The sequence below is a fragment of the Bos indicus genome, chromosome 1 (genome assembly GCF_029378745.1).
Source record: "Bos indicus isolate NIAB-ARS_2022 breed Sahiwal x Tharparkar chromosome 1, NIAB-ARS_B.indTharparkar_mat_pri_1.0, whole genome shotgun sequence".
In the NCBI taxonomy this organism is placed as follows: Eukaryota; Metazoa; Chordata; class Mammalia; order Artiodactyla; family Bovidae; genus Bos; species Bos indicus.
Window position 1 is genome coordinate 120,673,773 of NC_091760.1, and position 72,089 is coordinate 120,745,861.

The following is a 72,089-nucleotide window of genomic DNA, read 5'->3' on the forward strand; positions in this document are numbered from 1 at the left end:
GAAAGAAAAAAACCAAAACAAAGTATGATGACCAAGATTATTTTATGTATCTCCTCCTGGAATCTACAGTAGACAAAAGAAATCATGAACATGACAGGCTGCTATAATTTCTGAAATTTTGAATAGCACCACTTTTGAGTAATACTCAGAGACTGTGCGCTGGATGTACCTGTTGTCATTTGTTGGTTCTAATTTTGACTTTGAAGCTGAATAACTAAGTTATCCAGGGCATTGTGAATCAAACAAGATAAATCATTTCATAAAATAAATAAAACACTTCATCTCAGAGAAATAGATCCAGAGGCTTTTGATAAGTAAAAGTCAGTTTGAACTTTGCTTAATCAGGAATCTTACTTGCTTGACTCACATTTTGTAACCATGTCCCAAAACATGTTATTACTAGACGTCATGGTACACAGTACTGTGATTACATAGTTTTGTAACATATGTGTGGCAGAATTCTTAAAGCATCTTTTCATGGTGAAAGTCATGACAGCATGAAATAAACTTATATTCATCCTTTAAAATTCAGTTCCCTGAACATTTAGTTCTTGAAGGGAACTGGCAGCCTGCATTTTGCTTCTGAGGTTTCCAAATTCTCTTCTGGAAATCTTCCATCAAAATCACACACTGGAGACTAATGGCCAGTACATCTTATGGCAAATGTACATTACTCAACCATTTGGAGCCCACAGATTATCTTCTAGATTGACTTCACAGGACAGACACCAAAGCAGAAAAATAGCCAACCTGCATGATGCTGTAAAACCTTAAAAGCAACAATGAGTAAAACAAGACTCTTGGTATTGAATGCCCCTCTATCCTATTCAGCACATTTTGTAGAGTATCTCATTTTCAAAAGCACTTTGACAGTTCACCTTTAATGAAATCAAAGCTTTTAAGGGGGAAGGACTGATGATATTGCAGCCCTTGATATCCTCTCTGTACCAGATGGGCAGTGTTAGATGCTTAACTTAGCACAGTGTTAGCTGCAAGATGCATGAGTTCCAAAATGATTCTAAGTGTTCATTTAACATGAGGCTTCCTTTGAGAAAAGGCTGCCAGTGGTGCATAATTGTGCCAAATGTGCAGTAGTTTCATAATGTGAGCTGTAATCCAGTAGGAACTAAATCCTGCTATTCGTCTCTTTAGGGAGACTTCTCAAATTCTGCTCTTCTTATTGTGAATAGTAACCTGAAATAGTTAGAGGTTACTGGAAATCTTCTTTAGAAAAATTGCTGCACATGTGTCAAAGCTTTCTTACTGTAAGTCTCAGTAATGTGTTTATTAATTGGGCTGTCCCTAGAGCCACAAGATGGGAGCCAACATATTCATTTCTTCTCCTCTAATGAGTTATTCTTTTATTTTGTGTATTATGGCTTTAGTTATAATTGCATCTTTAAAATTATGTAATCAGTGTCTTCTTCAAGGACTAAAATAATTTTTGTGTACTGACAAAGACTCTATTTCCATGGCATTGGTGTTACAATGGGATCTAACTTTATGAAAACGTAGATCTGTGCAGAAGCACACTTTTCGCATGGGGATTTCAGTTCACCAATCATATTTTTGTGTGTGTGAGTGAGCATGTTGCAGTGTTCACATTCACCCATTAATGAACAAACCCAGCAACAATTTCCCACAGCACTCCCACATTCTGTGACTGTTCAGGTAGGAAGTGAAGAGTTTTTTATCAAATGTAACTAACCAGGGGCCTTTATAGAAAGCAGAATGCAATTACCAGAATTGCAATCTGGCCAGGACACCAGATCTAGTGCCTCAATTCTTCTGGAAAGTACCAATACTCTGGTTTTATGCCTTATCTAAAAGTTGATGCCCATGGTCAAAAAGTGCCTTTCTTTTGGATCATTTGGCAATCCAGAGCTGAAGTTGCCTTTTTTGGGGGAAAAAAAAAAGTGTAATTGGACAAATAGTGGATTGGTGCAACCAGTTCTCACTGGGCAGTTGTTTTATTTTTTAAAAGAGAAAAATAAGGATTCTATTTTTGCCTTAGATCAACTCACAGTTCCCTTTGTTATTTCAATGACCAACAAACCTAATGCATCTAAATCCTTGATTTATCATGAAAATTAACCCTGTCTCTTACCAAAGTAAAACAAGATAATAATCTCATTCTTTATATTTCTGCATAATTTGCAGAGTTAATACATTTTGAAGTTCTAATATTAGTAGAGCTTCTATACACCGTCAGATAATTATATTATTAATGATTTATATGCAAGGATTGTAGTAAAACATATTCAAGGTAAATCAGAAGTGATCAGTTTTAATAGAGAGAAGCTACATGGTAAGTGTTTAATTATACACTGAAAAGGGCTTTCATGATACCTACTGCAAAAGAATTATTTGACAATATTCAGTTTTAACCTAAATATACCTCAATTGATGGAAATAATATTTCAAAATTTCTGAAAATAGTACAATTTCTGTAAATGTTTCAAATAGACCTAATAAAAAGATAATAAATGCATTTTTTAAAAGAAAAAGGCTTAAAGCATTTTTAGCAGCCTTAATTATTATAATAAGATTGGGTTCTTATTAACTAAGAAAATATTAAAGGTAAGGTAATCCTGATTAGTTAAAAGGAATGATAATGTAATTCAATTTACAAGTGTAATAGTTTTCAGTTTAAGTTTTATGTTTCAAATACCACACAATTATCCGAGTCCCTCTGCTTGTGAGTGGAATTTATTTTCTCATTTATCTTTATGCTCATAGAACTAATCCCAAAGTTACTCTTAAATGTACTGTTCAAGCTTTTCTATTTCCACTTGGGTCAGGGGGTCAGAACACTATTCTCGTGAGGTCAGGGTCATCCTCATTAGCGTTGCTCTCTTCTGAGGCCACCGATTATGCCTTTCGTCCTGAGAAGCCTGGGGTGCCTGAAGGAAAAGCAGATGGATCCAGAAAAATCTATCATAACCATAAGTACCCCGACTAATGTCAGGTCAGGACTGCCATTTTCATGCACAAAGAATGGCATATTATTACTCTTCAGCCTCTACATTCTTCTTAAATTTACTCATCAGAAGAAAAGATGCCTATGTCAAGGATAAGCCAAAAAGGAGTTAACATATTTACATTTAAAAAGTAATGTTCCTTTGATAATAAAGGAAGGTTTTTTAAAGCACTACATTTAAAAGATAATAATTTTTTAAATGCGCCTAATTAAAAATTGTCACAGAAAACTTAGCTGCATGAAGAAATTCTCAAGCCATAATTTTAATTAAATGATGGATATAATTCAATATTAAATTGGGTAGACAATTTCATATAAGTATATGTTAACTATAGCATATATTAATTATAATATATAATGTTACTTAATAATGTGATAATGTATATTATGTTACATATTAATTATAATTATATTAAACATACTATAATTTATGATTGCAATACTATAATTCCCAAATAATGATACACATTATTATATCCCTGAAGGAAACAATCTTCATGAAGAGCAAAATCAACATACAAAAGGCAGTGGAACCTTGGGAAAGGATGAAAAGAGAAAACAAGATGATAGGGGAGATCAGGAGAGACTGCAAATAACATAATTTGACACCTTGGATTCAAGTGTATCTGAAGCAGGCCTTATTTACCCCTAGAATTTTAATTACATGAAGTTATAAATCTCCCTTTGTTTTTCTTAAATTGATTTAAGTTAAAGACACAAAACATTCTTAATAATACATATGTTATTAGCTCAATTAATGGGTAGTTAGCCAATCAAAGAAGTAAACTCTGCAATATTTCAAAATTGAAAGCATGTGTGTTCATGCTTGCACAATATTTTAAGATTCCACTGTGTATGTACATCTTAAAAGGAAAAAAGGACCTCATTTCATTTAACAAAGTGCAAAAGAGAATATAGTCAAAAAATTTAGAATTAGAATATTTCAAAATGTTTTTAATAATTGTTATAAAATATAATAAAGAGGCAACCTGCAGAATAGGAGAAAATATTTACAACCAATAGGAGAAATATTTGCAAACTGAACATTTGATAAGGGGTTAACGTCCAAGATATACAGGAATGCATACAAATCAATAGCAAAAAAGAATGGAATATTGTTAAGAAATGGGCAAAGGACTTGATTAGACTTTTTTCTAAAGAAGAAATATAAATGGACAATTATTACATGAAAAGATACTCTATATCACTAATCATCAGTGAAATGCAAATCAAAACCACAGTGATACAACATATCTGATAAATTTTTTAACAAAAGGTGAGAGATAGCCAGTGCTGGAGAGGATGTAGAGACAAGGAAATCCTCATACACTATCCGTGGTAAGGTAAATTGATACAGCCACTATAGAAAACAGTATGGAGGGTACTCAAAAATTAAAATGGACATGTGATCCAGCAACCCCATGTCTAAGTGTATATCTCAAAGAAATGAATTTACTATCTCAAAGAGATAACCTGCACCCACACGGTCTTTGAAGCGTTATTCACAATAGCTAAGACACAATGGCACCCCACTCCAGCACTCTTGCCTGGAAAATCCGATGGACCGGGGAGCCTGGTGGGCTGCAGTCCATGGGGTCGCTGGGAGTCGGACACGACTGAGTGACTTCACTTTCACTTTTCACTTTCATGTATTGGAGAAGGAGATGGCAGCCCACCCCAGTGTTTTTGCCTGGAGAATCCCAGGGACGGAGGAGCCTGGTGGGCTGCCGTCTATGGGGTCGCACAGTGTCGGACACGACTGAAGCGACTTAGCAGTAGCAGCAGCAAGACATGAAAACAAATATACAAGAATACTATTCAGCCATGAGAAATAAGATTTTTGCCATTTGTGAAAACGTGGATGAAACTTGAGAACATTTTTAAAGAAAATGTGGCGTACTACCCCAAAATTTTTATATTATTTAATATATGAAATAAAAAAAGAGGAAGAAGAAGAAAAAGAAGTTGAATGATCTCAGAAATAGAAACTAAAATGACAGTTACCAAATGCTAGGGGTGATGCTAGTCAAAGTATAAGATTTTAGTGATACTATGAATAAGTTCTGGGGATCTAATGTACACCATAATAATGGTAGTTAATAATATGTACTATATACTTGAAATTTACTAAGAGAATATTCTCACCACACACACAGAGAAGTAGTATACGAGCTGATATATAACATGACTATCTGGATTTACAAAAAAGAAAGACATTTTCACTTTGAAAACTTCAGCCCACATTTTGGATCAATTTTCTCCTCCCTGCTTGATGAACCCACCCAAACTTCTTTCTCTTTCCATCTCTCTTATTGCTTCAGTTCAGTTGCTCAGTCGTGTCCGACTCTTTGCGACCCCATGAACTGCAGCACGCCAGGCCTCCCTGTCCATCACCAACTCCTGGAGTTCACCCAGACTCATGTCCATTGAGTCAGTGATGCCATCCACCCATCTCATCCTCTGTTGTCCCCTTCTCCTCCTGCCCCCAATCCCTCCCAGCATCAGAGTCTTTTCCAATGAGTCAACTCTTTGCATGAGGTGGCCAAAGTCCTGGAGTTTCAGTTTTAGCATCATTTCTTCCAAAGAACACCCAGGTCTGATTTCCTTCAGAATGGACTGGTTGGATCTCCTTTCAGTCCAAGGGACTTGCAAGAGTCTTCTCCAACACCACAGTTCAAAAGCATCAATTCTTCGGCGCTCAGCCTTCTTCACAGTCCTACTCTCATGTCGATACATGACTACCGGAAAAACCATAGCCTTGACTAGACGGACCTTTGTTGGCAAAGTAACATCTCTGCTTTTAAATATGCTATCTAGGTTGGTCATAACTTTCTTTCCAAGGAGTAAGTGTCTTTTAATTTCATGGCTGCAATCACCATCCGCAGCGATTTTGGAGCTCCAAAAAACAAAGTCTGACACTGTTTCCACTGTTTCCCCATCTATTTCCTATGAAGCGATGGGACCAGATGCCATGATCTTAGTTTTCTATATGTTGAGCTTTAAGCCAACTTTTTCACTCTCCTCTTTCACTTTCCTCAAGAGGCTTTTTAGTTCTTCTTCACTTTCTGCACCACATAAGGGTGGTGTCATCCGCATATCTGAAATTATTGATATTTCTCCTGGCAATCTTGATTTCAGCTTGTGCTTCTTGTGTTTCTCATGATGTACTCTGCATAGAAGTTAAATAAGCAGGGGGACAATATACAGCCTTGATGTACTCCTTTTCCTATTTGGAACCAATCTGTTGTTCCATGTCCAGTTCTAACTGTTGCTTCCTGACCTGCATATAGGTTTCTCAAGAGGCAGGTCAGGTGGTCTTGTATTCCCATCTCTTTTAGAATTTTCCACAGTTTATTGTGATCCACACAGTCAAAGACTTTGGCATAGTCAGTAAAGCAGAGATAGATGTTTTTCTGGAACTCTTGCTTTTTCGACGATCCAGCGGATGTTGGCAATTTGATCTCTGCTTCCTCTGCCTTATTGCTTAGGTGCCAGCAAATCATGACATTTACATGGATGCTTTGCTTCCAAAACTACTGAACTGGGGTCCTAGTTCTTTACCTTTCAATGCTCTTCCTGAGCTTGCAGAATTGTCATTGTGTACTAAATAAAACCTCTAGGAAAACCATTCTCTGGAGGATTCCTCTATTGGGACTCTTGTGTCCTTGTAGGTGGATGTTGCTGTTGTTGTTCAAGTCATGTTGTTGCCACCAAGTCATGTCCAACTCTTTGCACCCCTATGGACTGCTGCATGCCAGGCTTCCATATCCTTCACCATCTCCTGGAGTTTGCTCAAGTTCATGTCTATTGAATTGGTGATGCTATTCACACATCTCATTCTCTGTTGCCCTCTTCTCTTTCTGCCTTCAATGTTTCCCAGCATCAGGGTCTTTTTCAATGAGTTAGCTATTCCCATCAGGTGGACGTTAGGGTTACAAATAAATTTTATCAAGTAGACAAATCCACAAATATAGAATCCATGAATAATGAGGATAAACTGTGCCAAAATCCTTACTGCTCCTGATAAATGTTTATACTCTGAGAAACACTGGAAACAGCAAACAATCTATTACTAAAGCAATATAACTGTAAAGAAAGCATGATATTCTCACAGGTATGGAATTATTGACTTTCTTCACTCTTTATATCAATGTGCCAGGTTTTCATAACTTTGGGTGTACAATGTGTACAGAAGAAACTTATTAAATCTTTTTGATGGTATGAGCACCAATATTCTTAAAAAACCATCAGGAAGACTTTGGAAGTCAAAGACAGGAAATGTTTATCAAGTGATTCATCAAAAAAAGTAATGGTAAACATGTTTAGTGGACAAAGAATGTATACTCTGTCAGATGTATACTCTGCCACAGTGACAGAATGAAAGACATCTTTAAAATGAGGCCAGGAAGGCATACTGCCAGCTACAAATGCTTAATATAGCACAGATATTTCTATCTGAGAATAAATCTAAACTATGTCCTTCTGATTTAGAAGAACAAAAGTATAACAGGGTCCAAGAGGTAGTCAATAAACTTAAGGTGAACATGTACAATGGCGTGAGCAATGAAGAGCCTGCTCTGAAGCTTGTGTCCATGCAGTGGGAGATGCCTTGAGAAGGAAGGACAAATGAACTTAAATCTCAAGATCTTTTACCTATATTTTAAGGGCACAAATGCACCATGTTCTCCCATACCTTCCATGCTCTAGTCTTGTACTTTTTGTATTAAGGATCAAAGACCAACTGTACTAATAGAAATTTGCATGTATGCATTTTTTCCTGGTGGCTCAGATGGTAAAGAATCTGCCTGCAGTGCAAGAGACTTGGGTTTGATCCCTGGGTTGGGAATATCCCCTGAAGGATGGCATGGCAACTCACTCCAGTATTCTTGCCTGGAGAATGGACAGAGGAGCCTGGCAAGCTAAAGTCCCTGGAGGTTGCAAAGGGTTGGACACAATTGAGAGACTAAGCACAGCACATCACACATTTTACCTGAACTGACAAAAAAGACATCTTTGAACCTCCAACATTTTCCTCCCTGATGTTGACCTTTGCTAAGTATCTGCCATTTATGAATGCACTGGTATAAAGAAATACCAAGAACGGGAACTGACTGTGGCTCAGAACTCCTTGTTGCCAAATTCAGACTGAAGAAAGTAGGGAAAACCAATAGACCATTCAGTATGACCTAATTCAAATCCCTTATGATTATAGAGTGGAAGTGAGAAATAGACTCAAGGGATTAGATCTGATAGACACAGTGCCTGAAGAACTATGGATGGAGGTTCGTGACATTGTAAAAGACGGAGTGATCAAGACCCTTCCCAAGAGGAAAAATGCAAAAAGGCAAAATGATTGTCTGAGGAGGCCTTAAAAATAATTAAGTAAAGAAGAGAAGCTAAAGGCAAAGGAGAAAAGAAAAGATATACTCATTTTAATGCAGAGTTTCAAAGAATAGCAAGGAGAGGTAAGAAAGCCTTCTTCAATGATCACAAAGAAATAGAGGAAAATAATGGAATGTGAAAGACTAGATATCGTCAAGAAAATTAGAGATACCAAGGAATATTTCATGCAAAGATGGGCACAATAAAGGATAGAAATGTTATGGACCTAACAGAAGCAGAAGATATTAAGAAGAGGTGGCAAGAATACACAAAAGAGCTATACAAAAAAAGATCTTCATGACCCAGATAATCACAATGGTGTGATCACTCACCTAGAGCCAGACATCCTGGAATGCAAAGTCAAGTGGGTCTTAGGAAGAATCACTATGAAAAAAAAATAGTGGAGGTGATGCAATTCCAGTTGAGCTATTTCAAATCCTAAAGGAGGATGCTGTGAAAATGCTGCACTCAATATGCCAGCAAATCTAGAAAACTCAGCAGTGGCCACAGGACTGGAAAAGGTCAGTTTTCATTCCAATCCCAAAGAAAGGCAATGCCAAGGAATGTTCAAACTACTGCACAATTGCACTCATCTCACATGCTAGCAAAGTGATGCTCAAAATTCTCCAAGCCAAACTTCAACAGTATGTGAACTATGGACTTCCAGATGTTCAAGCTGGATTTAGAAAATGCAGAGGAACCAGAAATAAAATTGCCAACATCCCTTGGATCATCAAAAAAGCAAATATTCCAGAAAAAAATATCTACTTTTGCTTTATTGTCTATGCCAAAGCCTTTGACTATGTGGATCACAATTGTGGAAAATTCTTCAAGAGATGGGAATACCAGACCAACTCCTGAGAAATCTGTATGCAGGTCAAGAAGCAACAGTGAGAACTGGAAATAGAATAACAGATGGGTTCCAAATAAGGAAAGGAGTACATAAGGGCTGTATATTGCCACCCTGCTTATTCAACTTATATGCAAAGTACATCATGCCAAATGCTGGGCTGAATGAAGCACAAGCTGAAATCAAGATTGCTGGGGAAATGTCAATAACCTCAGATATGCAGATGACATCACCCTTATGGCAGAAAGTGAAGAAGAACTAAAGAGCCTCTTGATGAAAGTGAAAGAGGAGAGTGAAAAAGTTGGCTTAAAACTCAATATTCAGAAAATTAAGATCATGGCATCGGGTCCCATCGCTTCATGGCAAATATATGGGGAAACAATGGAAACAGTGACAGACTATTTCTTAAACTCCAAAATCACTGCCACAGTGACTGCAGCCATGAAATTGAAAGACGCTTGCTCCTTGGAAGAAAAGCTATGACAAATCTAGACAGCATATTAAAAAGCAGAGACATTACTTTGACAAGAAAGGTTCATCTAGTCAAAGCTATGGTTTTTCCAGTAGTCATGTATGGATGTGAGATTTCGACTATAAAGAAAGCTGAGCACTGAAGAATTGATGCTTTTGAACTGTGGTGTTGAAGAAGACTCTTGAGAGTACTTTGGACAGCAAGGATAACCTAAAGGAAATCTGTCCTGAATATTTATTGGAAGGACTGATGCTAAAGCTGAAACTCCAATACTTTGGCCACCTGATGTGAAGAACTGACTCATTTGCAAAGACCCTGATGCTGAGAAAGATTGAAGGCTGGAGGAGAAGGGGACGACAGAGGATGAGATGGTTGGATGACATCACCAACTCAATGGACATGACTTTGAGTAAGCTCCCGGCGTTGGTGATGGACAGGGAAGCCTGGTGTGCTGCAGTTCATGGGGTCACAAAGAGTTGGACATGACTGAGTGACTGAACTGACTGATAAGGAAATGAGACTTGGGCCACTGTTTCAATATCCACAGCCTTTTTCTGTCCACTTCCTTGAAAATGACAGTCTACACTAAACATAATCACTGTCCTATACTTCCATATGGTGGAATTCAGGAACCTACAAGGAAGAAAGTCTTGTTTCTGTCAAGAGGAGATGACAGACTGAGCAGAGAGTGAAGGAGAGATAACAAGATTAAAGAAGATCTATTAAGTGAGAACTTTTTTTTTTTTTTTTTCACTATTCCAGGATAAAATTAGCTAAAATGGAGAAAAATCAAGTACTTAAGTGATTGCAATGAGAAGTGTGTAGATTATAGTTCCAGGGTTCTCTTTGAAGGAATAAAGGTTTCTTTTAGAGGGGATGGTCAATAAACTTCAATTGGCAAAAGTTAAATTATATACATGTAATTATTAAATTTAAGAACAAAAGTCTGAGAAAGTACAGAGTATGACATGTATTACAGGTATTTCTTTAAGTCTCTTCCTAAGTTTCTCAGGATGAAAAGGATCATCGCTAACAAAATATACTAAATGATTTTAACTTTTTCTGGGCTGGGAAACATTGCCTGTATTCCCAACACGATGCATGTGAATAATAAGCCAAAGGAATTTTAAATTAGACCTCTTTTTCTTCTTAGTTAAATTTAGCACCATTTGCATTTAAAGATGAGGCTTCCCTGGTGGCTCAAAAGAATCTGCCTGCCATGCAGAGGATGCAGGTTTGATCCCTGGGTTGAGTTAATCACCTGGAGTATGAAATGGCAACCCACTCCAGTATTCTTGTCTGGAGAATTGCATGGAAAGAGGAGCCTGGTGGGCTACAGTCCATGGGGTCATGAAAGAGTCAGATACGACTTAGTGACTAAATAACAAAAGCAACATTTAAAAATAGATGAGAAACACGTCAGCGCCCACCAGGCTCCCCCATCCCTGGGATTCTCCAGGCAAGAACACTGGAGTGGGTTGCCATTTCCTTCTCCAATGCATGAAAGTGAAAAGTGAAAGTGAAGTCGCTCAGTCGTGTCCGACTCTTCGCGACCCCATGAACTGCAGCTCACCAGGCTCCTCCATCCATGGGATTTTCCAGGCAAGAGTACTGGAGTGGGGTGCCATTGCCTTCTCTGCAGCTAGAGTAAGAAGACACGTAATTCTGATGCCTGGGAACCCGTTTTAGAAAATTGATGAAGTGAAAGTGAAAGTTGCTCAGTTGTGTCAGACTTTTGAGACCCCATGGACTGTATAGTCTCTAGGCCGGAATATTGGAGTGGGCAGCCTTTCTCTTCTCCAGGGGTATCTTCCCAACCCAGGGATTGAACCCAGGTCTCCTGCATTGCAGCAGATTCTTTACCAGCTGAGCCAAAAGGGAATCCCAAGAATACTGAAATGGGTAGCCTATCCCTTCTCCAGGGATCTTCCCGACCCAGGAATCGAAACTGGGTGTCCTGCATTGCAGGCAGATTCCTTACCAACTAAACTATGAGGGAAACCAATGGAAAATGGTAAAAGGAATTGTTTTCTAGAAATGAAGACATGGAAAAGTGGGAAGTCAGAAACCTTTGACTATCTTGCCAATTCTCAGAGACTGAGTGAGTAAATTCTCTTTGAAATTCCAACTGAAAAAAATAGAGTATTGATCGACCTACACCCCAGTGTGGGGTGGGGTTCTATGAAGTAGTATTTACCTTATAGTAGAATTTTTGTAGGATTTCTGCTAGTATGTGTCAATTATAGCATAAAACCTAAAGATAGCATTAAAAGGTTTGGTGTATTTTATATACCTCATGAGGAGGGCATAGCAACCCACTCCAGTATTCTTGCCTGGAGAATCCCATGGACAGAGGAGCCTGGCGGGCTATGGTCCACAGGGTTGCAAAGAGTTGGACACAACTGAAGTGACTAGCAGCAGCAGCATATACCTGGTAATTCAATTCTCTATAAACTAGGCACTATAATATGATAGACAATTTGCTGTGAAGGGGATAGAGTGCAGAATAAGACAGTCCTTTAGACACAAAGATCTTAGAGTATATTGTGTTGCAAGGCTTTGGCATTTTGGATTTTTTAAATTTGGAGTTTTACATAGGAAGTCCTGCTTTGTCAAGATCAGGACATTCAAAATAAAACTACTTTTTGCTTCAATAATTATCTCATGAAAACAGGAAAAAACTCACAGGACAAATTATTGTGCTACATACTGAATCAATTTGGTTATATGAAAATGCACCTATAGTGGCCGTATTTTCCTCATTTTGTCTCAAGCCAGGGGAAAATTCATCACTAACTTCACCCATTGAGAATCACTAAGTTTGACACATAAAAAGGGTTTGCAGTGTCATGTGTCTTATTCTTTCAATTTGAAGGATATGTCACATCACTGAGCAGACAAAAAGCAAGAGAGAAAGGGATCATAGATCGTATAGTCAAACATGTGCCTGCATATCATCTACCAACAAGAGATAAGTTAGGATAATATTCAATTTTGAAATGTAACATGTTTTCTGAGGGTTTTCTATTTTTGATACTATCATGTGAATTTTTAATCAGATAATTTCATAACATCTTGATAAGATCTGGTGTACCATTAGAATTTGCATTTTTACTAGGGGAACAAGGAAAGGCAATTTTGAGTTACTAGGGACGTAACTATTGGAAGATTGAGCCTGAAAAGTTTTGGGAATCTGAGGATCACATGTGGTTTTAGGCATCTTGAAGGCAGGTAATAAGGATAATTGAAAATGAGAAAAGATCAAGAAAACTACTGAGAGAGAACCAAAGATAAACTTGTGAATTCCAACTTCTTTTGGTTTTCTTCTTAAGATGCCACTCCAATTCTTCTAAAAATAATCAACCCTCCCCATTTTGGGGACAGAAACTTAAACAGATGCAGATAATTTAAGATGAAAAAACTTTGGTTCTGGTTAAAAAGGGGAGGAGGGAGAAATCCAACATTCTAGGTGTAGGAGCTGTGCCCTCAGCAGTCATAGCTGCCTATATTCAACACCAGTGGTTTTGAGTAAAGGATGTTAGTTCCTTGAGTAAAGTGTGTTAGTTCCTTCAGTTCGGTTCAGTCACTCAGTCGTATCCTACTGTTTGTAAGCCCATGAACTGAAGCATGCCAGTCTTCCCTGTCCATCATCAACTCCCAGAGCTTGCTCAAACTCATGTCCATCAAATCAGTGATGCCATCTGACCATCTCATCCTCTGTCCCCTTCTCCTCCTGCCTTCAATCTTTCCCAACATCAGGGTCTTTTCCAATGAATCAGTTCTTTGCATCAGGTGGCCAAAGTATTGGAGCCTCAGCTTCAGCATCAGTCCTTCCCATGAATACTCAGGACTGATTTCCTTTAGGATGGGCTGGTTGGATCTCCTTCCAGTCCAAGGGACTCTCAAGAGTCTTCTCTAACACCACAGTTCAAAAGCATCAATTCAGTACTCAGCTTTCTTTCGGAGAAGGCAATGGCACCCCACTCCAGTACTCTTGCCTGGAAAATCCCATGGATGGAGGAGCCTGGAAGGCTGCAGTCCATGGGGTCGCTGAGGGTCAGACATGATTGAACGACTTCACTTTCACTTTTCACTTTCATGCATTGGAGAAGGAAATGGCAACCCACTCCAGTGTTCTTGCCTGGAGAATCCCAGGGATGGGGGAGCCTGGTGGGCTGCCGTCTATGGGGTCACACAGAGTCGGACACTACTGAAATGACTTAGCAGCAGCAGTAGCAGCTTTCTTTATAGTCCAACTCTCACATCCATACATGACTACCGGAAAACCCATAGCTTTGACTAGACAGACCCTTATTGACAAAGTAATGTCTCTGCTCTTTAATATGCTGTCTAGGTTTGTCATTGCTTTTTTTCTGAGGAGCAAGTGTCTTAATTTCATGGCTGCAGTCACCATCTGCAAAGATTTTGGATCCCAGGAAAATAAAGTCTGTAACTCTTTCCATTGTTTCCCCTTCTATTTGCCATGAAGTGATGGTACCAGATGCCATGATCTTAGTTGCTTAGTACTGTCTGACTCTGCGACCCCATGGACTGTAGCTTGCCAGGCTCTTCTGTCTATGGAATTCTCCAGGCAAAAATACTGGAGTGGGTTTCCAGTTCGTTCTCCAGGGGATCTTCACAACCCAAGGATCAAACCCAGGTCTCCTGCATTGCAAGTAGATACTTTTACCATCTGAGCTACCATTCAACACCAATGGTTTTGAGAAAAAGATAAAGATTTTAAAATAAAGGCTGTTACAGACTGAAACTTAGCAAACCAATATAAGTATTCGAATTCATAAAATGTAAGGAGCTTTTGTGTCCTAAAATATGTTTTACTTTTGCAAGTCCTTACATTTAACCTAAATTATCCTGCAAAGCTGACATGTAAATTCTAAGGTGACAGAAAGAATAGCAAAGAAGGTTGAATAAGATGATAAATTGAACATACACTTTGCTCCTGAACAAAGTTTTTTTAGTGTAATGGATTAAATGATTTTGTCTCCCCAAAATCCTTATGTTGAAATCATAATGCCCCACATGTTGGTAGTAGAGATAGGGCCTTTGGGATGTAATTAGGTCATGAGGACAGAACACTCATGAAAGGGATTTGTGCCCTGGTAAAAGACACCCCAGAGGTCTCCCTTGTATCTTCTGTTATGTGAGGATGAATCAAGAAGGCAGCCATCTATGAGTCAGAAAGTGGGCTCTCACTAGACACCAAATGTGCTGGCACTTTGATCTTGGACTTCTCAGCCTCTAGAACTATGAGAAATAAATGTTTGTTGTTTATAAGCCACCAGTCTATGGTATTCCGTCATAACAGCCTGAAGGGACCAAGATGTTTAGGTTCTTTAAAAGCAGATTCAAGACACTTGGGCTTCCTGGGTGGCTCAGAGGTAAAGAATCTGCATGCCAAGTAGGAGATGCAGATTTGATCCTTAGGTGGGGAAGAACCCTTGGAGAAGGATATGGCAACCCACTCCAGTATTCTTGCCTGGAAAATCCCATAGATAGAGGCACCTGGCGGGCTATAGTCCATGGGGGTCACAAAAGAGTCGGACATGACTTAGTGACTCAATAACAACAGCAAGATACTTGGCAGGGAAAAGTGATTAGAAGAAAATTTGAGGAAAAATTCTGAATGATGGAAAGCGAAAATAAAAACATAAACTGTTTTTGGACTCACCATCTGAATACTACCACCTATGCCAGCTAGTGTTAACAGATATTTTTTGTTCTGTTTTCTTTACGTTCACTTTAAAAAAACAAATGTGTACCCACCAGAAGAATAATTTTCCAAATTTTTAAAACAAAAATAGAATCACACTTTGCCATATTTTTCTATATTTTTTCTTTTTTTGGTATAATATAAATATCCCTCTGGATCCATTGGTAAGGTCATAAAGAAGATGCTCATTTGCTTAATTTTTTTAAAACTTTTAATATGATTTTCATGTCTTTCTATTTCTTCACCTGTTAGTTTAGCTCCTTATCTATCATTTTCTATCATATCACCTTGTTTTATTTTATTCGTAGCATATAATTGCTCTCTGAAATTATCTTATTTTTTAACTAATTTATTTTTCATCCTCACTAGTCTGTGATTAACCAAAGACACACTTTCCTTTAATACTTGCTTTAATGCCAACATTTAAAATGGGACATGAACACCGTACGTATAAGTTAGATATTTGTTGAATGAATAATGAATAAGCTCATTCCTTTTTTATGGTTGCATAACATTTCACAGCATGAGAGTATCTTAACTGATTCAACCTTTCTCTCCTTAATTGACAATGTAGTTTGCTGATTTATTTTTCCCACTCATATAATGCTACAATAAACATTTTTTTCTTATGTATCTGTGTTTTCAGTTCTGTTTGATAGATTTTGCAAACTGAAATTATTTAGCTAAAGGATATATGTATATGTATTTACATTCGTATATATATTTTTCAATTTTAATAGATACTACCAAATCTGTTCCAAAGGAGTAATAGTATTTCATACTTCTGCCAACATATATAAGAATTCCCATTTCCCCACATTCTCATTAGCACTGAGCATTACATATTAAACACATATACATGTACACATTTTTCCCAGCCTCATGGGTTAAGGAAACTAATATGTTACCAGTATTTCCATTTTCATGTTCCTAATCACTAGTGAAGTTAAATATCTTTATTAATAACCATTTTCCACTGGCATCTCCTGTGTGACTTGCTTGTTTACATTACTGCCAAACTTTATTTTTTGTGTCCTTCTTATCAACCTGTTATTGCTGTACATATTATGCAAATTTTCTCTCAGTCTAATTTGTTTTTATACTTTGTTTGTGGTATATTTTCCCACATAGTAAGTTTAAATTTCTTTGTAACAAATCTCTTAATCTTTTCCAGTGATGTTTTCTTTGTTGCTTTTAAGGTTTCTCCCTCCTCCCCCACAATGTGTTTGTACAGATATTCTCCCAGTTGTCTTGCAAATATTGTTTGTCTTTTACATTTAAATTTTTAATCTACCTAGAATTTATGTTTGTAAATGGTATAACAAAATGGTCCATGTTTATGGACCGTCCTGTGACCCAAACTGGCTCATGAGGCACAAGAAGAAAGTGACTGCTGTAAAGAACTTTCCTTGTTTCTGTCATGGAGCTTTCACATGTAACCAATTCTTTCTTTCTTCCTCAAGTCAGTTAGGAAGTCTGCAGCACAGACATTGTTGGCAGTGTCTAGAGATCCCCAGAGGAAGTAGAAGGAAGATGAAACTGCAAAGTTGAAGGCAGAATGGAGAAGCAATTGAGCTATAGAATACAACTCTAAACTTACAGTTGATAAGCTAATAAATCTCCTTCACTTATGGTTCTTGAACTGCAGTATGAATAAAAATGACATGAAAAGCTCATTAACACATGGGTTCTTGGCCCTACCTCCCAAGATTTTGATTCAGTAGTTCTAGGATAAGCCCTGAGACTCTGCATTTCTAACAAGATCCCAGGTGACACTAATGCAGCATGCACACTGACCACACTCTGAGAAACAGAGTCCTGCACCATTGCAGCCACTTTGAGGCTCATTTTCTTTTATATTCAAGCAAATGCATCATAACTGATACACCATCCTGGGTGTTTTTTTGTTTTTTTCACTCATGTTCCTCATCCATCACTAAAATGTGTTTGCATATTTATTTACTTAGTTTTATACTTTTATTCTGGTGGTTCAGGCAGTAAAGAATCTGCTATTAATGCAGGAGACCCGGCTTCAATCCCTGGGTCAGGAAGATCCCCTGGAGAAGGGAATAGTAACCCATTCCAGTATTCTTGCATGGGAAATCCCATGGACAGAGGGGTTTGGTGGGCTACCATCCATGGGGTTGCAAAGAGTTGGACATGACTGAGCAACTAACCCTTTCACTTTTTTTCATACTTCTCTTCATTTATGTCCTTTTCTTTTAGGGTTAATTTATTCCTTAGGTTTGTTAGAGGTTTTGTCAACCAACATAATACTATAAGCATTTATTTTTCTTGTCTCTGTGTAAAACATGTGTGTGTGTACATGTGCAAGTGTGTGTATTATATGTCTATAGTTTTAGGACATTTATTAATATTCAGACAATTAAATAAAATGATAATGAAAAATGATTTGCATTGTAATCACTCCGGTTTTTAAGATATAAAATTTTTCACATTCGGGATTCTGGCAGAAGACAGTCAGCACACTCTAAATTTTTCACTAATGAAAGTTTAATAGGCAATTTTTAGAAGAGTTAACATATTTAAAGGAACATGTTTGAGATGGGGAGGCATTCAAGTGAAACATCAAATAAATATTTTTCATAGATGCAAAATCATAAAATTTATCACCATGAACACGGACAAAAATTAAGAATGTACATTAGCAAGTCAGGTAATAACCTTGAAAAAAGAAAATGTTGGAAAATGAGTAGAGAAAAAAATTTTCATAAAGTAAATAATTCAATAAAAATAATTTATGATACACTTTCAAAGTAATGTTCTCATAATATTACTCATAATAGTCCAAATTATTACATTTCAATGGTGACAGGTCTGCAGGATAAAGAGAAGTAGGCAAGGTTCTTATCTTATGTCAGTTCAGTTCAGTTCAGTTCAGTCGCTCAGTCGTGTCCGACTCTTTGTGACCTCATGAATCGCAGCACGCCAGGCCTCCCTGTCCATCACCAACTCCCGGAGTTCACTGAGGCTCACGCCCATCGAGTCTGTGATGCCATCCAGCCATCTCATCCTCTGTCGTCCCCTTCTCCTCCTGCCCCCAATCCCTCCCAGCATCAGGGTCTTTTCCAAAGAGTCAACTCTTCGCATGAGGTGGCCAAAATACTGGAGTTTCAGCTTTAGCATCAGTCCTTCCAAAGAACTCCCAGGGCTGATCTCCTTTAGAATGGACTGTTTGGATCTCCTTGCAGTCCAAGGGACTCTCAAGAGTCTTCTCCAACATCACAGTTCAAAAGCATCAATTCTTTGAGCCCAGCCTTCTTCACAGTCCAAGTCTCACATCCATACATGACCACAGGAAAAACCATAGCCTTGACTAGATGAACCTTTGTTGGCAAAGTAATGTTTCTGCTTTTGAATATGCTATCTAGGTTGGTCATAACTTTCCTTCTAAATAATAGTAGAAAAGTGAGTTGAAATATGTATATTAAGATTTTGAGGATATATACTAGGCAGAGAGAGGATTTATGATTTCAACCTACAGATGGGGGAAAAAACAACAAGTGATCTTTACAGATCAAATGAAAAGAAGTTGAGGAAAACCCAGCAACAGAACAGAGAAGAATAAGTGTAGTAAGTGATATAAAACAAAATGATATGGCAAGGAAAACTTTAGCATTACAAATCTCAAAAAATAAATTAAGTTCTTTACATAAAAGTTCAAAAAATGTAGCTATAAGATTTTTAGAAAGATAAGTACCTTCAAAGTAACATTGTAGAAAGACTGAAAATTAATTGATGGTAGTTAAGTACTCGGCAAATGCAAATGCTAACTCAAAGAAAGCAGTTATATTATATTGAGATTGGACCAAAGAGAATTGAAGGGGAGGTTCATTAAAAGGGAAAAAGAGGTATATTGGGTACTGATGAAGTTATGAGTCACTCTCAGTTGCAAAAGTCGTGAAATTTTGCTAAACAGTTTCAAAAATTTTCAAGGTAAAAACGGATTCAAACATCTGGGGAAATTGATAATTTCACAGTAGTAGTGGGAGAAACCAAGTGATTTGTCTGACTAAAAGTTGATTTGGTGACTAAAAGTTGAAAAAGATAAAAATCAAGGGTAACAAACATTCTCTGCAGAGGTCTAGACAGGAAACATTTTAGACTTGAAGAACATGGTCTATGTCACAACTCTACTATTGTAATATGAAAACAGGCAAAAAATAATACAAAAATGAATGAAAGTGTCTGTGTCTCAATAAAACTTTATTTATAACAGTAGAGAAAGAAAAATAATGTTTCCTTTACCCTGAGTTCTCAGCTGAGACTTTCTGTAGTGAAAAACAGATAACCAAGAGAAAAAATAGACAGAAGTTCTTTATCATGCCTACTTCACATATACAAAAGAGATCACAGGAGATACCCAGGGGAAAATGAGCAAAAAATGCTCCTCTTCTGTGATAGTAGTCAATCTTACCTGGTTGATGAGATAAATAAACTGATAATCATAAACTGATGATGAGATAAATCCCCCTGAGAGGGGATTTATGAAAACAGAGTTCCTTTTGGATGATCTTTCTTTGAGCAAACAGAAGTTTGGAGAAAGTTTCCTTTTGCATTTGCTGTTTTGCAAGTGCCTTTTGCTCAAAATAACCAATATACCAAAGTAGCATATTCTGGGGTTGCAAGTCCTAATCCCTGGTGGCTCAGATGGTAAAGAATCTGCCTGCAATTCAGGAGACGCTGGTTTAATTCCTGGGTCTGGAAAATACCATGGAGAAGGGAATAACTCCCTTCAGTCATGGTTTGAGGAAAAACCCTGAGACTTCCTAGTGCAAAGACATTTTCTTCTACTGCAGTGTCCTAATTGTTCCTCTATGCTACCTTCCCTTGAAGGCTCTGGTCAGATTCCTGAATCTCATTCTAACAAGAGTCATCATGCTGGATCCAACCACAGTAGCTGGATCCAACCACAGATGGCCTGGGCTGCCACAGAGGAGAGAGGACATTGCCCCAGAGGTTAGAGGAACTCCTACCAGCACCCCAAAGTTCACCGAGAGCTTTAATAGGAATATTTAATCTGGATGGATTGGATAATTTGACATATAATCTCTTTTTAGGTTTAAAATCCCGGAAGTGTAATTACTTTGGAAAAGTTACCTTTGATCAGTTCTCATATATTAGGAGAGTCAGTGGAGTGAATGCCATAGGCTCCTTGTCAGTCTTAGACCACTTCCCACCAAAGTGGCTTTAACAGTGAGATGTGCATAGCTTTAGCCCTTTGTCAGTGGACAGGTTCTTACCATTCACCAGAGCTCTCTACTCTGAAGACATAAGGAGTTTCACACAATTTGCATCCATTAGATTTTTCAGAAGTGTCTGATATTCTTAGGGACACATAACAACTTGTTTGAGTGGTCTCTGTAAAGTTTCTTTCACATGAGACTTAAAGTAAAAGGGTGGGTGGTCCTCAGCATCCAACAAAGATTCTCTCCAGAAAAAGCCCCCCTCTCTGGAAGTGGTTGATGCACAAGGATTGTGAAGTGGATTTTCAGGTCCTCTTTTGCAGGACTCTCATAACTGCACAGCTCCTCACAGTGAGGTGTGAGAGTATTTACCAGATTTTTCTTTTCATGACCTCAGCCAAACTTGAGGTAGGAAGAGTTCCAGTATAACATATTGTTACATAAAAATTACTTGTATCCATGGAAATTTCTTTTTTAAAAAGCATGTAATATTTTATACAAAGAATATCTGATGAGGATCCCAAATCAGAAATCACTCAGGCTACATTTCAGGGAGTGGACTGCACTGCTGCTGCTGCTGCTGCTGCTGCTGCTGCTGCTGTCACTTCAGTCGTCTCCGACTCTGTGCGACCCCATAGACGGCAGCCTACCAGGGTCCTCTGTCCCTGGGATTCTCCAGGCAAGAATACTGGAGTGGGTTGCCATTTCCTTCTCCAATGCATGCATGCATGCTAAATCACTTCAGTCGTGTCTGACTCTGTGCTACCCCATGGACAGCAGCCCACCAGGCTCCTCTGTCTACGGAATTCTCTAGGCAAGAATACTGGAGTGGGTTGCCATTTCCTTCTCCAGTGGACTGCACAAATAAAGGCAAATATTTATTTAGATATTAAGAAGACTTCTCTACATAACCCTTGGGTTAACTTGGGAGATCAAAGCTAAAATTAATTCTAATGAAAATAATGAATTCTAGTTAGAAATCTATCCAGTTTATCATGTGAATGTGATTGAAATGCTACACAGAGGAAAATATACAGCCCTGTAAACATTTATTAGAAGACAAATAGAACTGAAAGTAAATGTACGTAAAGAAGCTCTGGGACAGAAAGTAAAAGAGATATGACTGGGCTGGAGCAATGTGCTGTCAGGTTATACCAGCACACAATTGGTTGTCATGGTAACAGCTGAGATAAAAAAGGGTGGACTAAGAGGAGGAGAAATCAGGTATATGTTATGTCTCACTAATCAAGATTAGGAGAAAACACTGATCTTCTTAAACGTCTAATGGGATACAATGCCAAGAGAATTATTCAATTTGGTCAGTATTTTCTTATACTCCCTACCTAAAGCCATTCTACAGTTGAAAATAAAGCAAAACAGTTAGAACATACAAAAACGACCTTGCAGTTGTATAAAATAGAATTAAATCGGTTTATGTAAAGCACCAAGCTGACTGTAGTTAAATGAAACGTTGGTATGGAAAGTTAAATAATTCCATCCTAATTCACTCTGCTGTAATAAAACATTTAAGTATACACATTATGGATATAAGGTCACCTACTGTTTTGAGTCTCCCCAAAAGAAGCTCATAGCTAAGTTATAAATTAATTTAAAAGGTTTTATAAAATTATAAATGTTTTGCTGAGCCTTTAGAAATGCTTCCATGGGAAATTACTAAGAATGTGATAAAAATAGTTTGAACAGGCTTAAACTGGCAATTTAAACTTTTCTAACATGGAAGATGATCATTTTTCAAAATCAGCTCAGCATCAGAATTTTTTTCAAGATTTGAATCCACTCAATAAATAAATTAATTTAATAATTTCTCAAGGTAGTTTTGCTTTTCTTCTCCTTTTTAAATTTACTTTTAGTAAAAATTTCAAAAAACATTTTGAATGATTTCAAGAAAACAAACCCAATGTATACCCTATTGAGGTTAAGTTAAAGCTGATTTTTAAATTGTAGGGTTAAATCTATTTTGTGTTGATTTGTTCTGTTTTATTCATAAGGTTAAATATTTAGTCACACCCTATTCAGTTTTTGATGACTGCTGCTATGAATTCCCTCCAAATACAACATTGATTGTTATGCCAATACTAAGCAGAAAAATGAGATTTATCCTGCCAAAGAATCTAGATATAAATATATTTAAGAATTATAGATACAAGTAATAAATAATCTAATTAATTAATAGTGAATGGGGCAGTTTGAATTTATTCGCTTTTTCCTTCTTCAGATTGGAAGTGCAAGAAAGGGAGAAATAAGTTCTACCGAGGGGAGGGAGGTTCAGAAAGACCTCATGAAATGTGTAAGGCTGGAAATAAATCTTGAATGGCATGTTGGTGTTTGCCAGATAGGCAACCAGAGTATGTGCACTTGTGCCCCTTCTCACTGGCTTCATCCTTTCCAGTTAAAAAAGGAAGATTAGGGTTATGGAAACAACAATTATATATTTATTATGTGGAATAAATTACTTTGGGTATGTATTTCAACCTCCCAGATATAACCCTTATGTCGAGGGAGATATAATGCCTCCCTAACAGGAGGGAATCATTTTCACTACAGTGTGTTAAATGTTGGTTCATGCAAATAGATCCTGCTCCCACTGTATTTGTAGTTGTACAATTGTTTACTCATTCCAGTAATTATTACCATACCACCTCCACTGAAGCCAGTGGGCAATTAACTTAGTGCTTTTAACCTTGTCAGAAAAGGGTAAATAACATCAGCCTAATAACAGTTTTAAAGGCATTGACAGGAGAGGAAGGGAAGATAGAGAATAGAAAAGCTATAATAATATACAAAGATGTTTCACAAAGCTAAAGAATCATCTTTATTTGAAAGTGTAATGAAATACAGAATATCCACCCAAAAGTGGCTCTGGACGATTTATCACATTTTGAGCACACTCCTCAAAATTTAGTCCAGTTTCTTTTCTAAAAAGAATGCTTAATTAAAATTTAATGTGACCAAAGAAATTTTACCATAAATTGAAAAGATCACCATGAATTCTAACAAACAACTTATGAGCACTTTTTATGCTCCATGGCTTCACTCCTATTCATTTCCTTGCATCTTTACTTCTTGGACGAAACTTTGGTCAATCTAAGTTTCATTACAATATTTTCTTGCTAAAGTCTTTATCTTTCTTTCCGTTTTAAAAAAAATCATCTAACATCAAAGCATTTTTACTTATATTGAAAACCCTCATCAACTGCTGTTTGTTTCTCTTTGGTAACATCAGCAACTCCGCTGAATCTCGGCAGTCTTAGCAGGATATATTCCTTTCCCATGTTCTCCTATTCTATTTCCTGCAGCGTCTGATGTAAAACAGATTTTAAAGTTCATGATAGAACAGAGGTCAACATGAAAGACTCTAGGATCCTGGCCTTTGGTTTTTGCTTCTGGTCTTTATTATTATAACAAATAGTTAGTTGAACTATTATTTTCCATGTCATGAAAAAATATTAGAATGACAGCCCTTTCTTTTTAATCATAGATCAAGATTTTCAAATACATAAGAACAGATATAAGAGAAAAAACTACAACAGTATCACAAGATAAAAAAGGAACTGGAACATTCTTAAGTTTCTAAATAAACAGCAAGCATACCATCAAAGTCTAAGCTTTCCTCCTTCTCTCCTGTTTTGATCCAGAATGTGTCTTCAAACAGTCTCAGGCCAATGCCTCTGCCTGTGCTTTAGATTCTACTTCCTGCTGCTTCATCTGGGAACATACACTGAACATTTTCTCTTTTTCCGTTCTCCCTTTCAAAACAACACCCGGCCTTGTCCCATCTCTACAGTACCCACAGCTTCTGCATGACTCTCTTCTCTTCTGAACAGCCACAGTTCTGTACCGGGTGGCCATTCTCTGCACTCCATTCTCATCTTCCTCTCTCTCCTTTTTAAAAATTTTTTTCTTAACCCATTCCAGTCTTTCTATCAGCACCACTCTGATCACAATAAACTGTGGAAAATTCTGAAAGACATGGACATACCAGACCACCTGACCTGTCTCTTGAGAAACCTGTATGCAGGTCAGGAAGCAACAGTTAGAACTGGACGTGGAACAACAGACTGGTTCCAAATAGGAACAGGAGTATGTCAAGGCTGTATATTATCACCCTGCTTATTTAAATTCTATACAGAGTAACACTGCATGAGAAACGCTGGACTGGAAGAAGCACAAGCTGGAATCAAGATTGCCTGGAGAAATATCAATAAACTCAAATATGCAGATGACACCACCCTTATGGCAGAAAGTGAAGAAGAACTAAAGAGCCTCTTGATGAAAGTGAAAGAGGAGAGTGAAAAAGTTGGCTTAAAGCTCAACATTCAGAAAACTAAGATCTTGACATCCAGTCCCATTACTGCATAGCAAATAAATGGGGAAACAGTGGAAAGAGTGGCTGACTTTATTTTTCTGGGCTCCAAAATCACTACAGATGGTGACTGCAGCCATGAAATTAAAAGACACTCCTTGGAAGGAAAGTTATGACCAACCTAGACAGTATATTAAAAAGCAGAGACATTACTTTGTCAACAAAGTTCCATCTAGTCAAGGCTATGGTTTTTCAGTGGTCATCTATGGATGTGAGAGTTGGACTATAAAGAAAGCTGAGCACTAAAGAACTGATGCTTTTGAACTGTGGTGTTGGAGAAGACTCTTGAGAGTCCCTTGGACTGCAAGGAGATCCAACCAGTCCATCCTAAAGGAGATCGGTCCTGGGTGTTCATTGGAAGGACTGGTGTTGAAGCTGAAACTCCAATACTTTGGCTATCTGATGCAAAGAGCTGACTCATTTGAAAGACCCTGATGCTGGGAAAGATTGAGGGCAGGAGGAGAAGGGGACAATAGAGGATGAACTGGTTGGATGGCATCACCAACTCGATGGACATGGGTTTGGGTGGACACCGGGAGTTGGGATGGGCAGCCTGGCGTGGTGCGGTTCATGGGGTCGCAGAGAGTCAGACACGACTGAGTGACTGAACTGAACTGAACTGACCCAAGTAACTCTTACTAAAGTCACCAAATCAAAAGGCCATTTTTCAATGCTTCTTCCAGAAGCAGTCAACAGAGAAGGACCCACCTTCCCTCTTGAAATACTCTCACCTTCAGCATCAACATCCTAAGTTCATGCATGCATGCTAAGTTGCTTCAGTTGTGTCTGACTGTGTACCATCCTATGGAGTATAGCCTTCCAGGCTCCTCTGTTCATGGGATTCTCCAGGCAAGAATATGGGGTGGGTTGCTGTGCCCTCCTCCATGGGATCTTTCCAACCCTGGGATTGAACCTTCATCTCTTAAGTCTCCTGCATTGGCAGGCAAGTTCTTTCCCACTAGCACCACCTGGGAAGCCCCAACATCCTATATGAAGGGACAAAAAATTATTAATTTCATACACTCCCTGGATTTTTCCCTTTTCATGCCCTACCTCTCATTTGCTATTGCCCTCTCTACAGTTTGAGAAATACTAGATTCTTCTACTTTACTCTGCTCTGGAATTTTGAGATGTCTCATCTGTAATAGAGGAGAAAGGCAATAGGCAGAGTCACTAAAATATATGTAATATTACAGAGGGAAAGGCAGGTGTTTATATAATAGGGTGGACTGATAAGAATGAGAAAGAAAAAGTCAAATATATTCTTTGTGAGCAAAATAGTATTATCTTTTATATCAAGCTATTTTACTCCGAGTGAGATGGAAAACTACTGACATGTTTTCAGAAAGAGACATTAGAACAAGTGTAATCTGACTGAAGTGGAGCAAGATTAGAAAGAAGTGTTACTGAATATTTAATAGTTAACTAGAGGGGCAGGAAAAGATGGTAGAGCAAAGAAACCCTGGGCTCGCCTCCTCCCATGAATACTCCGAAAGTACAACTACATATACAGACACTGTTTCTGAGGACAACCCAAAAACTAGCAGAAAAGATTTTCCACAACCAAAGATAAAAATAAAAAGCCATACTGGGATGGGTAGGAGGAGTGGAGTTTCCAGCTGGCTATGACTCACACCCATGGGCAGGTGGGATATGACAGCCTCCAAGGTCCCCTCTGAGGAGCAAGGTCTCCAAACTCCACATCAGGCTCCCTAGCCTGGGGAGCTTGCACTGGGAATATGAACCCCTGTGACATTTAATGTTGAAAACTAAGAAGATTTACGTCTAGGAGAGCCGGAAAGCTATAGGAAACCAAGACTCTGCTTTTGAAAGACTCATGCAAAACTCTCTTACCCTGAGTGCTAGTGCAGAGGCAGCAGTCTGAAAAGCACCTGAAGGAGATTCATTGACTAAGTTTATGGCAGATGCTAATGGGAAGGAATCTATTGGAACTTCCTCTGGCTACAAAGGAACTAGTGGGCACAATTTTTGGTAGGAAGGACTGAACTTATACTTGGCTAACCTGGTGCTAATAGGTACCATTTCTGACTCTCTCCATCTAACTAACTAGCACTGTTTGGTCTCCCTGGGGTCAGCTGTGGCACTTCTCCAAAGTGCCTCCCCCCTCCACTGCCTCACTAGTCTTGATGGGTGCCCTTGGTCAGCACTGGAAGTTCTACAAAACTACCCTGCTCCTGGTCAGACCTGGTAGGTACCATCAGCTGGAACTGGAGTCTCTCCAAAGTAGCTCCCATCCTTCCAGTTCCAGCAGGTGCTCTCATCCAACATCATAGCCCCTCTAAAACTGCTCCCATCCCACCAGTCTTGGTGAGGCACTTGTCCGGCACTGGCAACCCACCAAAGTGACTCCTTTCCAGGGTCTGACCTCACATATCAGAATACATGCAAATAGTTGTGACTGGGCCATTTGGCCAACTTCACACATTAGTGTGTGCACAGCATCTGCAGCCCAGTCACAGAGTTCTCATGAAGGACACTCCTGGACTGAATCTAGAAACTTAGGGAGTGGCACTCCTAGGACCCCAAACGACACCTTCTACAGAAAGCCACACTTTCAAATCCAGGAAATGTAGCTGATATGCCTAATTCCTGAAAGAAACCCAGTTGTTGTTCAGACACCAAGTTGTGTCTGACTCTGCGATCCCATGGAATGCAGCACATCAGGCTTCCCTGACCTTCATTATCTCCCTGAATTTGCTCAAACTCTTGTCCACTGAGTCACTGAGGCCCTCCAACCACCTCATTCTCTGTCATCCCCTTCTCCTCCTGCCTTCAATCTTTCCCAGCATCAGGGTCTTTTCAAAAGAGTCAGCTTTTCACATCAGGTGGCCAAAGTATTGGAGCTTCAGCTTTACCATCAGTCCTTCCAATGAATACTCAGAGTTGATTTCCTTTAGGACAGATTGGTTTAATCTTCTTGCTGTCCAAGGGACTCTCAAGAGTCTTCTCCAGCACCACAGTTCAAAAGCATCAATTCTTCAATGTTTAGCCTTCAGAGTTAGCCAAAGTGAAGAGACAAAGAAATATATTCCAAGTGAAAGAGTAAGACATAATCTCAGAAAAATAACTAAATGAAATGGAGAAAAGCAAATTTCCAGATAAATAGTTCAAGTTATTAGTCATTAAAAAACTCCCTTAACTCAGGAGAGGAAAAGAGGAACACAATGGGAAATTCAACAAAGAGATAGAGAATATAAACAGGAACCAATCAGAGCTGAGAAATAAAACAACTGAAATGTAAAGTACACCAGAGAGAACCATCAGCAGATTAAATGATACAGAAGAGTAGACCAGTAATGTGGAAGACCGGCTAGTAGCAAAAAGAAAAAAAAATCAGAATTTAAGGGATCTCTGGGACAATATCAATCATAACACTCATATTATAGAGGTCCCAGAAGGAAAAGAGAGAGAGACAGAAAACCTATTTGAAGAGATGATGGCTGAGTACTTCCTCAACCTGATAAAAGAAATAGACAGACATTCAAGCCCAGGAAGCACATTGAGTCCCAAATAAGATAAACACAAAGAGACTCAAACCAAGACATCATAATTGCAATGTCAAAAGTTAAATATAAAGAGAGAATTTTAAAGTCAGCAAGAGAAAAGGGGAGCCCACATAAGATTATCCCCAGAGAGGGCATGGCAATTCCCTCCAATATTCTTGCCTGGAGAATCCCATGGACAAAAAAACCTCGCAGGCTACAGTCCATGGGGGCACAAAGAGTCGGACATGACTGAAGTGACTGAGCATGCATACACACACATAAGATTATCAGCTGACTTCTGAGCAGAAATTTTGTAATGCAAAAGGGAGTGGCATGACATATTCAAAATAGTAAAAGGAAAAAAAAATCTTATAACCAAGAATACTCTATTTAGCAAGTTTATTACTCAGAACTGGAGGACAACTAAAGAGTTTCCTAGACAAGCAAAACTAAAGGAATGCTTCACCACTAAACCAACCTTATGAGAGATGTTAAAGGGATTTCTTTAAACAAAAAGTAAAAAATAACACAACTAGAAATATGAAAATTATGAAAGAAAAAAAATCTCACCAATAAAGGCAAACATATGGTAAAGGTAGTAGATCAACCACTTGCGTGTGTTAGTCGCTCAGTCGTGTCTGACTCTTTGCAACCCCATGGGCTGTAGCCTGCCAGGCTCCCCTATCCATGCAATTCTCCAGGCAAGAATACTGGAGTGGGTTGCCATTTCCTTCTCCAGGGGATCTTCCTGACCCAGGAATTGAACTCGGGTCTCCTGCATTGCAGGCAGATTCTTTACCAACTGAGCTATGAGGGAAGCCAACCATTTGTGTAGCTGTATGAAAATTAAAAACAAATCTAGTAAAATCATAGATACCTAAAATTAGTCAAGGCATACACAAAATAAGATGTAATATGATATCAAAAACATAAAACACAGCAGGGGGTGAGGGAGTACAAATTAGTGCTTTTAGAATGTGTTCAAACTTAAGAAATCATTATCTTAAAATAGATTGTTACATACATAGCTTACTTTATAAGAGCTTCATGATAACCACTAACCAAAAACTGATAACAAATACACAATGAAAGGAAAAGAATATAAGTATAACACTAAAGAAAGTCATCAAAACACAAGTCAAGAGAGCAAGAGAGTAAGAAACAAAAAGAACAACAAAAATAACCAGAAAATAATTAATGAAATGGTAATAAGTACATACTTGTCAATAATAACTTTAAACGTAAATGATTAAGTGTTCCAATCAAAAGATGTGAGGTGGCTGAATGCGTAAAAAGCAAAAAATGAACCAAAAACTCCCTTACATAGTTATACCTATCCTTCTCAAAATAGTCACGAAAAATTCATTAGGAAGGAACACTTCCAGATTATTTTAAATAATGCCAAAAAACAAGCAAACTGACTAAAAAATGGACAGAGGACCTCAGCAGACATCTCTACAAAGAAGACATAGAAATACTCAACAAACATATGAAAAAAATGCTCAACATCACTACGGTGAAGTCGCTCAGTCGTGTCCGACTCTTTGCAACCCCATGGACAGTAGCCAACCAAGCTCCTCCGTCCATGGGATTTTCCAGACAAGAATACTGGAGTGGGTTGCCATTTCCTTCTCCAGGGGATCTTGCCGACCCAGGGATCGAACCCGGGTCTCCCGCATTGTAGGCAGACGCTTTACCGTCTGAGCCACCAGGGAAGGCCCAACATCACTAATTATCAAGGAAAAGCAAATCAAAACCACACTGACCTTAACACTGGTCAGAATGGCTACCATGAAAAAGAACACAAATATCAAGTGTTGGTGAGGTTGTGGAGAAAAGAAAGCCCTGGTACACGGCTGATAGGAATGTAAATTGGTGCAGCCACTACAGAAAACAGGATGGATGTTTCTTAAAACACTAAAAATAGAACTAACATATGATCCAGCAATTTTACTCCTGGGTATACCTCTGAAAAATCCAAAACAACAATTCAAAAAGATACACGTACCCCAATGTTCCCAGTAGCATTATTAACAATTGCCAAGATATGGAAGCAAACTAAGCATCCATCAACAGATAAATGGATAAAGAAGACGGGGTATGTATATACAATGAAATACTATTCAGCAATAAAAAAAAGAATACAATCAGAGTATAAATTGGTGGTTGCCAGAAGAGAGAGTGATGAGAGATTGAGTGAAATAGGTGAAGGTGATTAGGAAATATGAATTTCCAGTTATAAACTAAGTCATGGGGATATAATGTACAGCATAAGGAGTACAGTCAATAATACTGTAACAATTTGTATAGTGACAAGCGGTTACTAGACTTACTGTGGTGACCATTTCACAGTGTGATCACTACACTGTACACCTGCTGCTGCTGCTGCTTAGTCGCTTCAGTCATGTCCAACCCCATAGACAGCAGCCCACCAGGCCCCCCATCCCTGGGATTCTCCAGGCAAGAACACTGGAGTGGGTTGTCATTTCCTTCTCCAATGTATGAAAGGAAAAGTGAAAGTGAAGTCACTCAGTTGTGTCCGACTCTTAGCAACCTCATGGACTGCAGCCTACCAGGCTCCTCCCTCCACGGGATTTTCCAGGCAAGGGTACTGGAGTGGGGTGCCATTGCCATCTCCAATTGTACACCTGAAACTAACATAAAATTGTATGTGAACTATACCTCAATTAAAAAATAAATATACAAAATAATTAACTGGATTTTTGGATATCTTCAAAGTTATTGACATTCACCAAAGGAGGGATAGACATATTTTGAAATAATGATATTTTGAATTCTTAATGGCTTGATGTTTTCTTCAGATAAACTTAATTCCTTCATCAACAAGGATTGGCTCTATGCAAAATATTTCCCAACACATGTTGTCAGCACGGATATGATCTCTGAATGGTACACTCAGATATTCACCTCTATTTTATATTTCCACCAAGATGTATGAACAGCTTCACTAAATTCAAAATAGAATTCGTGGTCTCTGCTGCATATCTTCTCTCTCCTCCCTCCAAATACATTCTTTTCCTTATTCTTAAGGGTTACCATCATTCTGAATGCTGTCTCAATCTATTGATATGCTCTGCAATCCTCGGTCTCATCCAAGATGAACCATTAAAAGAAAAAAATAACACAATTTAGAGTCTGGTGCCAGTTAAAAGGTGTATATCTACAAGTAAAGGGATATCTAACCAAACTGACTAAACAGTGAGGGATTTATTATTTCACATAAAAGTGTGAAAGTATAAGTCCATTCATAGGAATTGGTAACTAATCATAGGACTTAGGACTTAGAACTTGGGTGCCTACCACAAGATTCCAAGGTTAGTTAGGGGAATACTTAGGAACCTGGAAAAGAAATGATAATTTGTGTTCATCTACAGCCTACGCAACTGTAATTAAACATGAAGTTTTAGTCAATGACAAATCATTTTGAAAGTTAAAATCTTGACGGAGCATTCCATTAATATCCCCAGCCTATTAACTTTTCCATCAATTTTATTGTCATTTTATAAGCTGGGATTTGGAGTTGTTTGGGACTTGTTTTCTCGCCTCCTTTTTTGGGGGTGGGGAATATGTCTTAGACTCCTAAGTGAGTGGAGGAAAGGCTGTGGTTCCAGCAGGCATGACTGAATTTCAGAATTGTTTCTATAACTGGAGGGAGAATTTGCTTGCAGGTATTCCAAGCCATAGCTCTCTGAAAGTTCCTCCCACATGGCTTGCTTAGCTCTTACTTTCATTTTGTATTAAACAAAAAGTCATCTGAGGGCTATTTAATGCTCTGGTTTGTGTGTTCCAATACCAGATAAAAGTTAAACAGATGAACCATTTGGGGGGTAAGGATTGGGAAATCCAAGGCTGCTAAAATGCTTTAAAGTTTCAAAATGGTGTTGTTTTTTTAAACCCATTTTCCATGTTCCAGCAGCTGTGGGTTTTCCCAGGGCTCCCCCTGTGGCTCAAAAGGGAGCTGCTTAATGCTTAACAGATGAGCCAATTGAGTTTTTAAATGCAAAATTAAACTTAAAATGCACAAAGAGCACAGGGGAATGCACAGCCAAGAATAGGCTGAAGGAGGAGCAGGAGCAGCAAGCACTGGGCTGTGGGGAGACACAGCCTCTTCTACTGGAAGCAGCAGCCAGTGTGAGGAGGGTACAGGCACATCCATCTTTTCATCAACCCTCAAACAGGCTGTAATTATACTCCATCTTGCTCAGACTTTTTTTTGATAACTACTTTCTTTAGATTTATTTATGTAGGTCTATTTTTCTTTAGGAATAGAAAAAAAAAGGCAACAAGAGATAGATGGATGGACTCCAGAATACAAGGCAAGTGTATTTTGATCTCCAACAGGTTTGTTCTCTCAGTGATGGTGAGAAAATTTGGTTCTCTCAGCATTATTTTTCCCCTTTGGATCTCTAGATACTTTGCCTCTGGGACCCCAGACACTCAGCAAATCATCTAGACTCTCCGAACATTCAGCTTTGAGTGCGAGGAGCCAGGATGATTGGGGACATTTTCTGGGACAATTTGCCAAGTTACTGAATGAACTGTTTTATCATTTACCTAAGTATTTGAACATAAGCAGTGGATTTGGTGTTTAAAATCAGAAAAAAAAATTGCTAATTTTGAAAAAGTCATCTTTGATTCAAGACAAACTACCTTAACCCCCTAAAGAAAAAAATCTTCATGTTATTGGTGTGTTTTTATTTAAGAGGGTCCCAACATCAAGACTAAAATTCCATGGATTACCGTTTTTTTAGTGGAGGTGATGAAACTGTTGAATTCCCAATTTCAGAAATCTTTTGGGAAGTCAGTTTCATGATTCCAACAAGTTTTTCATAGCATTCATGTACATTGGCATTCTAGAATGGGATATGATCCCAGTGAGGCCCATCAGACCACATAACCTCCCAGATTTCTGGCACCTACCTACCAGAAGCATGAATTCCTTAGTGTGGGAGGTGGGTCACTTGGTGTCTAGTGTATTTTAACTGCATTTAAGGAATATTTATGATAATCTCAAAATTGCTGAGAAATGACAAACCCATTGGAAAACTTACATTGCTCAGATCTTATATTCAGCTTTTAAGCTAGGAAAACACTTTTGAAGAAATAATTCTAGTGGGTAGTAACCAAAAATCCTGTTATCATGCTGGCAAGAACTTCCCAATAGGATACCAAGAAGAGGATGCTAGAAAGTTTCAAGTTCACACTTGATATACCACCAAATCCAGCAATGATTAGTGAAGTAACAAGATTTAACAAGCCTAAAAAAAGGCACAGGCATATACATATATATATGTGTTTATGTGTACACACACACACACACACACTTCAAACCTTGTCTAAAGTTGCTATTAAACTACAAATTATATTTCTTGGGCATTTTTACTTCTTTCGAATTCTCAAAGTAAATCTTACTATTTTAGATTTTGAGAGCTCACTCACTTCTTGCTAAAAAGATCAAAACAAACAAACTGAAACAAAAACCCCACAATCTAGATAGCAGAGTGTTATTTGGTCTCAATCTTCCTTGTAAAACTTGCCAACTCTGGCCTCATAAATATTTTACCCTGATCATTTAAATTTATAGGGTTGATTATAAAAGGGCAACCTCTAAAAACTAGATTCAGGGTGAATAGTCCTACCAGTATTTGTGTATTGAGAGATTTATACCTCTTAGGTAATCAGATTCACTTGACTACATTGACTACACCCAGTCTTGTCAGTTAGCCTGAAGGAAAGATACTGATGAGGTTGGGCTCCTGTGAAAGCAATCATATGGTTAATTGCTTTAGTGTGAACCTAGCCATTGTGATTAAAGCCTAGGACTTGTGTTTAGGTAGAGCAGAGTGTCCATGCTTCAAGGCAACTCCTTGGCAGATCTAGTCCTCTCCAAGCCTTGAGAAAATGTGCTAGGACATCAGTATATTTCCCCAAGGACTTACAGTGTTTGGAGGATCATTCAATCATTAGATCATATTCAAAGAAGCTGGGTTAATTTGAATAGGTAATCATTGGATCACAGATATTTGTTACCTCTTTGAAAGTCAGACCATCAGAATGCAGATTTAAATAAATAAGACTACATTCAAAACTTAACGTATTACGTGCTGGAATTTAATGTGAATTCTGCTCATCCCAAAGCATCTTATACCTGTCATCTAATGATTATATATACCTATATACTACTACTGGTGCACTTTTCATGAACATAAATTAAAAAGACGATCTGCTCTGCTTTTTAATAAAATGCTATGGATTATCTTTTCCAAATACCAATTTTAGTAATTTCTTACAGAATTTAACTAACAATATTTAGGCCATATGTTAATATGGCCTAACATACACACATGTACATATGTGTGAATACATAGATTAAATTTAATGCGCAGAAAATTTTCAAACTTTAAAAAATTTTTTTTCTCTTTTTGCAAAATTACATGGAATCAAATCAATATTTTTCCTCTGAAGTGAAAGCCTGGCTTCAAAGTTCACTTTTATAGAGAAATTGTAAAGTATTAAGCAAGTAGAATATAAGCTTTTTCTTTTTTTTAATTACCCAACATACTTCTGGGGCTTTCACAATTGGAGGTTTACATGAATTGATGCATTAAAAAAAAAAAAAAAAAGAAGAAGAAGAACAAACAGCTATCTATGTTCCAGCAATTCAAATCCAAAACCATTTTGAGTGGATTTTTAATATACTCAAGGGAGTCACACAAGGGTAATTGATGATGACTTTGAATTACCTGCATCTTATTTATTTTAAAATCTATTCCCTAATCTGTTACCATATTATAGATAATAACATCATTCTGTCAGTTGTAAAACAGAGTTTTAAAATAATGGAATTTTACTAATTTAACTGTATCTATTGCTCTCTATAACCTCATAACAAGGGATTCCTGTATATAAGGTATTTTAGAAACCCTACTTTCTCAGGAATAGTAGCAGTTATTAAGACTTACCATTTTAAAAAATGCAAATACAAAAAAGGGGACATATTATGGTATAGGTATAGGGCTACCTCATCATTTCGTATTGTTCTCCAAATAGTTGCCTTCATTTTCAGGGTGGATTTCTGAATGTTAAGAGGGGATGCATAATGTGCAGAAGCTGGGAAGACACAAGCCATGTTCGGCACATAGATTCTTTGTAGGAAAAAATGTTACACAAGGCATGCTGCATCCAGAGCTTTATTTGAAAAATGAAATCTTATTTTTTGACCAGCTTGACTCAATATTACCTACCATTGGAAGAAATTTGCTCCTAAAAGGGTTAAATATTAAAATCAAATGGAAAGTAATAGAAACACATAACCTCTATTCCCCAATGCAAAAATCAAATATGCAAATATGAAAATGAGGGGACTCTGCTTCTTCCCCTTACACAACTGATTAAATTGTCACTGCTGGAGATTACATGGGGTTTTATTCCCTTTACAGCCATATTCAATTGGACAGACTGAAAAATATATTGCCACAGACGAGCCCCACCACCTGGGTTCACTGTGCTTCCAGTTGCCTGTAGAGGTCTTGTCCAAAACTTTGCAGCCACCCCTTTAAAAAAAAGAAAAGTATGAGATATGATCATTCATGATAGCCTGGATGATCTCTGAAGTCCTTTCCAACTTGGAGATTCCAATAAGACAAAAACCCCTCCTCCTATTTACAGATACTAGCCTGCAGTTTAATTCCCATGTAACAAAGCCTTCCTTTTTCTACCGATCCTAAAGCCACTTCATTCATTTTGCATGAGATTTTCATTTTTCAAAAATATCAGAAGCTCTTCTCTTTCTGTGTTTGCCCTTTATTTCCTACCTGATGGATACATTCATTTCCTGACTTATCAGTTTTGACACAGAGCCTGCTCCCACCCCCAATGGTTCCTTCCAGGTGGAAATCTTTGCTGCAAAAATTGGACATAGAAACAGAAGGATTACCTTTGGTTCTCTGACGTCTTCCCACGATTTGGAAATGGTTCTCGCAGTCTGTCTGGATGTAGTAGAAGTTAGTACTCAGATGATGTCGCCTGCCTGTGTCACTCGGCACTGCGGGCTGAGTAGAGAACTGCCTCCAGCTGCAGTCTAGGGCCTCAGGATTAAGGACACACAGAACTACTTTGTTAATGAGATCGTTTCTCTGGTGCATAGAGATGTAGCCCTAAGGACAGAGAGATTTAACAAGCCAAAAAGGTGGTAGGGTGATGTTTTTGAATTGGAACATTCAAGAGAAAAATAACAGCACCAAAAAAAAAAAAAAATTGTAAGCAGATGCTTTCTTGTAAGAAAAAGTGAACAGGAATATCTATTTGCCTTTAGATTTGTGGTAGAGTTACATGTGTTACTTTGCTATAGAAGTGAGGAATAGATCCCCAGAGAATTTTTAGATGGCTTGTTGTGTGGCTGGAGATATTTTTGTTGCTCTTGTTATTTTATTCGTTCAGCCAAATGACACTTAAGAAGATTTTTAACTAATTAAGATCTCTGCTGTATCTGTTGATATAACTGCAATTTGAAAAATTTATCTTCTCTGATTGGATGAATGAGTAAACAATAAATGTCTCACTTCTAGTATCCAGATGGGTAAATTTATAGTGAAATCAAGTGATGTCTCCCTGCCCCAAACCCAGAATTCCATATGCATTTTAAAACACAGACATATATTATGCTTAAATGCATTCTGTTTTAACTTGGGAATTAAAAAAAAAAAGAAAAAAATCATTGCTTTCTCACACTAGTATGCCTTTTTCTTTTAGTAAATCAGGCTCAATTCAGGTATCTTTTGCTGTCAAAATTAAATGCACAGTTGTATGTTCCACTAGCTTGAATATACTCACACTTCAACTTTTTCTTTTCTGTTTGCTTTTTTCCTGTTTTTCCCACGTTTCTTTATTTTTCTATTCTTTTCTATTCTAGACTTCCCAGAGTTTTTGTTTTATCATATTGTTCTCTTCACATTGCTCAACTGCTTTTTGATAAAAGTTCCATATTTGATCTAATTTTCTTGGTTTTAATTTCCCTATAGTTTTATATTGTTGCTTTTTTTTCTTTTTTCTTTTTTTTCTCTTCTCATTGTGCTTTTTTTTTTTTTTCCTGAAAACACCATTCCAAAACTCAGAAGAGTCAGAATATAGATAAACTTTGCTATTGAGTGTTCTTACATTTTCCTATCTTGGTTCAATACCATCTTTATTCCCTCAATCACTTTTATTGACCATTTTTAATCATCTTTTTATCTTATTCTTCTGTTTCATTTTTCCCTTAATGCCTTAATTTCCCAGGCTTCTGATCTCACTAAAATGTAATAACCATTTATTCAACCCTTAATATAAGTACTGCCTTCCTTGCAACCCTTACTACAACACTGTGAGGTAGGTTTTTATCTCCATCTGATAGAAGGGAGGACAGAGGCCTAAGGATTAAAGTACTGCCTTAGGGCCACACAATAACTGTGATAGCAAGTACTTGTTCCTAGAACCATCAGGCACCAAATCACCTTCTCTTTCAACTAAATCCTATTGAGACAAAAAAATCAAAAGTACATTTGTTTTGAAATTCTGCTATGTACAGGGGAAAATATATACATGCTTACTTCACTATTTGTATGTACTTATATTTGAAATTATTAAGTAGAAATTTACTCCTTATATCTTCCTTTTGATAACACTGTGTAGTTTTCTTGGTGATTTCAGAAAAAGACGCTCTAAACTCAAATTACTATCTTCAACAAAAATTTTAACTAAAACTAGGTCCAAGTCTTCTTTGTACATATCCCAATTCATTAACACACAGTTATAAATATAAACAGTAAAAGCAAGTTCTTATTAGTAAAATAAACAAGAAATGGCAGCTCTAGAAGCATGAAGTGACTGTGTTGTCTGCAAATCCATTGCTTTATCATATCAACCTTTCCAGTAATGACATCAGTGATCAAATATGTTTTTACAGTTGTCAAATAGTGGATCAGACATTTAATTCCAGCTTGCTTGCAGCTGCTTTTCCCCATCCTCCCTTCCCTGTATTATATTTGCCTTTTGAGAGAATTATGTATTCCTTTATGTTCTTCATTCAGATTTAGAAACTCTCATACTTCTTGCTATGATAATGGGATGTAGGTATTATTCTCAAAGCAGGTCAGTTTGCAAGTTCCATAAAGCCACCATTTAATCATTGCCACCTCCTTCATCTTATTCTTGCAAAGATATTATAAATATGTATATACACATATATATATATACTTTTAAGAAGCAGACACTCATATTTGATATTCCATTCGAAGTCTCTAATTTGCCGCAGCTATTGCCATGAAGAAAGTTATATTTCTAGACTTTGGACAAGAGCTTAATAAAATTCTCTTTGATGAATTACAGTCCTGAAAGCTGTTCTTTTATTAAGCTGCAATTAATATTTGTACCTAGCAGTCTCCTAAGGAATAGCAGAAATAACAAAGTTAGCAACTAGCAGATCTGAAATAGCTACGGAGTGTTTTGACCACAAAGATAGGATAACAGTAATGCAGTAATTAACAGGAGAGACTGGGAAGTAAGAGAAACTTGACCTTGAACTTTAGCTCTACCATTTGTACCATTATGGCTTAGGCAGGTTACCTCGTTTTTCTCAACCTCGGTTTCTTTATCTGTCAAACGGGGATAATAATGCCCAAACCTCCAAGGGCTATCAGAAAAATTCAATCAGGTAATGCACATAGAGCATTCATGACAAAGTTTGGTGTCTAGTAAGTCCAGCATAAAAGATAGCTGATAGTGTCATCATCTTTTATCACCCTTATCATCGCTACACAGTAATTGAAAATTGACATCCCTTTTTCTCTCAGCACCATGTACTGAACCACTCAGTCACTGATCCAGCTTATGAGTAGTCTTTGAGGTCTGAATATTTTCTTGTTACTGTTTCCCCCACACTAATAATAACTTTGTGTATAAGATCAAGCTAAAACATGAACTAAATGAAACATTCATATGCCAGCACTTCAGCATACATCATAGTGTGTGGAATTCATATCTATTGGTAAGTATTTGAGTATAGTCCATATAAGGCTCTCATGTTGCTATGTCAACTTTTACTGGTATTTAATTTCCTGAATAAAAATTCCCAAGACTAAACCTAATGTCTGGCAGATAGAAAATACTCAATAAATTACTGATAAAATGAGCTGAACTGAACCTATACATCTTATCAGCCTTAGGAAAAACCTAAATTCATTAAGGGTAAGCTTTATTCATTCATTTGTACAAACATAGATACCTTCATTCATTCAATAAAGCAATTGTTATGGGTCTACAATATGACAGGCACTGCTCCCAAAATAATCCTGCCAAGGGCACAGGCCATTTCTTTCTTTACATGACTCTATCCTTTATACGTAGCACAATGTGTGGCATATGAGAGGTGTTGGAAAAACATTTGCTGAATCAACAAATTCTATTTTTGGACAGATTGTCTTTCAAGACACATAGGAACAGCCTGAAGAACTGCATGATGAAAACAAAAACAACAAGCCGATAGTAATAAGATCCATCTTTCATTACTTACCAGGCTAAGAGTAATCAGAACTTAAAAGTTTGCTTCAAAGTTTCACTACTATAAGCCAGTATGTTTTCAATGGTGTCTGTCAGAGTTTTCGTAACAACAGTTTCCTAATCAATAGTTTTCCCTTGAAATTAAAAAAAAAGGTAAAAAAAAAATATAGTGGGAGCTATAAACAGCAATATTAAATATACATTACTAGGAAATAAGGATAGATTAATAAATCTAATTATTGCTAGTAGGAAAGGTCCAGGTATATCAAATTTATTGGAAGTCCCTAAGAAGTAGTATATTTTGGTGAGAATCATAGAACTTTATTACTTAGATATCAGACTCTCACTCTGATTTTTACAGATGGAAAAGTAAGACTCCAAAGAAGTTCAGAGAACCACCCAAGGTACTTGGAGCCAGAACAAAGGTCCTGATCTCTGATATTTAAGAAAATAAATGATCTCACCACTATATCACAAGACCTATTAACTATAAATGCTAACATGGATAATTCCATGAATAGTGACACTTTAAATTATCTGTTAGACCTTGAAAATACTAACCATAAGCAGAAAATGTGCAATAAAATATTCAATACGCTATTGGTGTTGTTTTCTGTAAAAAAGGTTTAAAAATAATAGAAACTTCAGTTGTTCAAGCATAATGTTCAATTCTATTCAATTGAGTCCCTAAATCCAGATTAAGAGCAGAGTAAGTTCCAATGGGCATGCCTTTTTTCCCCCTAGCCATTCATATTGAATTTTAAATTCACGTTAGCAACCGCCTATACAATATGGGTGGGGTGGGGAGAAGGAGGGAGTAAGATTAGGCGTGGTGAACAAGTTTGTGAATAGACATTTGCAATTTAATCTTGGAAGATGAGACTTTTGCAGGGTTCCTATGTCTAAAACATCACACAGATTTGCCTGCAAGTAGTGATTTGAAAACATTAAGAAATATTCAAACTTGGAAACTACTCTTTACAAAGTAATCATCCAAACAGTAACAAAAAAAAAAGTTATGATCAGTTCTATAGTAAATTTGTTCATTTGGAAGAAAATGGCACAGCTTTGGGGGTGCTATGTATTTATAATATTGCTATACAAAAGAAACAAGGGGCAGTTATGTTAATTTCACAGAAAGTGATCACGTGGGAGAGGAATAATTAAGCTTTCATTCCTAACTATATAGTCTTTACTTTGCTATTTAACTGGATGGCATAAACATTCTTGAGAAATGAATCTATCTGTATAATCTTCTACAACATAACTGTGAAAAGTGACCTGGGAGGACCAGGATTGAGGCTTTAAAATGAATGAATAAGCATGTGTAATTATTTCTTTGGGATTTATAACAACATTCTTGCTGTTAACAAATATAAATGTAACATTTACTAGGAAATAAGAGACTGCAGACGGAAATAAACAAACCTAGGATGTAGTTCATCTAAGTAAACACTGAGGTTATAAACCTTCAAACTCAAATATCAAGAGCCCTGCAAATTAATGCTACACACAATAGACCCTTTGGAAGCTAACTTAATCCACCCCCCTTAATCTACATGAGGGCCCTGCATAACAATGCAGGAGCTGGGTTTCCATTAAGAGTTTCCTCTGCAGGCTGTCAGCTGTTTGAAGAAATAACAATTTCCTAGGAATGAAAGCTTTTTCAGAAGGTTCCCACTGATGTGTAATAAAAGTGACTTTCCTTTTTTTTTTCCTTCTACTTCTTCCTTTTTTTCCGCCCTTCAGATGTAACTTTGTAGGGAGAAAAGGGGTGGACTAAGGCCATAGGCCCCCTACTAGCTTACCTTACTGGATTATCAGTGCAGGTGTTAATATAATTGAAGGTGTGGTAGCAGATACAACCCCCTAATAGCTTTTCCTATATGGAGATTACCTAGGTAGAGAATGCCGGAGTACCTGAAGAATAGGCAAGTGAGTACCTTATTAACATATCACCATTCAGCGGCAGCTGCATATGCGGAAGAAGAAGAAGAAGAAAAAAAAAACCTTTAAAGAGCCTATTCATCTACGTTAATGGGCCCATTGCACAGCACATTGTGTGAGAAATTAAGTCTCTGGCTGTGAACTTCCTGTGCTGTGCAAGCTGCCTTGACTCTTTTTTATTGCTTCAGTGTTATTATCTCCTCCTGGAAATAAAAACAATCATGTTCTCACATTTGAGAAGCCCAAACATTCTGAGATAACAAACTGGAGTTGCTGGTTGAAAGTTCCTTTTGTTTCCCTTATTAAGTGAAAAAATATGTATTGAAATTAAAGCGACCCCCAAATTTACATCAAAGCACATCAAATTAACTGAGCTGCCCAGAGAATGACAAAGTTTTCCTTCTCTTTTTCTTCTAAAATATACAGTTAAATTGCTTTCCTGGTTATGATTCCTTTTCTAGAATTAATTTTTGATGACAAAATATGTTAATGTATTCAAATCAGACATGATTTTTTTTTTAATGTAAAACTGGCAAAAGACCTGCCTTACTCCTAAAAGATAAGTATAATACCTATTGGAAAAATTAAAATAATGGTATTTATCCTCAACAAACAATTTTAATTTCAAGACAGGCTTGGCCAACACTTCAAACATGACAATGGAAAAGTTAATCTAAGATTAATCCTCCTTTGAGTCTAGATGAATGCCTAAAATGTTTGTTCCTGTCTTTTTCTTGACTGCTGCAAGACTACCATGTAAACCAACATACATTGGGCATGAAGACAAATCCTCTTCAAAGGAACAGGACACATGTCCATCCTTCTGTGTGCATGTTACATCATCATGATCACCATGATCATCATTACCAATCTCATCGTAAAATAAAGAGCTAATGATCAATACTACTTGATTACAAGCAATTAACAGAGAATTTCCCAGTGCAATTTAAAAATATCTAATTTCCTTCAGATTTGAGACTTTTTCAAGTTAACCTAATATGGTTTACTATGTAGTGGGTTTAATGAGTATGAAAGGCAATAAAAAGAATACTGTAATTTAATCCGTGGCTTCACTGTGCCAATGGCCATTCTGTCTCTGCCAGCACAATTGGTCTGGACAGAATAATTGTTATAAATAATAATTATTATTTATTTATAAATATTTATAAATAATTATTGTCTGCTTGTTTCTAGGTTTAGCAGTCATAAATTTTTCCTTTAAGAATATAGCAAATCAGTCAAAGATGAAATGTAAGTTTGCATATATCCAAGATGGATGGATATATGAACCCCACAGAGTCCATCAAGGAAATTCTTAGGGTATTAAAGACTAGATTGTTTGTTAGATTCGGTTTCTTTTCTTAAAAAATAAGTAAATAAAATTTGTAAAGGAGAAAATAGTCAAATAGATTCTTCTGTGAAGGATATGATGGCAAAAATGATCATTCTGTACAGTAAGATCAGCATCGATATTTGAAATAATGTACACCATCAAGCCTTTTCCCCAAGGATGGGCAAATTTTCCAAATTACTGCTTAGTAAGTGAGCTTCCCTGGTAACCCAGTGGTAAAGAACCTACCTGCCAATGCAGAAGATGTGGGTTTGATCCCTGGGTCAGTAAGATCCCTTGGAGAAAGAAATGGTAACCCATTCCCAGGTATTCTTGCCTGAGAAATCCCATGGACAGAGGAGCCCAGCGTACTACAGTCCATGGGATCACAAAAGAGCTGGACACAACTATGCAACAGAGCATGCATGCAATATATTTATTTGAAGCATTTGTAAGAGGTGAATCTATTGCTCTGGACTCAGTTGCTTGAGTCCCAGTGCGATATCTATAAAACGTACATTTTGATAGACTTTGGGAGGGACTGCTGCCTTTCTAGCGGCTTCCTAAAGAGAAGACCTAAGAGTACAGTAGAATAAAACTTGACTAGCCACTCCTTGCTTAACTAGTTTATATTTCATGTTGCTTCATATAGACTACTAGATAAAAATACGTTTTTTCTAGCTTGAGTTGCCTCTTTCAGATTTTGCTATTTAGAAACCCCCTCTTTTGTAAGGTATCTTTTATTTTTTTTTAATGGAGAAAATAATAAAACTTTATTGAAAGATATTTTAAAAGCCTAAATAAATGGAAAATTATACCATGTTCATGAATTGGAAGACTCAACATTATAATTAATCTATAAATTCAATACAAATCCAATAAAAATTTCAACTTTTCATCTGTTTGATTTGAAACTTGTCAATCTAATTCTAGAAGTTGTATAGAAAAGTAATTGGCTAAGAATAGCCAAGATATCCAAGGAAGAAAAGTTTGTTGATGTTGAAGGTGGAGGTGAAATTGTCCTGAGATATCAAGACCTTTTTCTAAAGTGGTAGTACTCAGGATTGTATAGTACTGCCACAAGTTTAGACAAATTGACCAGTGAGTCAGAACAGAAACCATCAACAAACTCCCCCACCCCTCCACACAAAGAAAGTTGATTTATGAAAAGAGTCAGTGTTATAGATCATTGGGGAAAGAATGAACTTTTCAGAAAATGGTGTTGGAACAACCACTTACCATATGGAAAAAAAAACATACTGAGTTACTATTTCATGTTTTTGTAAAAATCAGTTCAGAGAGGACTAAAGACAAATGTGAAAAGCGAACTATAAAACTTTTTAAAGGCAGTAAAGAGTAGCTTTATGACTTTTGATTAGGAAATGATCACTCCCCTACCACGAAGCTAACTTGTATCCAGCTTTATAAGAGACTTTCCAAAAATAGTTATTTCCAGCAGGACATGGGTGACATTCCATAACATCTTACAACTTTCAAACTCCCCTCTCCAAAAAGTCAACAAAGTCTGTTGCTGCAATAAACAGGAAAAATTTTCAAAAAGGGTGATTATTTCACATGAGGCATTTAAGAGATTTTCACAGGTCAACTCTGACATGGAGGAAAGGAACTAAAAACTCCAGGATTATTAATGAGATGATCCACAAACTACAAACAGGAATCCTGGTTCTTCTAAGCAACACCATCTTGATGTCATCACCAGAAAGCCTGAGTATTGTTACTTGATGCAGCTGATTCTAGGGGTGTCAAGGCCATATCATGACTCCTGGTTTCAGGAAGTCAAAAATGTGCTGATGACATCAAGAAAGGAGAAGACATGAAGTATTTTTTCTCCACATAGTAAGGCTTCTGAGCCATAGTGGCTGACATGCATGAATGTCACAGAATCTCTCCCGGGAACCAAGAATAATCTTCAAATAGGAGGATAGATACTTCTATTTCCCCTCATTTCAATCTAGCTTCTGAAACATTCTACCAGTGGTTATTTGCCCTTTCCACAAAAGACAACAATGAAGTATCTCGTGTGCTAACAACATAACTTAAAAAAAATCTACATTTTTATAAAATTTGATTTAAAAACAGTATTTCAAACAGTAGAGTCACTAGAAGTACAGAGCTATCAAAAAGGTACACTTCATTTGGCATCCCCAGGGCCTTCTGCTTTCTGTGACTGGACTGTAGAGGCATCTCCGTTTTTCGCAGGGTGGTTCCCATCCTTGCCGACTTCTGCTTTCCCCTTTCTCCCTTTGGCCAGCTTCTCTCCCTTCTTTGCAGGGGCCTTTTTTGGCCTGGGCTCTGGTTTTGGAAGGGCAGGTTTAGCAGACAACCGTGCTGATCTCCTCTGTGGCTCATCCTTCACCTTCCCTTTGTCATCTTTAGCATCTCCTTTTGCCTTTCTCTTGGGCATGGTGGCAGCAGCGCTTGGCAGCCCAAGGGGTTCTTCTGTCTTTCTCACTGTTCCTAGAAAGATTTCCGAGTCTCGCGGCCGTCCGAGGGGCGCGGGACTCCCAGCTGCCGGCCTGCAGCGCCGGTGCCCGGGGCTGAGGCAAGGCCGTCATGGACCGCAGGCTGGCGAAAAGACGCCCGGAGCTGGGCGCTGCCGGGAACAGGAAGGCAAGTCAAGGCCTGTAAGGTATCTTTTAGAAAACGAACATTTTTTTACACAAAATACCCTCTAACTGGGGTGGGGGCTAACATTTTATGTAGCTTTAATCTGTTGTTGGGGGTACTGAAATACCAAGGAAGAGCTGAACAGTACTATTTTCTACAATACGGTAGCATGTGATATCTCAGAAATCATGGAGATCAGTAATATAAAGAAGGGCTAAAAAAAATTGAACTACTTTCCTTAAAATAATTCAGATTGATGGGTCATTCACAGTCCTGTTAACACATAATAACTGTATGCTCCAGGTAATTAGGATGACATTGTTGCCAGCATAAAAGTGACATCAGAACCTGTTTTCATTGGCATTGGATCCGCCAGCCCTGTCACCTCTGACTGCCTGGTCCCACATCTATTAACCCTATTGATTGGGAGTCCTGCTGAGCCTCACCAGAAAACTGCTCCTTGCTGAAAGCTGGAGTGGATCAATCCTGAACCATGAACAAGAATTCAATAATACAACACAGTACGACGTTTAACCATTAAGTATTCCTTAAAGTAAATCAAATTACGGACCTTGCCATAATGAAGATCTTTTAAGATTTTGAGAAGTCAATTGATTCCAAGTCCCCAAAAGTCTAGAAGGGGCATCAGGCTGTGACAAGAGATACCTTATTTTCCTCTGTTGTGACCTAATTAATTGAAATAATAAGAAGGGCTGAGTTTGTGTAATCAAGATGGCTATCACCTGTAAATAAGTAGCTTTAAAGATAAACCTCAAAATATTGTTATTTTCATAACAAAATGGAACTTTATGTAGATTTGCAGTGGAAAATATCACAGCACAAAGAAAAACTTTTTCCTCCATAGCTACTAAAATAAATTTACTTATTAGTTGTCTTTAACAGGCTACTGAATTTTCTAAAGTTTTTGGGAAATTTGCCACCTTTCTCAAATTCATAGTTAATAGAGAGGATAGATGGAGAGGTTCAGAACTTCACATCTCTCTACAAAGAGAGAAAGGATCTGTGTTTATGCCAATGATTTTAATGGACTAAGCTACAAGTTTATTTATATTTAAATGTAATTGAATTTCTTCAGAATTTGATTCCCATCTTTCCAGATATTATATCCTTTGGGTTTTGTTTCTGCCCAGTACCCTGAATCTAAGCATCAAAAAAAAAGCTTCTCTTCTGAAAAACCACCAGTGAGATTTTTCACTTGTAAACTCTGAGGAATCTTACAGGACCAACCTCAAAGTCCTAAATTCACAAAAATACAGATAGATTAGATAGCTATATGGATACATCAGTATTTACATATAAATATATATAATATTTTAACATGTAAATATATATTTACTTATTGTATATGTATGTGTATTATTATATATGTAATATATATTTTTTTTCTTCTGAATGTTTCTTTTTTCTCTTACTTACATTTAAAAATGATTATTTTTTAATTATGTTTCTAATTAGTGAATGAATATTACTAGAGTTTTAAATAAAACACTTTTGCAATTAAAAATGCAGAGACAATCTTTATTTTAAAATTAATATCAGTTGACATTTTGTTTTCCCAAATAGTTTCTATAAAATAGCTTGGAAAATTCAGTGTTGGGATTTTTCTTTTTCTTTGCTGGCAAATAAATAGTCTATTGTCTGTTCTTTGAAAAATGACCCAGTCTATGAATTAGTATAGTAAAATTAATGCCACGTAACTAGAATAATGTAAACTCATGTTTGCTTGCCATAATTGGTGTTTATCTTTGATCAATAATGTATAATGGTCTATGGGAAACAGCCAACATAGAATATATCACGTTATCTCTATTTAGCACCTCTAGGCAAGAATATTGTATAGGGAAAAAAGCCAAAATGACTGTTTTTCTTTATTAACAGTTCTCTAAGGAATACATTGGAATGAGTTCTGTCTGCCAACTAATTGATAATTATTTAATTAGCAATTTATAATGACAATGGGATTTTACCCCCCACCAGTCCATCTCTTCTTTAAGACTGGAGTAGACAACCTTAGGCATTTTTGCACTAACTTCTGGGAGCTAATACAAGCCAAAGTGTGCCCTCACCGAGATTTCCCAAGTTAAACTCCAAAAGCAGTATGTGCCACCACCTCCTTGAAACCACAGCACTTCCTTTTCCTATTAGAGGCGATGACTGGCACTTGAACAATGTGTGTGGGTGTACAGCCTTGTCGTGTCACTGTGGACAGTTCTAACAGCAGCTTCATTAGTTCTTTTTACAACAAAAGATAGGTTTTTTCCCCCTGCCTTTTTCTTTCTTTCCTTAGTTGGCATGCGGGTTGAATTTTGCTTGGACCCCCTGCTTGACTTTTTTTATTCCTGAACTTCTTTAGAATGGTGCAGCTATTCGAACTCTAGGAATTGTAACTGATAGACTGTTTGCCGGGGAATTCATGAAAGTTCTCTTTGTTCTCCTTCTTTAACCAGGTTTACCAGCCCCTCCCTCCCACCAAAAAGGAAAAGGAAATCCACTTTTAATTATACATTGATGGAAATCACTGCGTAGGAAGGGAGCATTCACTGGAGAACGCCCACTTTTTACACTTTATTACAAGCAAAAAGAGGGGCTTGCCTCAGAACATCAGTTCTCAAGTGAAAATACATCTTTCTCCATCATCCCTCTGTTCAGTTTAAGAGTTTTCAACCAATGCAAGAGTTCCGTTTATGAAACAAAACTGTTTAGTAGCTTGCATATATTTTTAAGGATGTGTATGAAATTTAAAAGGACAGTAGCTTAAAAAAAAAAAAAATATATATATATATATAAAGTGGGTATTCTTCAATGAACTATACAGGAGGATTTTGTATGTATAAAAAGGACAAGATTGAATCTCTAGCTAAATCTCTGAAAACATTTAAAGTAGCTATTTATCTGGCTGAAGTATTTGACAATTCATTCCTTTCATATTTTCCACTCAAATAGGTATGGAATCAAACAGGTTCTCAATGCAAAGAGGTGGAGTTGTGGGATCTGTATGAGAACAATGAGGGAAATATTTTAATGTTACATTTAATATTTTAATGTTAATGATTAATCAGGAACCTTCAATATTCTTTCTAGAATGGAAGGGAGAAAAAAATTAGACGTTCAAGAAATAAGCATGTTTTTAAGTGGAAATTTCAATTGCAATTGCCTTTTTTTTTTTTTTTTTTTTTCAAATTTCTAAGGTATACACTTGAGATTAGAAAACACTCTTTTGTCTTTTGAGGGTTTGTCTCTACAAGAAAGAAAGGTAGCAAAGTCCTATATGTTGGAGCCAAGGCCCTTGCTTCTGAGGATCAACAGTCAGGCTACAATAATGCTGTACATATACAGTTTCCATCCATTATTTTTCAGGCCCATTATCACCAGAGTATCACTATAGAAGCAAGAGTCAGGCAAGACAACCCACTTTTTATCGGCAAAGCATCTAAGGCTTAAGAAAGTAAATAACTGGCCTTATTATACTGGGTCTGCAAAGAAAACAGAATCACAAGGACTTTGTGAATAGGGAATTACTATAGAAATTACAGGAATGTGGGGAGAGGTATTTAAGTGAAGGTCTGGAAGAGGGAAATAGAGGTCAGAGATACAGTTAATAACCAGATCCAAGTGAAACACTGGCTTAGGAAAATAAGTGAAAGCTTGCAGGAACAGTTGAGAAGTTGGGCTCATCTTTAATCTCATTGTCAAGCATGTAATGGTGGGTTTGGGGCCATGGTGGGCTGGTAGAGCCAGCAGTCACAAAAACAAGTTACACACGAACCAGGAGGAGAGCATCGACCAGCTGGGGCCCAGTGGGGACCTTTGCACCTGTCCCATGGCTGATATATCTGACCACCATGGCTTTCCAAAAGCAATGTCCTCTTTTTTAACTTTTAGCTTCCAAATCTCATGCAAATTCTTTTATTGGTCAACTCTAACTCAGAATCATGTGGGGATAGGATTTCTGGAAAATGTATGGTAGTGCCAAGTTGGCAGCCACAATCCAACACATTGGTGTAAGACCACAAAGCTTGAAAGTGGCAGAGACTGAATTAGGATAAGTTTTTGACTATGAGGACAAGGCTGCTTCCATCCTGTCAGGCTATGCTGAGCTGCCTATACCAATAAGAGGCTAAAGCAAAGAGTGAAGGACATCAATCTAAATGTCATGATCAGTTGCAAGTGACAGAAATATGACTGAAAGTTGTCTAAGATAAAAAGGGGATTTACTGTCAAACACGAATTAGTTGTCAAAAGGAAATGTATTACTCAACTGAAATGTTCAGATTTCAGGGATGACTTGATCCTGGAATTCAGATAGTATTATTGAGACTCATTTTTTTCTTTTCCCTCCCTTGGCTCTGCACTCCTCTGGATTAGCTTTATTCTTATCTACTAAGAATGGTGAAGACTGGGAAAAAAATCATTAGGTCCTGAAGGCATAAATTCTTCCATGGAGAAAAGAGATTTAGGCCTACTTGATGGAATTCCATGACTCCAAAGGAAGAAAATGCTTCTCTGTCCCAATACTTTGAACATAAATATCCTAATCGAATCTTGTTGGCTTGGCTTGGGTCAGATGTTCATTTTATATTAATAATCGAGGCCAAGGAATAATTGTCTGTGCACTGAATTTGAATTCCTTCCAGGAGTCAGCTAGGGAGAGAGAGTACCATCCAAACCTGATTGGAAAAAGATGGATTTCCTGGGCTTAAGAACATGGAATGGAAAATAAATATTTGCTATGCTTATTAAAGATCCTTTTTTCAATCCACTTAGTTACTGCATAAAGGAAGTAGAGGGCCATGGGCTAATCAACTATAGCACTCTAAACATTTGTGAAGCAAAACTGCAACGGTGGTCATAACAAACACCCTTTTCAAACAACACAAAAGAAGACTCTATACATGGACATCACCTGATGGTCAACACCGAAATCACATTGATTATATTCTTTGCAGCCAAAGATGGAGAAGCTCTATACAGTCAGCAAAAACAAGACCAGGAGCTGACTGTGGCTCAGACCATGAACTCCTTATTGCCACATTCAGACTTAAATTGAAAAAACTAGGAAAAACCACTAGACCATTCAGGTATGACCTAAATCAAATCCCTTATGATTATACAGTGGAAGTAAGAAATAGATTTAAGGGCCTAGATCTGATAGATAGAGTGCCTGATGAACAATGGAATGAGGTTCGTGACATTGTACAGGAGACAGGGATCAAGACCATCCCCATGAAAAGAAATGCAAAAAAGCAAAATGGCTGTCTGGGGAGGCCTTACAAATAGCTGTGAAAAGAAGAGAAGCAAAAAGCAAAGGAGAAAGGAAAGATATAAGCATCTGAATGCAGAGTTCCAAAAAATAGCAAGAAGAGATAAGAAAGCCTTCTTCAGCCATCAATGCAAAGAAATAGAGGAAAACAACAGAATGGGAAAGACTAGAGATCGCTTCAAGAAAATCAGAGATACCAAAGGAACATTTCATGCAAAGATGGGCTCGATAAAGGACAGAAATGGTATAGACCTAACAGAAGCAGAAGATATTAAGAAGAGGTGGCAAGAATACACAGAAGAACTGTACAAAAAAGAGCTTCATGACCCAGATAATCACGATGGTGTGATCACTGACCTAGAGCCAGACATCCTGGAATGTGAAGTCAAGTGGGCCTTAGGAAGCATCACTACGAACAAAGCTAGTGGAGGTGATCGAATTCCAGTTGAGCTATTCCAAATCCTGAAAGATGATGCTGTGAAAGTGCTACACTCAATATGCCAGCACATTTGGAAAACTCAGCAGTGGCCACAGGACTGGAAAAGGTCAGTTTTCATTCCAATCCCAAAGAAAGGCAATGCCAAAGAATGCTCAAACTACCACACAATTGCACTCATCTCACATGCTAGTAAAGTAATGCTCAAAATTCTCCAAGCCAGACTTCAGCAATATGTGAAGTGTGAAATTCCAGATGTTTAAGCTGGTTTTAGAAAAGGCAGAGGAACCAGATATCAAATTGCCAACATCCACAGGATCATGGAAAAAGCAAGAGAGTTTCAGAAAAACATCTATTTCTGCTTTATTGACTATGCCAAAGCCTTTGACTGTGTGGATCACAATAAACTGTGGAAAATTCTGAAAGAGATGGGAATACCAGACCACCTGACCTGCCTCTTGAGAAATCTGTATGCAGGTCAGGAAGCACCAGTTAGAACTGGACATGGAACAACAGACTGGTTTCAAATAGGAAAAGGAGTACGTCAAGGCTGTATATTGTCACCCTGCTTATTTAATTTATATGCAGAGTACATCCTGAGAAATGCTGGACTGGAAGAAACACAAGCTGGAATCAAGATTGCCAGGAGAAATATCAATAACCTCAGCTATGCAGATGACACCACCCTTATGGCAGAAAGTGAAGAGGAACTAAAAAGCCTCTTGATGAAAGTGAAAGAAGAGATGAAAAGTTGGCTTAAAGCTCGACGTTCAGAAAATGAAGATCATGACATCCGGTCCCATCACTTCATGGGAAATAGATGGGGAAACAGTGGAAACAGTGTCAGACTTCATTTTTCTGGGCTCCAAAATCACTACAGATGGTGAGTGCAGCCATGAAATTAAAGACGCTTACTCCTTGGAAGGAAAGTTATGACCAACCTAGATAGCATATTCAAAAGCAGAGATGTTACTTTGCCAACAAAGGTCTGTCTAGTCAAGGCTATGGTTTTCCTGTGGTTATGAATGGATGTGAGAGTTGGACTGTGAAGAAGGCTGAGCGTCGAAGAATTGATGCTTTTGAACTGTGGTGTTAGACTCTTGAGAGTCTCTTGGACTGCAAGAGATCCAACCAGTCCATTCTAAAGGAGATCAGTCCTGGGATTTCTTTGGAAGGAATGATGCTAAAGCTGAAACTCCAGTACTTTGGCCACCTCATGTGAGGAGTTGACTCATTGGAAAAGACTCTAATGCTGGGAGGGATTGGGGGCAAGAGGAGAAGGGGACGACAGAGGATGAGATGGCTGGATGGCATCACTGACTCGATGGATGTGAGTCTGAGTGAACTCCGGGAGTTGGTGATGGACAGGGAGGCCTGGCATGCTGCGATTCATGGGGTCGCAAAGAGTCGGACACGACTGAGCAACTGATCTGATCTGATCTGATCTGAATAATCAATAATTTTTGATTAACATATGTGCCCAATACTTTTCTGGGCATTCAGTTCAGTTCATTTCAGTTGCTCAGTCGTGTTCAACTCTTTGGGACCCCATGAACCACAGCACACCAGGCCTCCATGTCCATCACCAAATCCCAGAGTTCACCCAAACCCAAGTCCATCGAGTCAGTGATACCATCCAACCATCTCATCCTCTGTCATCCGATTCTCCTCCTGCCCCAAATCTTTCCCACCATCAGGGTCTTTTCAGATGAGTCAGCTCTTTGCATCAGGTGGGCAAAGTATTGGAGTTTCAGCTTCAACATCAGTCTTTCCAATGAACACCCGGGACCGAACTCCTTTAGAATGGACTGGTTGGACCTCCTTGCAGTCCAAGGGACTCTCAAGAGTCTTCTCCAACACCACAGTTCAAAAGCATCAATTCTTCAATGCTCAGCTTTCTTTATAGTCCAACTCTCACATCCATACATGACCACTGGAAAAACCATAGCCTTGACTAGACACACCTTTGTTGGCAAAGTAATATCTCTGCTTTTTAATATGCTCTCTAGTTTGGTCATAACTTTCCTTCCAAGGAGTAAGCGTCTTTTAATTTTATGGCTGCAATCACTATCTGCAGTGATTTTGGAGCCCAGAAAAATGAAGTCAGCCACTGTTTCCACTGTTTCCCCATCTATTTCCCATGAAGTGATGGGACCAGATGCCATGATCTTCGTTTTCTGAATGTTGAGCTTTAACCAGCCTTTTCACTCTCCTCTTTCACTTTCATCAAGAGGCTTTTTAGTTCCTCTTCACTTTCTGCCATAGTTCAGTTCAGTTCAGTCGCTCAGTCGTGTCCGACTCTTTGCGACCCCATAAATCTCAGCATGCCAGGCCTCCCTGTCCATCACCATCTCCCATAGTTCACTCAGACTCACGTCCATCGAGTCAGTGATGCCATCCAGCCATCTCATCCTCTGTTGTCCCATTCTCCTCCTGCCCCCGATCCCTCCCAGCATCAGAGTCTTTTCCAATGAGTCAGCTCTTTGCATCAGGTGGCCAAAGTATTGGAGTTTCGGTTCAACATCAATCCTTTCAATGAACACCCAGGACCGATCTCCTTTAGAATGGACTGGTTAGATCTCCTTGCAGTCCAAGAGACTCTCAAGAGTCTTCTCCAACACCACAATTCAAAAGCATCAATACTTCAGCGCTCAGCTTTCTTGACAGTCCAACTCTCACATCCATACATGACCACAGGAAAAACCATAGCCTTGATTAGACAGACCTTTTTTGGCAAAGTAATGTCTCTGCTTTTGAATATGCTATCTAGGTTGGTCATAACTTTCCTTCCAAGGAGTAAGCGTCTTTTAATTTCATGGCTGCAGTCACCAGCTGTAGTGATTTTGGAGCTCAAAAAAATAAAGTTTGAACCTGTTTCCACTGTTTCCCCATCTATTTCCATGAAGTGATGGGACCGGATGCCATGGTCTTCATTTTCTGAATGTTGAGCTTTAAGCCAACTTTTCACTCTCTTCTTTCACTTTCATCAAGAGGCTTTTTAGTTCCTCTTCACTTTCTGCCATAAGGGTGGTGTCATCTGCATAGCTGAGGTTATTGATATTTCTCCTGGCAATCTTGATTCCAGCTTGTGTTTCTTCCAGTCCAGCATTTCTCAGGATGTACTCTGCATATAAATTAAATAAGCAGGGTGACAATATACAGCCTTGACGTACTCCTTTTCCTATTTGAAACCAGTCTGTTGTTCCATGTCCAGTTCTAACTGGTGCTTCCTGACCTGCATACAGATTTCTCAAGAGGCAGGTCAGGTGGTCTGGTATTCCCATCTCTTTCAGAATTTTCCACAGTTTCTTGTGATCCACACAGTCAAAGGCTTTGGCATAGTCAATAAAGCAGAAATAGATGTTTTTCTGAAACTCTCTTGCTTTTTCCATGATCCTGTGGATGTTGGCAATTTGATATCTGGTTCCTCTGCCTTTTCCAAAACCAGCTTGAACATCTGGAATTTCACACTTCACGTATTGCTGAAGTCTGGCTTGGAGAATTTTGAGCATTACTTTACTAGCATGTGAGATGAGTGCAATTGTGTGGTAGTTTGAGCATTCTTTGGCATTGCCTTTCTTTGGGATTGGAATGAAAACTGACCTTTTCCAGTCCTGTGGCCACTGCTGAGTTTTCCAAATGTGCTGGCATATTGAGTGTAGCACTTTCACAGCATCATCTTTCAGGATTTGGAATAGCTCAACTGGAATTCGATCACCTCCACTAGCTTTGTTCGTAGTGATGCTTCCTAAGGCCCGCTTGACTTCACATTCCAGGATGTCTGGCTCTAGGTCAGTGATCAAACCACTGTAATTATCTGGGTCATGAAGCTCTTTTTTGTGCAGTTCTTTTGTGTATTCTTGCCATCTCTTCTTGATATCATCTGCTTCTGTTAGGTCCATACCATTTCTCTCCTTCATCGAGGCCATCTTTGCATGAAATGTTCCCTTGGTATCTCTAATTTTCTTGAAGGGATCTCTAGTCTTTCCCATTCTGTTATTTTCCTCTATTTCTTTGCATTAATCACTGAGGAAGGCTTTCTTATGTCTTCTTGCTATTCTTTGGAACTCTGCATTCAGATGCTTATATCTTTCCTTTTCTCCTTTGCTTTTTGCTTCTCTTCTTTTCACAGCTATTTGTAAGGCCTCCCCAGACAGCCATTTTGCTTTTTTGCATTTCTTTTCATGGGGATGGTCTTGATCCCTGTCTCCTGTACAATGTCACGAACCTCATTCCATAGTTCATCAGGCACTCTCTCTATCAGATCTAGGCCCTTAGATCTATTTCTCACTTCCACTGTATAATCATAAGGGATTTGATTTAGGTCATACCTGAAAGGTCTAGTGGTTTTCCCTACTTTCTTCAATTTAAGTCTGAATTTGGTAATAAGGAGTTCATGATCTGAGCCACAGTCAGCTCCTGGTCTTGTTTTTGCTGACTGTATAGAGCTTCTCCATCTTTGGCTGCAAAGAATATAATCAATGTGATTTCGGTGTTGACCATCTGGTGATGTCCAAGTGTAGAGTCTTCTCTTGTATTGTTGGAAGAGGGTGTTTGCTATGACCAGTGCATTTTCTTGGCAAAACTCTATTAGTCTTTGCCCTGCTTCATTCTGTATTCCAAGGCCAAATTTGCCTGTTAACTCCAGGTGTTTCTTGACTTCCTAGTTCTGCATTCCAGTCCCCTGTAATGAAAAGGACATCTTTTTGGAGTGTTAGTTCTAAAAGGTCTTGTAGGTCTTCATAGAACCGTTCAACTTCAGCTTCTTCAGCGTGACTGGTTCGGGCATAGACTTAGATTACTGTGATACTGAATGGTTTGCCTTGGAAATGAACAGAGATCATTCTGTCGTTTTTGAGATTGCATCCAAGTACTGCATTTCGGACTCTTTTGTTGACCATGATGGCTACTCCATTTCTTCTGAGGGATTCCTGCCTGCAGTAGTAGATATAATGGTCATCTGAGTTAAATTCACCCATTCCAGTCCATTTCAGTTCTCTGATTCCTAAAATGTCGACATTCACTCTTGCCATCTCTTGTTTGACCACTTCCAATTTGCCTTGATTCATGGACCTGACATTCCAGGTTCCTATGCAATATTGCTCTTTACAGCATCGGACCTTGCTTCTATCACCAGTCACATCCACAGCTGGGTATTGTTTTTGCTTTGTCTCCATCCCTTCATTCTTTCTGGAGTTATTTCTCCACTGATCTCCAGTAGTATATTGGGCACCTACTCACCTGAAGAGTTCCTCTTTCAGGTCCTATAATTTTGCCTTTTCATACTGTTCATGGGGTTCTCAAGGCAAGAATACTGAAGTGGTTTGCCATTTCCTTCTCCAGTGGACCACATTCTGTCAAATCTCTCCACCATGACCCACCCATCTTGGGTTGCCCCACGGGCATGGTTTAGTTTCATTGAGTTAGATAAGGCTGTGGTCCTAGTGTGATTATATTGACTAGTTTTCTGTGAGTATGGTTTCAATGTGTCTGCCCTCTGATGCCATAAGGGTGGTGTCATCTGCATATCTGAGGTTATTGATATTTCTCCTGGCATTCTTGATTCCAGCTTGTGCTTCCTCCAGCCCAGTGTTTCTCATGATGTACTCTGCATATAAGTTAAATAAGCAGGGTGACAATATACAGCCTTGACGTACTCCTTTTCCTATTTGGAACTAGTCTGTTGTTCCATGTCCAGTTCTAACTGTTGCTTCCTGACCTGCATACAGATTTCTCAAGAGGCATGTTAGGTGGTCTGGTATTCCCAGACCACAGTTTCTTGTGATCCACATACTCAAAGGCTTTGGCATAGTCAATAAAGCAGAAATAGATGTTTTTCTGGAACTCTCTTGCTTTATCCATGATCCAGAGGATGTTGGCAATTTGATCTCTGGTTCCTCTGCCTTTTCAAAACCAGCTTGAACATCTGGAAGTTCATACTTCATGTATTGCTGAACCTTGGCTTGCAGAATTTTAAACATTACTTTTCTAGCATGTGAGATGAATGCAACTGTGTGGTAGTCTGAGCATTCTTTGGCCTTTCTTTAGGATTGGAATGAAAACTGACCTTTTCCAGTCCTGTGGCCACTGCTGAGTTTCCCAAATGTGCTGGCATATTGAGTGTAGCACTTTCACAGTATCATCTTTCAGGATTTGAAATAGCTCAACTGGAATTCGATCACCTCCACTAGCTTTGTTTGTAGTGATGCTTCCTAAGGCCCGCTTGACTTCACATTCCAGGATGTCTGGCTCTAGGTGAGTGATCACACTATCATGATTATCTTGGTCCTGAAGATCTTTTTTGTACAGTTCTTCTGTATATTCTTGCCACCTCTTCTTAATATCTTCTGCTTCTTTTAGTTTTATACCATTTCTCTCCTTTATCGAGGCCATCTTTGCATGAAATGTTCCCTTGGTATCTCTAGTTTTCTTGAAGAGATCTCTAGTCTTTCCCATTCTGTTGTTTTCCTCTATTTCTTTGCATTGATAACTGTGGAAGCCTTTCTTCTCCTTGCTATTCTTTGGAACTCTGCATTCAAATGGGAATATCTTTCCTTTTCTCCTTCATTTTTCACTTCCCTTTGCACAGCTATTTGTAAGTCCTCCTCAGACAGCCATTTTGCTTTTTTGCATTTCTTTTTCTTGGGGATGGTCTTGATTCCTGTCTCCTGTACAATGTCATGAATCTCCATCCATAGTTCATCAGGCACTCTATCAGATCTAGTCCCTTAAAGGTATTTCTCACTTCCACTGTATAACCATAAGGGATTTGATTTAGGTCATACCTGAATGGTCTAGTGGTTTTTCTCTACTTTCTTCATTTTCAGTCTGAATTTGGCAATAAGGAATTCATGATCTGAGCCACAGTCAGCTCCCGGTCTTGTTTTTGCTGACTCTATAGAACTTCTCCATCTTTGGCTGCAAAGAATATAATCAATCTTTTTTCACTGTCAACCATCTGGTGATGTCCATGTGGAGAGTCTTCTTTTGTGTTGTTGGAAGAGGGTGTTTGCTATAACCAGTATGTTTTCTTGGCAGAACTCTATTAGCTTTTGCCCTGCTTCATTCTGTATTCCAAGGCCAAATTTGTCTGTTACTCCAGGTGTTTCTTGACTTCCTAAAGAGAATATAAAAGTATAATCTACAGTCTTTAGCTCCCTTAACAATATTTACATTTTCATTGAGGGGAGAACTTTTATACATACAATAATTAGCAAACAATTGAAGATAGAATGTAATTAATGGCAATGTTATGTGATATGGGTCAGAAACAGGACCAGGAACAGGCTACCTAGGAAGGCCTCCCAAAGGAGTTGGTACTTTGGCCTGCCTTTATGGAGTGATGAAGATAAGCCAAGGCATTGCATTCTAGAAAAATAACACAAATATAGGCAGAGTCAGAGCTAAGCATATTATGGTATAATATAACAGATATTACTTCCCCTTCTTCACTAACAGAATCTTTTTGGTCATGGTTAAGGACAGCCATTTGCCAAGTTTAGGAGAGGAATATTCATTCTTTCAAGCCAAATATAAAAATTTGGTCCTCTTAATTTCCCAGATTTTTGTACAGCAGGGGAGTGTGTGTGACCCAGCTTTAGCCAATGGTATGAGTGAAAACTATTGGAAAAGTCTGGGACAAACTTTTGCATTTCTGATATAACAGTACAGATATGACTGATGATGGTGGTCAGAACACAATATGCCAGAAAATGGTCCCTTCACACACTAAATATTTTAAGCTGAAGGAGTTTAAGAAAATAGCAGAAGCAAGAAGATCACTCTGTCCTTCCCCCCACCTCTCTCTTGTGAAACAGATCATAAATCCTCAGGAGAGAGATGTCCTCCCTATACCTGCAGGAAAGCAACATCTTTGTCTTTGAAGACAAAATTCTGCCAAAAGAATCCAAACAAATAGATCTGGCCGAGCTTCCCTGTTTATTGCATTTACCTCCTACATGTTGTCAACCATGTTTCTCCATGGCTGTCCAATCTTCACCAAAGCTAGAATAAAAAACTCAGGTTTAGTTGTTTCCTCCAGTCTTCCTTTCCTTATAAAGCCTTCTGGTTCACATAAAATGTATATTAAATAAACTTGTATGCTTTTCTCTTGATAATCTGTCTTTGTCAGTTTGATTTTCAGACCCACCCAAAGATCCTAAGAAGATTGAGGAGAACTTTTTCTTTTTTTTTTTCACTTACATCAGCAGAGCTTTATTTATTTCCTTTCTGTCTTAAATATAGTGTTTGAAGGTATAATAGCCACTTTCAACTAGAAGGGGCTTCCCTTGTGGCTCAGCTGGTAAAGAATCCTCCTGCAATGCAGGAGACCTGGGTTCAATCCTTGGGTTGGGAAAATCCCCTGGAGAAGGGAAAGGCTACCCACTCCAGTACTCTGGCCTAGAGAATTCCACAGTCTCTATACATCCATGGGGTTGCAAAGAGTTGGACATGACTGATCAGTCACTTCAACCATGAGATAAAAAGCGTGAAAAAATAAAGTCAATAAGCTAAACGTGGTAAAGCATGATGTAAAAAAAAATCTAAAAGCAACCTATCACCAATCACCAGACACTTTGGGGTAAAAGAAGTCTTTATTTCTTTAAGCCCTGGTAAGTACATCTTGTTTTGTGCTTTGCTGTGCTGTGCTTAGTCACTCAGTAGTGTCTGACTCTTTGGGACTGCATGGACTGTAGCCCACCAGGCTCCTCTGTCTATGGGGATTGTCCAGACAAGAATACTCAAGTGGGTTGCCATGCCCTCCTCCAGGGGATCATCCCAACCCAGGGATCGAACCCAGGTTTCCCGCATTGCAGGCAGATTCATTACCATCTGAGCCACCAGGGAAGCCCAAGAACACTGAAGCTGATAGCCTATCCCTTCTCCAGGGTAACTGCCTGACCCAGGAATTGAACCGAGAGCTCCTGCCAGCTGAGCTACCCAGGAAGCCCACAGATGGCCTTATTTGCAGTCAAATTCGTTTTTAACTGATATTGATAGGAAAGCTATTAACCTGGATGGAAAGTTATGAAAGGAATGATTTCACTAATCACCACATTCATATTCACATCTCTATGATTTTATGGGATAAATACTTTCAGTCTAAAATGCTTTTCTTTCTATACCTAAAATCATCTACTTAGTCCAGCACATTTGTTATTCCATCCGTGAAAATTTCTCTGTTTACCACCATCAAAATAAATGAAACTTCGGGTACCAACAAAACAGAGCTTGTGCTCAAGTCCAGCACTAATTTTCTTTGTAGTCTTATAGTATGTTTAGACATTTAGATGCTCATCTCTTTTAGTCTGCAGACTTCCATTAGACAAAGATGTTTTATTCAATTTTATGTTTTGTACAGAAATGTTTTACATATATCAGATTTTTATCCAATTTTGTTTAAATGAAAACTTGTACCTTCTATTTTGTTGACATCCTTGCCCTGAAAAAAAGAAAAAAAAAATGAACAAAGAAAGCCATACTGGTGCTATTTTTCAACTCCTTTCCTTAGGAGTAGTTAGTAGTAGTAGTAGTCATTCAGTTGTGTCCAACTCTTTGTGACCCTATGGACTGTGGCCCACCAGGCTTCTCTGTCCATGGGATTCTCCAGCCAAGAATACTGGAGTGGATTGCTATTCCCTTCTCCAGAAGATCTTTCCGACCCAGGGATTGAACTCAGGTCTCCTGCACTGCAAGCAGATTCTTTACTGTTTGAGCTATAGGAAAGATCCAAGATGAGAGGAAGGTAAGCACAATACAGAAAAATCAGAAAGAGGGAAAACAGCAGGCCAGAGAAAACAAATCTAAGAAACAAACAAACTGCATTGTGACAGCTCTAGAAGACACTTAAGACATCTGGTCAATTTAAGAAAACAAGACTTCAGAGCTGAGATGATAAAAATAACAATGAGAAGGAAAGAGAAAGAGGGTAAGAAAACAAACTAAGGATCGAAACAACACCATAACAGAACTCTAAATTCATAAACAACAATCAGAAGCAGCCGCAGAAATAGACACCTTTCCTTAGTAGGTGACATTTATCTCTGCATTCTTAAATCTGATTTGACTCTGTGACTTACTCTGTCAATGTTGTTGTTGTTCAGTTGCTAAATTGTGTCTGACTCTTTGCCACCCCATGGACTGCAACATATCAGGTGTCCTCCACTATCCCCTGATGTTTCGTCAGACTCAAGTCCGTTGAGTCAGTGATGCTGCCTCCCTCCTCTCTTTTGCCTTCAGTCTTTCATCATGATCTTTTCCAATGAGTCAAGTCTTCACATCAGATGACCAAAGTATTGGAGCTTCAGCTTCAGCATCAGTCCTCCAATGAATATTCAGGGTTGATTCCCTTTAGGATTGGCTGGTTTGATCCTGCAGTTCAAGGGACGCTCAAGAGTCTTCTCCAGCACCACCATTTGAAAGCATCAATTCTTTGGCACTCAGCCTTCTTTTGGAGAAGGAAATGGCAACCCACTCCAGTGTTCTTGCCTGGAGAATCCCAGGGACGGGGTAGCCTGGTGGGCTGCCATCTATGGGGTCACATAGATTCAGACATGACTGAAGCGACTTAGCAGCAGCAGCCTTCTTTATGGTCCAAGTCTCACATCTGTACTTGACTACTGGGAAAAACCATAGCTTTGACTATAGAGACTTTTGCCAGCAAAGTGATGCTTCTACTTTTTAATACACTATCTAGGTTTGACATAGTTTTCCTTCCAAGGAGCAAGTGTCTTTTAATTTCATGGCTACAGTCACCATCTGCAGCGATTTTGGAGCCCAAAAAAATAAAATCTGTCACTGTTTCCACTTTGTCCCTTTCTATTTACCATGAAGTGATGGGACCAGATGCCATGATCTTAGTTTTTTGACAAGGCTGTGATCTATGAAAAGGAGTTTGTTAATGGATGTAGCAAATGAGTCACAATTATAGACTTAAAATGTTATGATGCACTGGGGCATTTGTGCTGTCTCACTGATTTTTAGAATCCCGAGACTCCTGTGGAGAATCCCAGGTTTGCCTTCTAGATGATCAGGAACCACCCAGAACAGCTGTTTATCCCAGCCAAGCAACATCCCCAACCAGATCTAACAAATAGCTGACCTATCCCTTAAACTCAGTTGCTTGAGAGCTGCCAAGACCAGCAATAGAGCTGTCCAAATGAGCCCAGTCTCAATCAGTGACACACAGAATTATGAAGTAAAACAAATGATGTTTTAAGCTACCAAATTTGGGGGAAGATTATTGTATAGCAAAAATTAACAGAGGGACTATGAAGTTTTTCAGGATTACTTTTAAGAAACTCTCAACTCAAAAGGTCAGTTGAAGACATAGAGATGACTGGAGCAACTGCATCTTTTTGTTGAGATGGAATCAATTTTCACAATTTTTGGTTGACCACAAAAATTGCTTAACATACCAGTGTGTAATATAGGCCCATACTAATTCGTAATGCAAATGGATTCTTGTCAATTTTCAAAACCCTGCCATGAGGCTTACAAAAGTAAATGCAATTTATCTCATGTTTAAGATTTTTGCCCACTGGCAGAGTTTCAAGCTGTTAGAAGACAGATATTCTTTATAAAACTCATAAGGATATGTGTTAGACTCCAGTTGTATTCTTCTTTTGTAAAACTTTTATGTGAGGAGTATTTAATATTTTAACCCACAGTATCAGTAAAATTTTCCATCTGGTTTTTATCTTGATTCACATGGATTTGGTTCTTCTTGAGTAATAATCACATCCTGACATCACAGCTCACTAAAAATGAACCCATTTAATATACCTATTTGGTGTGAATTTCAAAGCCATAATCAAGGTTCCTTAGTTTCAGTTCTTAGTGAACTAACTGCTCTAACCCAAGGGCAGTTAGGAAAAGCAAGCCTTTGCCTTCTCAATGGCTCATGGTCAGGCTTCTTGATGAGGGACAGTTAGTAGGATCTGCATCTTTCAAATGCTTTGGGGGAGGTTCTATACCCCTCTCCCTACTCTCTCTTCTCCAGCTTCGTCCTGCCCACCCTCAGTCATGAAGCTCCCTTTTCAGTACTGAGGATAGAGTGTGAAAGAAATAGGACGCTTTGGCAGCACCCTGCACAGCTGGAAAGCTGGGCACTTATTTATATACTCTCACTTTCCCCCACAGAAGAAATCATGGTCCAAGAAGATTTTTCATTTAGCTGTGCTGTCTTGAAGGAAGGGTAGTGCAAGTAAAGTTAAATTGTTCTTCTAACCCTCTTCAGTGCATCCCAGCCCACATATATGTATATATGTGTACATATATATATATATATATATATATATACACACACACACACATAACTAAGGAACCTTGATTATCCTTAGTTTCAGTTCTTAGTGAACTAACTGCTCTAAACCACAGGCAGTTATACTGCACTGAAGTGCTGGAACTTCTTTGCTCTAAATCTGAACTTTCACAAAGGCTTTTTTGTCTGGGTGAACTTCTCAGAGAGTGTCTTTCAGGGTCTTCCAGACTACACCCAACTACTAGAGCCGGAGCAGGTTTCTGGGTCACTGCAATGTCTATAGCCAGAACTGGGGTCTATATATTATCCAGTGCACATATCGGCAAGATATCTGGATCCCTTGGTATATTGCTGTAATACGCTGCTCCCTCAAAAGCACTTTTGTCCATGTATGGATGCCAAATTGCTGTTATTGTGTAAGAGTACAAAGAAAGGACCCCTTAACCAGCCCTGTTGCTCAGATACCTCTAAAGCATCAGCCTTTATTGAGCTGTTTCACCATCCTCCAGTCAAAGCCATCTGCTGCAGTCTCTCAACAGTCCAACATAGCAGGGAGAAAAGAAAAAGAGAAAACAAGACCCTTACCTCCAGGAACACTTCTCAGTAGTTGAACATTACATATTCTCTTACCTCTTTGGCCCAAATGTAGTTGAACAGGCAAATGCAGCTGCAAGGAGGCTGGGAAGTATAGTCTTTATTCTGGCAGTCCTGTATTCCAGGATCCTTTTAGTGAGGAATAAGGAAATAAAAGATATTGGAGGAAACTTGGCAGTCTTTTCTAGATTTATTAAAGGAATATGCACAGACTTCTCTGAAAGCTACTCTTCTGGTATGGGGATTCTGGTGTGGTTGGGTTTTTATGTCTTATATAGGGATTGCAGAAGTAGAAAATGCAAAGTTCAGTAATAAGAATTAAATCACATAACCGAGATTAGGTTTAGGTCAGTCCAGCTTTTTGTGACCCCATGGACTTCAGCACACCAGGCTTCCCTGTCCTTCACCAACTCCCGGAATTTGCTCAAACTCATGCTATTGGGTAGGTGACGCCATCCAACCACCTCATCCTCTGTCGTTCCCTTCAACAGGTTTAGGAGTGTGAGTGTGTATAAAAAGTGGTTTAGGTAGTGTGTATCAAAATTACTAAAGACTTTCAGTTAATTTTATTTTTGAAACTTTTTATATTGTTTGAATCTTATTTTACTTATATATTATGTTTATATAGAGAAAACAAGCTTATTTCCTTGGTAGAAAGAGGGAAATTGTTTTAATGGACTTTATTTAAGAGCAGTTTTAGGTTCACTGTATAGTTGAATGGAAGGTCCAGAAATTTCCCATTTATCCCCTAGTCCTACACATGCATAGGCCCCCCCACTGTCAACATTCCTCATCTGAGTGGTACATCATTAAAATGGATAAACCCACATTGACGCATCATTATCATATAAAGTTTATAGTTTGTATTAGGGTTCAGTTTGGTGTTGTGCATTTTTATGGGTTTGGACAAATTTATCATGATGTGTACCCACCAGTATAGTATCTTACAAAATAGATTTGGGTCCTCCAGGGAACAAGACATTTGTGGGTTGTGACATGGAGATGTCCAGTGAAATCTCAAGAGAGAGAGCAGGCTGTACCTTTGACCAGTTTCTTCCTATTTGCTTAAATTTTAGGATTTTTTGCTGGACTTTCAGTGCTAAAATCAGAAAAGTCCTGGGAAAACTGGAGTGAATTGGTCACTCTACATGTTGTAGATATGGATTTAGGGTATTGGCAGCACACAGATGTTGCGTAGGAACAAGGATTATGCTCACGTCACCCTCATCACTACTTGAGTGCATTTTCTTTTAGCATGTATTGTAATTGTTTGCAACTTACATCACCACTAATATTTTTGTATAAAATTTTATATATAAAATATGATGATTCCTCAATATATTTTTTAAGTTCCATAACAATGAAGACTATATTAATATTTTTCTCTTCAAGGAATCCAATCCAGGTTATTGAGAACTAACCTTTGATAAATGGAATTGATTAACTAATATAGAAGATACCTATCTGAGAAAAAATGGGTAAATGAAAGAATAGAAACACAATAATGTATTCCAAGCACTTCAGAATGTGATCAAAGGATTCTGTAAGTATTAATATTACAGGTGTAAGAGTACACAGAATGAGATATTTCAAATTATAAACATTAAAGCAATTTCCACATTTTGCTTTAATTAATTGCCAATAGTTGTTACATTTCTCTTTGATGTTATATTCAGAGTAAAACTCTCTCTGAAGACACAAATAAAAATGTTGCTGTGAAAACATTGAGAATGAAATAATTTCCCAATTATTTAGAGTGGAAAGATACACTATGATTATGTGAGGGAAGTGTTGAAAAGTTAGGTCTGATGGACTTAATGAAACTTGTCTTTCAAATGTTTCAGTCTCCCCATTGATCCAGCTGCATTTTGCAGTTAACACACTTCCATAACTCTCTAATCTGGGATGACATATTTATGTCTAAAAGTCTAGAGAGTGAGATTCAAGGTCCTTCTTGGAGATGGCACAGTTATTTTGTTTTTGCTTTGATAACTCTAGCTTGGATTGGGCTTCCCTAATAGCTCAGTTGGTAAAGAATCTGCCTGCATTGTAAGAGATCCCGGTTCAATTCCTAGGTCGGGAAGATCCACTGGAGAAGGGATAGGCTACCCACTCCAGTATTCTTGGGCTTCCTTTGTGGCTCAGCTGGTAAAGAATCCACCAGCAATACAGGAGACCTTGGTTTAATCCCTGGATTGGGAAGATACCCTGGAGAAGGGAATGGCTACCCACTCAAGTATTCTGGCCTAAAGAATTCCATGGACTGTATAGTCCATGAAGTTGCAAAGAGTTGGACACAAATGAGTGAATTTCACTCACTCACTCAACTGGGATTGGCTTAACATTACAATTTATAAAGCAATATTTTAATGTTCATTAAAAACTCATAAGATAGGCATTATCTTCTTTATACAGAAGTATAAATTTAGGCAGCATTTAAAATAATGAAAACAAAACAATAATGACAAGCACCATTTGCTGAGAATCTGTTATTCATAAAGCATTGTCTTAGGTTTGATTATTGTTGTAGTTGTTGTTTAGTTGCTAAGTCATGTCCTACTCTTTTGTGACCCCATGAACTGTAGCCCACTAGGCTCCTGTCCATGGGATTTCCCAGGCAAGAATACCGGAAACGGTTGCCCTTCCCTTCTCCAGGAGATCTTCCTGACCTAGGGATCAAACCCACGTCTCCTGCTTAGCATGCAGATTCTTTACCACCAAGCCAACTGGGAAGCCACTGTTAGCTTTGACACACATATTCATTTGACTGTAATTCTGTGGGGCAAATACTATCCCCTTCATTTTAAAAGGAGGAAATGGAGGATTAGAGAAGTTAAATAACTTGTCTAAGGTAATATACCTACAGTGAGTGGTGGTGACAAGATTTGAAATGTCTGACTCCAAAACTTAACTACACAATTTCTTTTGTTTTTCATTTTATGTAATTTTACATTTGTTTTTCACAGTCAACACTGCCATTTTGATGTCCTCTTTTTTAAGTTAATTTTTACTGGCATGTAGTTGCTTCACAATGTGTAGTTTCTGCTGTACAACAAAGTGAATCAGCTTTTTGTACACATGTATCCACTCTTCTTTAGATTTCCTTCCCATTTACATCACCACAGAGCACTGAGTAGAGTTACTTGTGCTATACACTACTTTCTCATTACTTATCTATTTTATATACAGTACCAGATGTGTGTATATGTCAATCCTGATCTCCCAGTTCATCCTAACAATCTCCCCATTTCTCCTCCTGGTGCCCAGACTTTTGTTCTTTGTGTCTCTATTTCTGTTTATCCCCCTCCTTCAAAAGACTTAGTATAATGAATACATGTGCCCACACACATATATATACACATAAATACACACACACACACACACACACACACACATACACACATTTACTATATGGAACTGGAATGCAAAAGTAGGAAGTCAAGAAATACCTGGAGTAACAGGCAAATTTGGCCTTGGAGTATGGAATGAAGCAGGGCAAAGGCTAACAGAGTTTTGCTAAGAGAACACACTAGTCACAGCAAACAACCTCTTCCAACAATACAAGAGAAGACTCTATACATGGACATCACCAGATGGCCAACACCAAAATCAGACTGATTATATTCTTTGCAGTCAAAGATGGACAAGATCTATAAAGTTAGCAAAAACAAGACCGGGAGCTGACTGTGGCTCAAAACATGAACTCCTTATTGCCAAATTCAGACTGAAATTAAAGAAAGTAGAGAAAACTACTAGACCATTCAGGTATGACCTAAATCAAATCCCTTATGATTATACAGTGGAAGTGAGAAATAGATTCAAGGGACTAGATCTGATAGAGTGCCTGATAAACTATGGATGGACGTTTGTGACATTGTACAGGAGACAGGAATCAAGACCATACCCAAGAAAAAGAAATGCAAAAAAGCAAAATGGCTGTCTGAGGAGGTATTAAAATAGCTGTGAAAAGAAGAGAAGCAAAATTCAAGGGAGAGAAGGAAAGATATACCATTTCAATGCAGAATTCCAAAGAATAGCAAGGAGAGTAAGAAAGCCTTTCACAGCGATCAATGCAGAGAAATAAAGGAAAACAATAGAATGGGAAAGACTAGAGATCTCTTCAAGAAAATTAGAGATACCCAGGGAACATTTCATGTAAAGATGGGCACAATAAAGGACAGAAATAGGGTGGCAAGAATACACAGAACTATGCAAAAAAGATCTTCACGACCCACATAATCACGATGGTGTGATCACCATCACCATAGAGCAAGGCATTCTGGAATGTGAAGTCAAGTGGGCCTTAGGAAGCATCACTATGAACAAAGCTAGTGGAGGTGACAGAATTCCAGTTGAGCTATTTCAAATCATAAAAGATGATACTGTGAAAGTGCTGCACTCAATATGTCAGCAAATTTGGAAAACTCAGCAGTGGCCACAGGATTGGAAAAGGTCAGTTTTCATTCCAACCCCAAAGAAAGGCAATGTCAAAACTACCGCACAATAGCACTCATTTCACATGCTAGTAAAGTAATGCTCAAAATTCTCCAAGCCAGGCTTCAGCAATACTTGAATCATGAACTTCAGATGTTCAAGCTGGTTTTAGAAATGGCAGAGGAACCAGAGATCAAATTGTCAACATCTGCTGGATCACCAAAAAAGCAAGAGAGTTCCAGAAAAACATCTATTTCTGCTTTATTGACTATGCCAAAGCCTTTGACTGTGTGGATCACAATAAACTGTGGGAATTTATTGTGAAAGATTTATTGTGAAAGAGATGGGAATACCAGACCACCTGACCTGCCTCCTGAGAAATCTGTATACAGGTCAGGAAGCAACAGTTAGAATTGGACATGGAACAACAGACTGGTTCCAAATAGAAAAAGGAATACGTCAAGGCTGTATATTGTCAACCTGCTTATTTAACTTCTATACAGAGTACATCATGAGAAACGCTGGGCTGGAAGAAACACAAGCTGGAATCAAGACTGCCCGGAGAAATATCAATAACCTCAGCTATGCAGATGACACCACCCTTATGGCAGAAAGTGAAGAACTAAAGAACCTCTTGATGAAAGTGAAAGAGGAGAGTGAAAAAGTTGGCTTAAAGCTCAATATTCAGAAAACTAAGATCATGGCATCTGGTCCCATCACTTCATAGCAAATAGATGGGGAAACAGTGGAAACAGTGGCTGACTTTATTTTGGGGGGCTCCAAAATCACTGCAGATGGTGATTGTAGCCATGAAATTAAAAGACGCTTACTCCTTGGAAGGAAATTTATAACCAACCTAGACAGCATATTCAAAAGCAGGGACATTACTTTGCCAACAAAGGTCCATCTAGTCAAGGCTATTTTTTTTCCAGTAGTCATGTATGGATGTGAGAGTTGAACTGTGAAGAAACCTGAGCGCCAAAGAATTGATGCTTTTGAACTGTGGCGTTGGAGAAGACTCTTGAGAGTCCCTTGGACTGCAAGGAGATACAACCAGGCTATCCTAAAGGAGATCAGTCCTGGGTGTTCATTGGAAGGACTGATGTTGAAGCTGAAACTCCAATACTTTGGCCACCTGATGCAAAGAGCTGACTCATTTGAAAAGACCCTGATGCTGGGAAAGATTGAGGGCAGGAGAAAAAGGGGATGACAAAGGGTGAGATGGTTGGATAGCATCACTGACTCAATGGACATGAATTTGGGTGAATTTTCATTCATTGGAGAAGGAAATGGCAACCCACTCCAGTGTTCTTGCCTGGAGATTCCCAGGGACGGGGGAGCCTGGTGGGCTGCCGTCTATCAGTCGCACAGAGTCGGACACGACTGAAGCAACTTAGCAGCAGCAGCAGGGAGTTGATGATGGACAGGGAGGCCTGCCTTGCTCCGGTTCATGATGTCACAAAGAGTCGGACATTACTGAGGGACTGAACTGAACTGACACACATTTATGGTGACTTTCACATGAAAGAGCTTAACAGTAATTGCAGAGATGGTTTATCTGGTGGCTCAGACAGTACAGACTCTGCCTGCAATGCTGGAGACCCGGGTTTGATACCTGGGTTGGGAAGATCCCCTGGGTCGGGCAGCTTAGCAAACCACTCCAGTATTGTTGCTTGGAGAACTCTATGAACAGAGGAGTCTGGCAGGCCACAGTCCATAGGGTTGCTAGAGTCAAACACCACTTAGCAACTAACACTTTTACACTTTTTTCTCTCTAGTTACAATGGAAGATATATACATGCTCTCCTCAAATTGTCCTTTGGCATATAGTTGCTTGACAATGTGTAGTTTCTACTGTACAATAAAGTAAATCATCCTGTTTGCCTACTCAAGGATTTTTCATCTGCTATTTTGTTCTTCTGTATCATCAACTGCTCTTCTTTCCTGGATCTTCCTACTTGAAAACATAAATTTTATTCAATACCTCTTTTGCCACTACTTTATTCTCTGCTGAAACCAAAAGCAAAACTACTTTAAAAAGTTGTGTAAATTCAGATTATCCTCTTCTTCCCCTCCTGTTTCTCTTCAGCAAACTTCAACAGGCTTCAGCAGACTTCTATCTCCACCCCTCTATGAGAGGACTTCCATCAAGGTCATCAGTGGCAACTATTTTACCAAATAAAATGATAGCATCTTAACGGATCTCTCAGCATTAGTCAATAGAGTTGAATTCTTCCTTCCTATAATACTTTCCTCTGCTGGGCTCTACTTAATTAAAAATTATTCACTGCCTACATGCCAGGAATTGTTCCAGGTCCAAAAAAAAAAAAAAAATGTCCTGTCCTCATAGGAAGCACAGGCAACAATATTATAAATAAAATGAATAAAACTAGAGGAATGCAAATCAAAACTACAATGAGATATCACCTCACAGTCACAATGGCCCTCATCAAATAGTCTACAAACAATAAATGCTGGAAAGGGTGTGGAGAAAAGGGAACACTCTTGCACTGTTGGTGGAAATGTAAATTGATACAGCCACTATGGAAGATAGTATGGAAATTCCTTAAAAAACTAGAAATAAAACCAACATATGACCCAGAAATCCCACTCCTAAGCATATACCCTGAGGAAACCAAAATTGAAAGAGACACATGTATCCCATTGTTCATTGCAGCACTATTTACAATAGCTAGAATACGGAAGCAACCTAGATGGCCATCGACAGATGAATGGATAAAGAAGTTGTGGTCTATATACACAATGGAATATTACTCAGCCATAAAAAGCAATGCATTTGAGTCAATTCTAATGAAGTGGATAAACCTAGAACCTTTTATACAGAGTGGAGTGAGTCAGAAAGAGAAAGATAAATATTGCATTATAATACATATATAGGGAATCTAGAAAAATGGTACTGAAGAATTTATTTACAAGGCAATAATGGAGAAACAGACATAGAGAATAGACTCATGGACATAAGAAGAGGGGAGGAGAGGGTAAGATGTATGGGAAGAGTAACATAGAAACTTACATTACCATATGTGAAATAGATAGCCAATGGGAATTTGCTGTGTGACTCAGGAAACTCAAAGAGGGGCTCTGTATC

General features: G+C 38.3%; 1 protein-coding gene and 1 long non-coding RNA gene across 2 annotated transcripts; both read right to left on the bottom strand.

The window, feature by feature from the left end:
* Positions 1–35,707: 35,707 nt before the first annotated feature.
* LOC139179839 (uncharacterized) lies at positions 35,708–37,086 on the bottom strand. Its single transcript, XR_011564206.1, has 2 exons — positions 36,470–37,086; positions 35,708–36,086 (listed from the first exon to the last, which is right to left on the bottom strand). It is a non-coding gene; the product is annotated as an uncharacterized lncRNA (long non-coding RNA).
* Positions 37,087–44,163: 7,077 nt separating this feature from the next.
* Positions 44,164–45,982, bottom strand: LOC109564547 (high mobility group nucleosome-binding domain-containing protein 4-like). The gene has a single exon (XM_070793420.1). The coding sequence runs from the start codon at positions 45,768–45,770 to the stop codon at positions 45,498–45,500; it is 273 nt and encodes a 90-aa protein (XP_070649521.1). The 5' UTR covers positions 45,771–45,982; the 3' UTR covers positions 44,164–45,497.
* Positions 45,983–72,089: the final 26,107 nt, after the last annotated feature.

Excerpts from the sequence above, each read along its gene's own strand:
- LOC109564547 (XM_070793420.1), bottom strand. The coding sequence starts at position 45,770 with ATGCCCAAGAGAAAGGCAAAAGGAGATGCTAAAGATGACAAAGGGAAG.